General features: G+C 37.3%; 2 protein-coding genes across 2 annotated transcripts; one reads left to right on the top strand and one right to left on the bottom strand.

Moving 5' to 3' along the window:
* Positions 1-23,990: 23,990 nt before the first annotated feature.
* On the top strand, positions 23,991-24,584 carry LOC140172035 (uncharacterized). The gene has a single exon (XM_072195382.1). The coding sequence runs from the start codon at positions 23,991-23,993 to the stop codon at positions 24,582-24,584; it is 594 nt and encodes a 197-aa protein (XP_072051483.1).
* Positions 24,585-35,060: 10,476 nt separating this feature from the next.
* LOC140172034 (TNF receptor-associated factor 3-like) lies at positions 35,061-58,604 on the bottom strand. The gene is made up of 5 exons (XM_072195380.1): positions 58,520-58,604; positions 57,036-57,355; positions 52,898-53,125; positions 47,427-47,654; positions 35,061-35,117 (listed from the first exon to the last, which is right to left on the bottom strand). Exons 1-5 carry the CDS (start codon positions 58,602-58,604, stop codon positions 35,061-35,063), a joined length of 918 nt encoding a protein of 305 aa, XP_072051481.1.
* Between the last annotated feature and the right edge of the window lie 13,485 nt (positions 58,605-72,089).

Below are 72,089 nucleotides of genomic sequence, written 5' to 3'. Positions count from 1 at the left end.
CAAGTTTCATTACAGATGAGGAGTCAGCTGGTGATAAGTAAGATATGTATATTATAGGGGCAAGGACTACAACTACTGCACTGCAAATTCAGCAACTCAAGGCAAGTAGTTATTGATTTATTGATCAAATATTGGGTTTCCCTCATTTTTGACTGTAACTCCACAACTGTTGCCTGTGCTGAAATAAAATTGCCAGTGCAGTAGTTGTAGTCCTTGCCCCAATAATATACATATCTTACTTGTCACCAATGCGCTATAATTTTTGAGAAAAATGCAAAAAATAAATATCCTTTACAGTGTTTGACACTGCACCCCAATACAGATAGGAAACATAAAATGTGGTGGCAATGCAACATATTGTGATGCATGTGGCACTTCACCACCATTATAAATTAATTACACTACATATGGAGTATATAAAATTTATGGTAGTGATGAAACATATTGCTATGTCTTTGACACTGCACCCCAATACAGATAGGAAACATAAAATGTGGTGGCAATGCAACATGTTGCAATGCCTGTGGCACTTCACCACCATTATAAATTAATTACACTACATATGGAGTATATAAAATTTATGGTAGTGATGAAACATATTGCCATGTCTTTGACACTGCACCCCAATACAGATAGGAAACATAAAATGTGGTGGCAATGCAACATATTGTGATGCATGTGGCACTTCACCACCATTATAAATTAATTACACTACATATGGAGTATATAAAATTTATGGTAGTGATGAAACATATTGCCATGTCTTTGACACTGCACCCCAATACAGATAGGAAACATAAAATGTGGTGGCAATGCAACATATTGTGATGCATGTGGCACTTCACCACCATTATAAATTAATTACACTACATATGGAGTCTATAAAATTTATGGTAGTGATGAAACATATGTGACATGATCAAGGGGAATGAGTCTCATGTCGACCCTGGTCAAAAATGACTTATACAAATTTTTCTAAAGAGGCCATCTAGAGCTTTCAGAAACAGAAAACCTTATGTTGATACGACTTTTCTTTGCGAAGTTACATCAATCGCTGAAAACAATATAAAACAAAAGAATTTGAACACTGTTTTTGCCAATATCTCAAAAACAACATTAGCGACATCCGACTCATTTCCCTTGATCGTGTCAAATATTGCCATGTCTTTGACACTGCACCCCAATACAGATAGGAAACATAAAATGTGGTGGCAATGCAACATATTGTGATGCCTGTGGCACTTCACCACCATTATAAATTAATTACACTACATATGGAGTATATAAAATTATGGTAGTGATGAAACATATTGCCATGTCTTTGACACTGCACCCCAATACAGATAGAAAACATAAAATGTGGTGGCAATGCAACATATTGTGATGCCTGTGGCACTTCACCACCATTACAAATTAATTACACTACATATGGAGTATATAAAATTATGGTAGTGATGAAACATATTGCCATGTCTTTGACACTGCACCCCAATACAGATAGGAAACATAAAATGTGGTGGCAATGCAACATATTGTGATGCCTGTGGCACTTCACCACCATTATAAATTAATTACACTACATATGGAGTATATAAAATTATGGTAGTGATGAAACATATTGTCATGTCTTTGACACTGCACCCCAATACAGATAGAAAACATAAAATGTGGTGGCAATGCAACATATTGTGATGCCTGTGGCACTTCACCACCATTATAAATTAATTACACTACATATGGAGTATATAAAATTTATGGTAGTGATGAAACATATTGCCATGTCTTTGACACTGCACCCCAATACAGATAGGAAACATAAAATGTGGTGGCAATGCAACATATTGTGATGCATGTGGCACTTCACCACCATTATAAATTAATTACACTACATATGGAGTATATAAAATTTATGGTAGTGATGAAACATATTGCCATGTCTTTGACACTGCACCCCAATACAGATAGGAAACATAAAATGTGGTGGCAATGCAACATGTTGCAATGCCTGTGGCACTTCACCACCATTATAAATTAATTACACTACATATGGAGTATATAAAATTTATGGTAGTGGTGAAACATATTGTCATATCTTTGACACTGCACCCCAATACAGATAGGAAACATAAAATGTGGTGGCAATGCAACATTGTGATGCATGTGGCACTTCACCACCATTATAAATTAATTACACTACATATGGAGTATATAAAATTTATGGTAGTGATGAAACATATTGCCATGTCTTTGACACTGCACCCCAATACAGATAGAAAACATAAAATGTGGTGGCAATGCAACATATTGTGATGCCTGTGGCACTTCACCACCATTACAAATTAATTACACTACATATGGAGTATATAAAATTATGGTAGTGATGAAACATATTGCCATGTCTTTGACACTGCACCCCAATACAGATAGGAAACATAAAATGTGGTGGCAATGCAACATATTGTGATGTCTGTGGCACTTCACCACCATTATAAATTAATTACACTACATATGGAGTATATAAAATTATGGTAGTGATGAAACATATTGTCATGTCTTTGACACTGCACCCCAATACAGATAGAAAACATAAAATGTGGTGGCAATGCAACATATTGTGATGCCTGTGGCACTTCACCACCATTATAAATTAATTACACTACATATGGAGTATATAAAATTTATGGTAGTGATGAAACATATTGCCATGTCTTTGACACTGCACCCCAATACAGATAGGAAACATAAAATGTGGTGGCAATGCAACATATTGTGATGCCTGTGGCACTTCACCACCATTATAAATTAATTACACTACATATGGAGTATATAAAATTTATGGTAGTGATGAAACATATTGCCATGTCTTTGACACTGCACCCCAATACAGATAGGAAACATAAAATGTGGTGGCAATGCAACATATTGTGATGCATGTGGCACTTCACCACCATTATAAATTAATTACACTACATATGGAGTATATAAAATTTATGGTAGTGATGAAACATATTGCCATGTCTTTGACACTGCACCCCAATACAGATAGGAAACATAAAATGTGGTGGCAATGCAACATGTTGCAATGCCTGTGGCACTTCACCACCATTATAAATTAATTACACTACATATGGAGTATATAAAATTATGGTAGTGATGAAACATATTGCCATGTCTTTGACACTGCACCCCAATACAGATAGGAAACATAAAATGTGGTGGCAATGCAACATATTGTGATGCCTGTGGCACTACACCACCATTATAAATTAATTACACTACATATGGAGTTTATAAAATTTATGGTAGTGATGAAACATATTGCCATGTCTTTGACACTGCACCCCAATACAGATAGGAAACATAAAATGTGGTGGCAATGCAACATATTGTGATGCATGTGGCACTTACATCACCGTAACATATCAACTACAAAGGGAATGTATAACATATGGTGGGTGATGCATCATATTGTAATGTCTGAAGTGTTAAACAAATTTGAATCTTTCCCCAGAGTAGGCCAGTGCACATGAACGTTGTAAAAAAACATATTGCAATGCTTGTAACAATACACCACCAATACAGATAGGAAGCATAAAATGTGGTGACAATGCAAGTATATTGCAATGCTATGGCACTTGCATCACTACAAATTATAACTACATACAAATTATTCAAAATGTGGCGATGTAATGTTTATAACAATGCACCACCAATAGGAAGTATAACATGTGGTGGTGATGCAACATATTGCAATGCCTAAGGCACTTGCATTACCATTTTTTAACTACATAGGGAGTATATAAAATATAGAGGTGATCCACCATTACAAATTTTACTAAGTAAATATATCAGACAACAGCAATGTGATCTTGATGAAGTGGTGCTATACAAAAGTACAATATGTATATATGTATCAGACAGCCAGTGTGTGGCAATGCAACATACTGCATTCCTGTAACAAATTAACTGCAACTGAGTATAAGATGGTACATAGTAAATGCATCATATTGACTACATACATTTACAAAGTAACTGCATGAAACAATTTCTTATCAACATGTGATCAGCATCTTCTGTATGGATTATCTATATAGAGAATATATTATCATGGTATATTACTGGAATATATATAGTTCATCTTAATTTCTAAGCAAAATCTAGCAGAATATAGGGAAAATAGAAATATATAGTGGAGATTCAACATAATTATTGCAACACCTGTGGCATTACACCACTATTACACATTAATAACATAGAGCAATCCAAGTACTGGACATGGGCATCTTACAGTCAAAAGCACATCTACACAGAAAGTACACTTACAGGAAAAAACAGGAATGCGTGACTTCCTTTTTAGTAGCTAGTCGGCTACCGGTATTCCAGTTGAAATCCATACATCCCCTATAGAAGACATGACCTTAATCTTCCACACGGGGAGTGTGATTTTTAAATGGGGTTACCTCAATGGGCAACTCCATTTGAAATCTACACCTGTAGTGGAAGATTAAAGGTGATGTCTTCCATGGGGTGTATGAATTTCAACTGGGATATTAAAGCTCAAGTTTAACCTAAACCATTTTCACCCTGATGTGGCAGTGATGTTAATGTGGTGAGGCAGCTGTTTCGCGATTATGTTTGCAGAAAATCATCAAATTTTTGCCAGATTTTTCAAGTTTGTGGTGACATTTTAGGCTCCAGAAAAAAACTTAAAAAACAAAACTAAAAATATACTTTCTAAAGATGCGATAGTCAGTTAAGAGAAGAACAGGAGAAGAATATATGATCTGTGATCCAGTGGCGTAGCTAAGGGATGACCAATCATAGAGACAAGGGGCAGTTTGACCATGTGGAATACCTTGCCCTCCCAATATTGCTATATGATAACCCAGTGTTATGTATATGAATACAAAATGAGGCTCAATTGCAAATGACACTTTTTAGTCCCTATGATCTTATCCACCCTAACTGGGGTTGCTTTTGACAGCCCTCAAATGGCAGCACCCTTTACTCAACTTTGTCTCCCTGGCGACAGCATCCAACCCTCACTATGATGCTGCTTTAATCTTGGAAGCTCTACTGATTGGCTATCCATTAACATGATACCAATTCAGTGACCCCCAAGATTGACTAGGAACAAGGATTTTCGGAGGGTGAAGACTGGTGCTGGTATTTGTTTGTATCCTCTGGCACTCTTCTCACTAATATCATCATTTACCCGGGTGAGTATGTCCAGAATATGTAGAGATGCACTGTACTTGTTGATCTTATCTGTTAATGTCCTGATATACCATGATCCTCTTCTTGTATCTCGGTATGACACAAACCCAGGCACGGTGGCGTAACCAAGAAGGAAGTCGGCTTCATTTGGTAGCGTCTTCTCTCGTTGAATTTCCTCAGGGCCATCTTCTTCCAAGTAAGGTACTCCAATCTGCTGGTCAGAACCTCGACATGCTTGAATGAAAAACAGCTTTGGTTTCCCCTTGAGGGAAGGGCATCCTAAAATCTTGAAGACGGAAGTAACTTCTAGAATTTCAACCCTTTCACCATCGACTCCGTATAGTTTCCCAAGCCCTCCATGTGTTAAGATGCAGCAAACAAAGCAGTCGACTTTCTTTTTATCATGTGCATCTGCTTGCCTACGGAGATATCTCAACATATCAGCTGCTCGAAGATCTTTGACTACATCTACCACAAAGTCCAGCTTTGAAAATGTCTTGCTGAGTTCCTCTGTTTATTTTCAAAGTAAAATGAAGAAAGTTTGAAACTGACAATGAAAATTTGCATTAAAATATCATTATTAACCTTATTTATTTTATAAGCAAATACAAGTAACCCCTTTCATTGATTGCATTAAAATAGATCGCAATTGTTCTGAAAATACCAGCTATAGGCCTATACATGTACATGAGAGACAGAAAGAGAGAAAGGGAGACAGAAAGATATGAAACAAAGAGAAAGAGCAAAGGAGAGGAGAGGAAGTAATATCATGTATATAGAGAAAAAAGAGGGGGAAATAAGAGAATCAACCTGGAAGTGCTTGAAAAGCATTTGAAAAAGTGTGTGGTCTAAAATTAAAGTGCAGAAAGCTAAACGTAGAAAATAATTATCATGCCTATCCAACCTAGCTACACATCATTTTCACCTACCTGAATCCTTGTCTGAACCTCCCCTATCAGAGAGTTGTATGTTCTGATCCCTTGCCAATTTAAAGTTGCTGTTGTCAATAATACAACACATGCCACGTGGAGAATGACAAAGACTGTAGCAATTGCTATCTCTTCTGGGATCTGTTGAAGAGACAATGAAAAGGTAAATGCAGGGGTGTAGCAAGCAGGTGGACAAATATAAGTGAATCTATTTGTACTATACAAGATATTATGGATTATACTATGTATAAAAATGTTCCTGGATTATTGCTTTTTGGGGGCGCCCGCTACGGCGGGGGCCCTTATTTGGCTTGACTTTGAAAACCGCTTCTAATTTTGGTCTTGCTAGATTAACTCCGCAACTGTTTTGCTTAAAAGTATGCCCAGCTTAGAAATAAAAACACAACTTGCTTGGCTTTGATTTTATTATTGTTTTCTAATATGCACGGGCTGAAATCTTGTGAGTCTAGACCTGTTATCCTTTACTTTGTTTAAATGAATTTAATTAATAGACTCATAAAAATGCTAACGCTTATTAAGAGATGGCACTATTACGATCGCAGAGTATGATCCAGCTGAAGAGCGACATTGATCCAAAAAAGCTGCTTTGTCGATCAAGGAACCAGGAATTCCATTGATAAACATGGAAAAATTTAGCGCGGTAGTTGCTATTGACATTTTTTGTGTTATTTAAAACATTTACCTTTAAAAAAATCCTTAAAAGCCCGTGCATATAGGCTTGTCATCTTTGTTTGAAATACAAAATTATTGGGTTAATAAAAACACCCAATACACCGTAATACAACCTGATATCCATGGCGACTTTCCGTTAAATCAATAACCAGGCATGCAATATTGTCAGGTATTACAACCAACAGTTATATCATATGTCCACATGGAAAACAATCCTTAAGAATTCAATATGCAAACCTATATTCTAAATAAAATAATGTTGTGCTCCAACAACAACATGATTTCCTAACAATAGTAACCGAAATGGTAACCCGATCTTTATTCCTTTTTATTTGAAACCAACCGCTTTCATCCCAATGCAGTACGATTTTACACCTCTCTCGCTGCAATAAATATGCTTTACATTTCCTAATCTTTCTTTGCTTACTATGCTAATGTTACATTGTTTTAAAGAAAAAAGTGTAACCAAACGGTTACATTTCAGCCCCGGGGTGGCACTTCAATATGAAATGGATATAGGTGTAGGGCTGTGCAGTAAGAGGCATCTCATGAGAGCAAAATATGAAAAATATGGAGTCATTGCAATGGTGAGAGCATGATTTTTGGCATTCAGTGAGAGAAAAATTTACAAAATATGGCGTCATTGGGTGAGAGAGGGACCGTTTGGATCTATATTAGTGGGGTATTGGGTGAGAATATGACTTTTTGTTTAAATGGTTATGTCTTTGTGTGAGAGCCTAAAGAGGCCTTGATAAAATTAAATTTTAGTTCTAAATGGCTTTGTTATTTCAAAAGAATTAACAAAATCAGTGATAGACGAGGCTCGTTGCTGTTTAGATGGAAATATATGGGTCTAGGTCTTTGGGTGGCAGATTTAAAGGATCTAAAGGAAAAATATGGAGTCTTTGGGTGACAGAGCATGTGCTGGTAATGGGGTCTTTGGGGGACAGCGATCATACATACATACATACATACATACATACAAATTATTTATGACACGCTGTTTCATAGATATCACAGCGTGTGTGATGATACACTATAGAATAAATAACAAAAACAAAAATAAAAGCAAGCAAATAATATGGAACAAAATAAAATCATTGTGTGAAAAGGTGTGTTTTAAGTCCTTTCTTAAACATTTGAAGTGATGGCACAGAACGCAGAGCAGGTGGTAAAGTGTTCCACAACCGAGGAGCAACATATGCGAATGATCTGTCGGCAGCAGATTGAAGAGTGCGAGGTGTGTAAGTTTGTTCAGTGAGTCTGGTAGTGTCAGTTGAAGATCGTAAGCCAGTTCGTGCAGGTGAGTACAGAGACAAGTTGCAGGCAAGGTATGATGGAGCAAAGCCATTTAGGCACTTGAAAACAATGACAAGGATTTTGAATGTTATTCTGTTCTTGATAGTAAGCCAGTGGAGCTCTTTGATGAGCGGTGTTGCATGATCACGCTTCTTTGCACAGAAAATTAGTTTTGCCGCCAATTTTGCAGTCTCTGAAGTCTCGCGATGTCAGTTGCATTTGCTCCAAGTAGAACTGCATTTGCATAGTCGAGACGAGAAAGAATTGACGACCTAACGGTGTGGTGGCATGTGTCGCTGGCTAAGAAGCGGCGTACACGTGTTAGGTTACGAAGATGGTAAGTGACATTACTACACAAGCTTGTAATGTGGGTTGACATGGAAAGCTGACCATCAAAGAGGACACCCAGATTACGAACAGTGTCAGAGGGAATGATAACATTATTATCAATTTGAAGATGAATATTTGATGGTAACTTGCGCCTATTGTGTGGTGAAGCAGCGATAAAAAACTCCGTTTTGTTATCGTTCAGCATCAACATGTTGTTAGTCATCCACAGTTTTATTTCGCTAATGCAGTTTGAGAGTCTTGACATAGCACATTGAATGGAAATCGGATCAGAAGGATTGAAATTTAAAAAGAGCTGAATGTCGTCGGCGTACATATGGTAATGGATTTGATGCTTCCTGATAATACGACCAACCGGGATGATGTAAATTCTGAAAGATGCTGGACCAACGATGGAACCCTGTGGAAGGCCATAGTACATCTGATGAGGATCAGAAAAAGTACCATTGATACAAGTTTTGGTGGTTCTGTTGGTAAAATATGACTTGTACCAGTCTAATGCAGTTCCGCTTAGGCCGATTTCATTAGCCATACGATGAACCAAAACACTATGCTCTACCATGTCAAATGCAGCTGACAGATCTAGTAAAACCAAAAACACAGCTTGCTGGTTGTAAAGGTACTGCATGATGTTAGTCTTGACGTGGAGAAGCGCTGTCTCTGTACTATGCAGAGAGCGATAGGCCGACTGGTATTCTCCTGCTATTAGGAGGTGCATGAACAGATTGAGATAGTGAGCAATTATCCAAGACAGTTTCATTCATACTTAGCTGCTTGTTGGTACTTGATATTGATAAAATTGATTTCTGAAAAGTACTTGTGAGCTGAAGTGTACTTGATACTGGTTCAGTGATTTGCATCAGAAAACCATAATGTTGAGTATCCAAGTGCTGTGTAGCATGTGTGTACTGGTAGATATTCACAAATATCCAGATGACCATCCAAAAAATCATCATGAAATTTCACTGGTTACAAAGATCCAATTCACACCAAAAATGATCTACAGGATCAGAAAGTTATAAATGACAGCTGGTAAAAGTCTGGGATCGTAAAATCCTTAAAACACATGTAGAGAAGAAAAGATTACAGAGCATCATCACAGTGGCTGCAGGTCAATGAGTATCAGCGCCTAAAAAAAAAAAAAAAAAAAAAAAAAAAAAAAAAAAAAAAAAAAAAAAAGGGTCTTATCAGATGAAAATGAAAAAGGGGTCTTATCAGCCCTACATATGCATCACCTCCAAAGTGTTAGTGCCCTCCTCCCTAGATTTCAGCACATCACATCAAAGATCCCATTGGGCGCCCCATTCCTTTTTTAAAGGAAATTTTATTTAGATTTTGAAAAAGCTTTTGATTCACTCGAGTGGAATTTTTTATTTGAGGCCTTAAAAAGTTGGAAATTTGGTCCAGATTTTGTTAAGTATGTGAAAGCATCAGGGTTGTTTGATTTAAATCATGCCGATTTAAATCATTGATTTAAAAAAAAAAAATTTTTAATCAAACAAAAAAAATCATCAACCCTGGAAAGCATTGTACACGAATATTAGTAGTTGTATTTTAAATAATGGGCTTATGTCACAATACTTCTCTGTAAAAAGAGGTGTTCATCAAGGGAATCCATTGAGTTCTTACTTATTTATTTTGGCTCTGGAATTATTATCATGTTCTATATACAGGAAAATCCGTCTATATCTGGTATTTTGGTCAATGATACAGAATTCAAATTGGTTCAATATGCTGATGACAATACATGTATTTATGGGAAGCAATCTGCAAAAAATGTTTTGAAAGTCTTGGCTTCTTTTTCTGAAGTGTCTGGTTTAAAGCTAAATGTTAATAAATCCCAGGGTTTATGGATTGGTGCAAAAAGACAATGTAATGAAAAGCCTTTTGATATAGATTGGCCAACAGATGAAATGAAATGAAATGAATGAAATGAAATGGCATGCTTATAAAGCGCATTTTGTCACAAGGACCCCAATGCGCTGTACAAAAATCTTACACTACAAGATTACTATCTCTGGCTGTAAGTAACAGTATTGACAGACTTGCGTTGCAAGTTGGTGGTAATGTTTGATCTAAGAGCACGAATTGGCTTTTTAATGGTGTTGAGGTTACATAAGTAGTCAGGTGCCAGGTTGTTCAGGCATTTGAAAGTAAGAAGCATAAGCTTGTATATGATGCGCTTCTCTACAGGCACTCAGAGATTTAAGAATAGGAGTTATGTGTTCGCACTTCTTAGTCAATGTAACAAGCCGGCGGCAGCATTTTGAATGCATTGTAGTTTGCTGATCTGAATGTTTGGAAGCCCACAGAGAATGCTGTTGTTTGAGTCAAGTCTTGAGGTGATGAATGCATGAACCAGTTTTCAGTACTATTTTGATCAAGGTATTTGCGTACACGACCATTATTTCTAATGGCGAGCAAATCAATGTCAGCGTTATTTGAGTAACGGGATGATATGTGGATAGCCTCAGTTTTACTGTCATTCTGGGAGAGCTTGTTTTGCACAATAGGAACAATATTATTTGTTTGATGGGAATTCATGCATACTATCAAATCCAATTTTTGGTGACATACCTTGTTACAGTTTCATGCTGCGAAACTTCATCAGACTGGCAACCTTGCTTCTTCTTTCCTGAAGTTGCTGCCGGGGGCGTAATAAGACCTACATTGTAATAAAACCTACATTGGTGAAACTTCACGCTTGTTTGGTACACGTCTCAAAGAACATCAAGGAGAAGGAGAGAAGGCAGCACTTGGGGTACATACCCGGTCACAGAGAAAACATTCGCTCACAGACCATGTTGCTCAAAACAACCATGTCATAGGTTGGGAGGACGCTAATATTAGATCAAGGGAGACCAGCAGGAACAAAAGACAGATTAGAGAGGCAATTTGGATCAGGCGACGAGGGCGAAACACCATGAACAGAGATGAAGGGAACTATTTCTTACCGAATATTTTCGACCAGCTTCTGGCGCCGCCACCAGCAGCAAATTCAGGAAAGAAGAAGAAGCAAGGTTGCCAGTCTGATGAAGTGCTGCGTAGCAACATGAAACTGTAACAAGGTATGTCACCAAAAATTGGATTTGATAGTATGAATTCCCATCAAACAGTTATAATTGACAATCCAGATGAACCTAATACAACATAAACGATATTATTTGTTTCGATCTTAACATATAACTGAGAGTCATCTGCATAGTACATCCTGCTGACGCTTAACAATGTCTTCAACCGGGGCAGCTTACAAAGTGAAGATTTGTGGGCCTGCAACAGACCCTTGAGGAACACCACTAAGCAAATTCTGTGGTTCTGATTTAGAGTCACCAATTTTGACAACTTGCTTGCGGTCATGCATGTAAGAGTCAAACCACATAAGGGCACTGCCTGTAATGCCGTATCTGGTCTTAAGCCGCTGAGAGAGGATGTTGTGGTCGATAGTGTCAAATGCGGCACTTGGATCCAACTAGTACCGCATCTTTTCGCTCATCAACAGACAAAAGGAGGTCATTTAAGACCTGGTTCAGCGCAGTTTCACAGCTGTGGTGTTTCCGATAAGCACTTTGGTGTGTATTTCTCATGATGAGAGTGCTGCTAAGAATATGAATTTTACCTAAAAGGTTAAGCAGATCAAAACTCTTCTAAATATTTGGAAGACTTACTTTGTCTGGTAAACTATTTTGATAAAAACTTTTTGCTTTGTCTAAGTTCATTCTTTTAGCATCAGTGATTCATATTCCGGACTATGTTATTAATCAGATAGATAAAGTCATTTATAATTTCCTTTTGAATGATGGCAAAGGTTTTATTAAGAAAACTTCTATTATTGGTGACATTGATGCTTCCATATCTGGTTTTTTTTTATCTGGTTCTTTGTTTTTTCCTTTGAGCACAGGAAAATAAAAGCCCCATTTGGGGCATGAAAGATTAAAAAAAAGCGGGTGGACAGGGTGGATGAAGTCCATGGGCCCCGAAGGTTCAGGGGCCCCGAGCAAAAGCGAAAATGAAATAAGGGGGGGGGGGAGAGCAAGAAAGAAAGAAACATATAACTTTAATTAAGTGCAGTGTATTCTCAATTATATTGACTACTTCATTTTTTTAAAGCGGTTGGGCGGTTAGTCCTAGTAGCCTACCAGATCTTGATGGGGGCCCCCCTGTAAGATTCGCCATAAGTCAGTTGAGGTTCAATAAAATTCATCAAAATGATACTCTTCAAATTTAATATTTCCATCTTCACTGAAGCAAGGGGCCCCTAGTATGTCGCAAAATTTATGAAAATTATTCCATGCATGTACAAAATAATAATTAAAGAAAAACAATTCAGTAAATTGCCTTCATCACCTCCTAATTTTTCCATAGGGGACAACCCCCCCCCCCCACTAAAATCACAACCAAAAAGGTAGGAAACTTACTCAGAAGGAGGGACCTCCAAAAGCACTCCCTGAGTATCATATTAGTTATGTGCTTGTGCTTGATAGCAATGAGAACATAACATTCCCCAAGTACACTAATGTCCGCACCAAATAGTCATGCGATATACTCTTTTTATGCCACCTGTGTAGAAATGGCCTTGAGCACATGAAATAGGGAAAAGTTTTAGCATGACAAAGAGCAAGCTCCGAAATCTTAGTGTAAAAGTTACGGAGCGTAAACTATCTTATTTGCTTAACATGGAACAAACTTTAAGAGCCAATGCCTATTCAATTTATTTGGTACCTGGTTTCTCATGATATTCATTGCTCTTTAATATTACACCTCTCAGATTCAGCTTGGCACTGTGGAATAGTATAGACTGAGGTTGCTAATCAGAATAGGCAAGTAAGTGCACAATGCAAGCTACAATCCTGGTCATAATTGTTCGAACACTTTAACATGGGTACTTCAAATATGCCCCCCCCCCCTTCCCCCGATCAATGTTGGTAGTTGTTGTTTTTTCCCCTAGAAACATCCAACATTGATTGGTGGGGCAGAGGGAGAGTTGTAGTAGTAGGAAAGGGTTCAGACTTCACACCAAAGAAAGCGAAATTTTAATATGTCAAGGATAACAGATATACGGTTTCAAACAGTCCTACTTTGACACAAGTGTTCGAACTATTTATGTTCATGATTGTAGGTAGGGAGATTTCAAAATTACAAGTGACATACCTGGAATTGCTGGATTAGTAGTAGAAGCTCCAAGATGCTGACAATACATCTGTTTGACTACCTGTTTGTAAATAAAATAGTTGTTCGTAACTTTTAGAAAAATATCACAATAGCATGGCTCTCTAGATGCTAGGGTCATGAGATGAATTTAATGAAAAAGATTTTTATATTTGCCTGTATATTCATATATAAATATGTACAACAAGAGTAAACTTAGATGAAACCATCACTACAGATAAAGTGCTCAACTAAAAAGGAGCAGAAATATATTTAAATGTAGTGAATCTTGGTATTATTTTAAACCATCATTCGATACAGCACTGTTTCGTATAGGTGTTGGCACACCTACACTCCTCAGTCGAATGAGAGCACAAGCAAAATATACCTGGCTGGGTCAAACACAGCACAAGGCTAATTATAGTGTCTATAAAAAGTATGACATAAAATATGAGCGACTATAAAAGTCAATGGTACATGTAAGTGTCAATAAAAAGGCATAGGCCTTGGTAAAAGTCAAGGTTTCAAATGTTACACAATAAGTACTTCCTCTTATGTCTACAAGCACTCACAAGTTCATTTCTATTATTAAGAGTTGACATAAGTGGTTTGTTTGGCCCATCCAGACAGGTATATTTTGCTTGTGCTCTCATTCGACTGAGGAGTGTAGGTGTGCCAACACCTATACGAAACAGTGCTGTATCGAATGATGGTTTAAAATAATACCAAGATTCACTACATTTAAATATATATAAATATGTATCAAATTTAGGGAGTTTCTGGGACTTAACAATATTTGGAGTTATGAACTTGAGATTATAATCTGATCTACTGGACTTACGTTTTGATGAGTGGCAATATTTCACATCCTATCTCGGATGCATCATCAGGCCCACTGATGTTGTTGATGTGAAATATTGCCACTCATCAAAACGTAAGTCCAGTAGATACTTGAATACTTAATAAGTATTCTGAATATATTCATGTTGTATTCTGAATACTTGTTTAGTCTTATTTTTGTAGTTGAATGTATTCTCCTGGTTTCAGTAATAAATTTCAGTTTGATTTGATACTAAAATCTAAAATCTGAATACTTATAAGTGGTATATGAATACTAGCTAGCATCTAAAATAAGTGGTGTATGAATACTAGCTAGCATTGAATACTTATAAGTGGTATATGCATGAATACTAGCTGGCATTTAAAATAAGTGGTGTATGAATACTAGCTAGCATTGAATACTTATAAGTGGTATGAATACTAGCTTGCATCTAAAATAAGTGGTGTAATAATACTAAGCCAAGAACAAGCGGTATAATATTACTACACCCAGGTCAGGGTCAGGTCAACTGCCAGTTTCAAATTTGCTTTAGACATGGCAGTTACATGTATAATTCTGCTGTTATTTTAGAACAAAAATTGGCATTTTAAACCTTCCTGGATAATGTGTACATGTTTAGTTGGGTTCCATTATGTGCTGTAATCAGCAGGTAATTCATTTTGCTACTTTGGCTCTGCCCAACAACATAAACAAGGAGCAAAAAGGTAAGCTTATGTTCCACATACAATTATACATGGATAAGATTGAATGTAAATGTCATATGTTGCAATTTGCTCTCTGCATGTAATAAATAGTATTAAATAATAATACAAGTAAATTATTCTCAGGGTTACTATGATATATCCTTATATACAAGAAATCAAGGAATATATCAAGGCAAAGTATGTATCGTACTTATTCCAGGTGCAGAGAGTGTATTACAAGTATACACCTTCACCTTCCATCTTTCATTAGAACTTTTTTGAGTTCTGATGTGATCTGCACATCTCATCAACTATACTTATGAAGCTCATAAAGCAATGTGGTGTGAAAACGCATCATTTGATTAAAAGTATTGCGTGTTTCTAAATTGTAATACCTAATTATCACTATGACATCACATTTCAATCTTAAATGGGGTCCAAGTCATCATGATCAATCATCAATCATTAATGTCATGATCAACATGAGGGTCATCATTTTCAACATGATAGTATTTCATCAAAATGCAAACAAAAGAGGTATAGAATGCGGTATTGGCGTTAGCGCCACGAATTAGCACCAGCGCTAATGCTAATAACGACAATGAGCGCTAATTAGCACATACTAGCTCGTTAGCAATATCTGGGCACTATTAAGCATTAATTAGCTAGATGTAGCGAAGCGATATAGTAACACTATATGCTAATTTGATCATTTGAAGATGCCCCAGTGAGTGGGGCGCTAATTAGAGCCAATTGCGCCACTCTCACTGGGTCATCTTCAATTTATCAAATTAGCATCAGGGTGCTAGGTACCGCCACCGTTATGGGCCCCCCGGGGGGGGGGGGGGTAAAATTTCCAAACGGCTCGCCAAAAATCACTTGCCCCCCCTCTCAGCCCGCCAAAAAATCGCTTGCCCCCCTTTAAGCTCACCAAAATTTCTTGCCCCCAATTTTACCCTCCCCAGGGCTCATAATTATTGCACAGCCCCTAAGTACTGCTAATTAGTGTTATTAGCACTAAAAACACTAAACTGTGCTAATTGCACCCCTCTCACTTGGTCATCTTTAATCTACCATATTAGCGTCAGGGTGCTAGGTAATGCTAATTAGCGCTAAAAAAACATTAAACTGTTAAGCAAAATTAGCAAAATTGCGCTAATCCCCGTATCATCATCATTTATCATTAACATGACGATGGTCATCACCCTGGGTCATCATCATTGATCGGTCATCATTATCATGATGGTTGCCATCAAAATGCAATCAAAAGATAATAATGCCACTAAAAACCATATCCATAGTATCTTGACCGATCTTCAACTTCATTACATGATGGTCAATGGTCATCATCATTGAAAACACAAGTATTAAGTTGATTTATAATGTATCCAATCTTTTATTTATTCATTCACAGTGGAATTTACCTCAGTTAAACTTGTACTGAAGGCCTGTCCACAATGTCATGCAACTCCTTGCTGTAAGCTAAAATGTTTGTAATTTAAGTCAAAATGAATTCCTAGGTAGGTCAACTGTATAATTCAAAAGGAATTTCCTTTGTTTTAAACTAATTTGCCAACAGCATCCCAAATTTGATGCAAACAGCATTCAAAGCAAACAGCATTTGGTACTGCATGCATATATAGTAAGTGGAGTCAGACCAACATGAACAGGCTTTCAGCACAGTCTTTTGGTGCCAAATAAATGAGGTGACCACTACTAGTAATATTATCAGAACAAAATATCTGTATGACCTCAATAACCATGGTAACATTTAGGCAAGCAATATTACTAGTCTTCTCATTTGCATATTAGTATTCAGAATGCTATAAATAGCACTAGTATTCTCATTTGCATATTAGTATTTAGAAGTAAATACCACTAGTATTCTCATTTACATATTAGTATTCTCATTTACATATTAGTATTAAAAATACTAGTAAGTATTCTCATTTAAATATTTCGGCCTATAGGAATACTTATAAGTGGTTTGAATACTAGTGAGTTGTTCTCATTTACATATTAGTATTCAGAATACTAGTGCGTGTATTCTTATTTACATATTAGTATTCATAATACTAGTCGGTTGTTAAAATACTAGTGGTAGTGGTTAGAATACCAGTGCTAGTATTACAACACAAGCTAATATAAAATAAGTGGTTCAAATAAGTGGTTCAAATACTGTTATTAATCTTCAAATTTACATATTAGTATTCAGAAAGTCTTGTTATGTCCATTGAATTATGTGGTTCTAGCTAGTATTCAAACCACTAAAAAAGAATACATCATGAATACATTCTATGAATATATTCAGAATACTTAAAAAGAATACAACAGGAAGACATTCAAGTTTGGTAAGTATAATCTAAAGTCACAGTTGTTATTACCTGGATGAATGATAATCTTCACAATAATATTTGGAGTTATTGATGAATCAAAAGTGATCATGTTCAAATGCGAGCTCCCAATTTCAGTTCAGCACTTAACACAAATGATGTACGGGTAGGCTTCCAAGAAAAAACCCTGTTTTTGTACCGTGCAGCTTCTAAAGACCACTGAATTTTACCAAAATAGCATGCTGAAACTGAAAGACACCAGTTTTTGATAATTTCAGCTATCGAAGACCCATAAATTGCTCATTCCTCACATTCCAGATGATTTTCAACCGATTTTACCAGTGTGCTGTCAGCTGCCAAAGACCCACCATCTCCAAATTCTGGGGCAGCATACCCTCCCCCCCCCCCAAATAAATTGTGAAGTGTGTAGATGAGTACAATATACTGTGAGTAAATTGCCAAATGTTCAAAGGGCAGCTATATTGCACTTATCAACTTCTCGCACTGAGCAATCGATTTTACAACTGACTAGGTCTGATGATTGGGTAAATTCTATACTGACATTATGTGGTATATCAAGTTGGGTATAGTGGAAAGTTAACATTTGTTAAAATCAAATCATGCAATTCTTCTCTTGTAGTATATTTCAAACAAGACAAAAGTCACTGGGCAACTGAATCTGATCCCCAGTGATTTGATCAGAAATTATGCACAATTATTATAAGTCAAAAGTTCTGCATATATGGTATTTGTCCACCTGCATAGTTTGCCATGGACTTGTCCAAACAGTTATCCATGGGTCCATTTTAGTTTAAATATGAAATACATCCTTACAACTCACGTCCCATAAAATATTCCACCATTTTGACCTTATCCTTTATTATGTGATGTTACACTTCCACAAACCAAGGCAAAATATGGTGTCTTATTTAGGAGCTGTTTTAAACAAATCTTGCCGCTATACTGAAGGAAAACAGTTATATCGGATAATATGGCCGGGATGCCACTTCCTGGATTGATGAATTCAATTACATAACCTCTCTTCTCAGATTTTGAATAGTGATAACTGGTCTTCATGATGTTGTTACTATTTCTGGAGGGAATATAGCTGGACAGTTGGCCACACCCCAAACCACTTGTCAATCTTAACAGTTTTTGGATTCTATATACTGAATGATGATTCCTAGCCAAGCTCCTGAAGTATCTTTTGCCTTCATCCGTCTTAAATACGATGCCAGTATAGCTTTGCTCATCTTTGTTGGGTCCAGGTGGGCACCTTGTTAAAAGGATAGCTGATGGCACTACTTGGTGTACAATCTCACAATTGTATTGACCTGTTCTGACGGAATACTGGCAGCAATTGTAGCCGCAGAAAAATATAATTTATAGTAAATAATAATAATAAAAGAAAGGTGCCATAGCACACAGCATTTTGGCAAAATGTTTCCTCCCTAAAATTTGCACTATCATAGTAGTTCATTACCTAACAGAATCATGTTTAATACATATTACTTCAACAAGCAGACTGACCACCTTAAACCTTCATTATGATATAACGCTAGTCAATCGATGGCTATTGTTAAACCAGACCCACTCAGTCAGTTAATTAGCTGCTTGAAACGATCAAATTAGGTGTTGAAATCATTCAAACCCTGGTGTTAAACTTATGTGTGAAATTTAGGCTTCTAGTGTGAGATTTTCAATTTTCACAGGCTTCAACTTGCCCTTGTGAGCTTTTTTTTTGGTCAACATTTTTGCTTTTCAAAGTAACATATATAATTCGCTAACGAAAGATATTTCCCAACTTTCAATAGCACATCATAAATAGATAAATCCAAGATATACATCCAAGATGGTTGAAATCATCCAAAGGTAAAGTGCTCAACCATAATATTTTGAATGGTCATAATTGACATAATATTTTGAATGGCCATACTTGACATTGTAAACAACATCTCCAAGTCATTGCAAATAAAAGTCCTATAAAGAAAACTCACCCCCACGGTCCGTGCGAGAGCGGGGAAGATCGGACCACTAGACAGATATTATGGCAACGACCTTTGGACCTCTCTAATCGATGGAGAAGTTGTTCAGATACGGAGAAACCTGGTGCAACCTGTCCAACTTGTGGAAAGTCAGGTTTAAAGAATGTCAAGCTCCATCAGACAAAATCAAGGTGCATGATTACAGAATGAAATAATAATTTAAATGTTGTGATTAAATAATAGTTTGTGTCTTGTGTCCATTTTCTTGCTGTGTGCATAGTACTTTGCTGTTTCACTGTTCTCACATGTCATTTGGGTGGTATATTCAGGTGTCCTGTGACAAGCTCATCGCAGTCAAGCTCTTCAAACGAAGGCCAGCATAAGTCGAGCCAGTTGTCACACCCTACTCAAGAGGTGGGAAGACAGGGTAAAACCCACAGCACTTCTAGGACGACAGGCAAGAGCTTTCATCACCAAAGAAAGATTCTTCACAATAGACTTGCTAGAATTCTGCTCAATGCCGACATTAGAACTCCTATAGTTGATTTAATGCATTCTCTGAATTGGTTTAAACTTGATAAAAGATGGGAAAACCATCTCCTCATTGTAGTTTTTAAATGTCTGAAAGGTCTTGCTCCAAATTATCTGAGTTCCCAATTTTCATTTACAGAGTCTATGCATGGTAAATGTACGCATAGTCAAAGTTCTAAAACCTTTATTGTCCCATTTTGGAGCAATAATCAGGGTAAGCGTACTTTTCATTATAGAGGTGCCAAGGCATGGAACAAACTTGCATCTGATGTACGAAGTAATTACGAGTCAATGAACCTTCATATGTTTAAAAATGTATTTGCTCAATGTTCTATTTAACATGTTTTCTTAAGAAGTCTTGATATTTCTATCCTTGTAAAAAGTTTCCTTCTAGAGTATATTGATCATAACAAAGTAATGAGTGAGTGATTAGTGTACAGGGGTGGGGGTGTGTGTAGGGGTGAGGGTGTGTAAGTTTGATAGATGGGATGAAAAGTCAGGGAGTGAGGGGGTGAGGGAGAGAGAGAGCGGGAGAGAGGAATAGCGAGAGAGAAAGAGAGAGGAGAGAGCGAGAGAGACAGTTTTATCTTTAGTCTGGTATGTGTATTTTCAGATCCATTTTATACCACTGTTTTTGGGTTTTGTTGTTATATGTTTTCCTTGTTTCCATTATTTATGTATTAGAAAGTATAAGCTTTGTTTTGATTATCATATGTTATTTATTAAGTATTGTATATTTTGTAATTAAGTGCAGGGCCTTCTTGGAGATCAGTACAAGATACTGAAGAGGTTACCCTGGATAAAGAAAGAACAAATAAATAAAGAAAGGAAGACCAAAGAAGCCCACTTGAACTGCATGAATAACACTGTCAAGGAGACAAGGAGTACATTAACATACCAAATCCATCAGATGACAAAGTTTGGAAAGCCTTGGATGATCAACTCTATGAGGAACTACCAACTGAAATAGGTGGCTCACCAAAGGAACAACTTACCAACCTTGAGAACCTTGTGTACAAAAGGTTAGTAGACAGGTTTGGTGTGAAGCCAGTATCATCAAGGAAGGCGAGTAATAAACCCAAATCTTCCAGGCAACAGAGAAAACTGAGAAACCTGAAGAAGGAAACCATATGTCAGTTCAAACAAGCTCTGAAGAAGGGAGACAATAAAACTGCTAAGGAGATGAGAAAGATTTTTATAAGCTTATTAGATTACATAACAAAGTAAGGAAGTTGGAACTGAGAAAACTGGTTGATGCCTCAAGCGGCAAAGCTCACAATAATTTTAGAAGGAATCTACACCAGTTTCAGGGCTGTCAACTCTCACGCATTGGCCGTGAGTCTCACGCATCGTCAAAATAATTTGTTATCCCTACACCCCGCTTTTCAGATTCTCGAGGTCCATGGCTCAGATAATCACGGGTCAAAATGAACATTGTAGTCGGCAAATCCCGGTACGCCTCTGTCTCATGCCAAGCAATTCCAAAAAGTTGACAGCCCTGCAGTTTGCTAAGAAACTTCTAAACCAACAAGATACAAATAGAAACCCAACATTTCAGAAACCTGCTGCAGAAAAGTACTTTAATTCTGTCATCAATGATAAGAAACGTGGCTACAAGTATCACCCACTGAAAGAGATGAAAAGACTGCCATGTCCTAAACAACCCTTCAATACCAAACCACCAAGTCTCACAGAAATGACCAATTATCTTTTTTTTTATGAAACGAAGAAACTCCAGCGCTCCAGGAATCAATCGCATCCCTTACTTAGTGTGGAAGAAGTGCCCTAAAACAACAGAACTCCGCCACGAAGTAATCTGCAACATCTGGAGAACGGGTGACATTCCGATGAGTTGGCGGGTGGGAGAAACCATTCTTATTTCCAAAGATGAAAATACATCTGAACCTGCCAACTTCAGACCAAACACAATCAAGAATACAAGTGGTAATCTTGGAATGGGACTCCTAGCTCAGAGGACGATAAGCTACCTGACTGAGAATGAATATATTGACAAATCCATCCAGAAAGGGTTCATGGAGAAAATATCGGGATGTGTAGAACATACTGAGCACTTTCCGAGATACTCCAAGATGCCAAAAAGAATGGAAAACCGATTGTGACAACGTGGCTTGACCTACAAAATGCATATGGTACCGTGCCACGCAACCTCATCCAGTTTGCATTAGATTGGTACCATGTTCCCGACCACGTCAGGAAGATGATCTTTAACTACTATGATGAAAGCTACATCTATTCAAAGACTAAGGAATGGACAACAGATTGGATACACTGCAGCATAGGAGTATTCCAGGGATGCCCACTATCTTGCATCCTATTCCTGGCAGTATTCAATCTTTGCCTTGATCTTCTTGACTGTCAGAAACTGGTCAACGTTGTTAATGACTTCCTGAGGTGGACTCGATCAATGAAGGTAAAGCCAAGCAAATGTCGATCCCATGCCATGAAGAGATTTGCCCCAAATAAGAAACAAAAGCAAGAGGGACATAAAACCCAATATGTGGCATACGATCCATACCATGCATATATCCACGACCAACCCATGTGATTCCTCGGCAAGCTATTCTTCAAAGATCTGAAAGATAAGGAAATCAGAGAGTCTGTAAAGTAGAAACTAACAGACATGGCTGAAAAAGACAGACAAAAGCCTACTCATGAAGATGTGGATAAATAATAATGCAATCCTACCCAAAATGACATGGGAGTTTACCATCTACAACTTCCCAATTATATACATCGAGGGCTTGGAAGCTACCTGCACCAAATACTTGAAATGGGCAGGAATAAGCTGATGTACCACCAACAGTGCTCTATACAGAAGCAGGAAGAAGTATGGGCTTCACCTTAAGGCCAGAGTAATGGGAGAGAACATGGACCTTTTCGAGCATTATTATTTCTGAATTGTATGCCCAAAGTATATAAAACTATACATTTTTGGAAAGGAAATGAGTCAAGGAATCCCATGGTGATGTCAGATTTGTTCAAAAATCTCGAGTTTTTGACAAAATCACAAAAATTCACTTTTTTACCCTAATTTTTTTGTGACAACTTAGAAAAAATCTGTTCGGAGTAAAAAAAATTCAGTTAGCTTTTCGTGAAGAAGGGACATGAACTTAGGGAAGGTTTTTTTATTTTTTTGAAATTCGTCTCTTTTTTTCGAAATATTGAAAAAAGCATGTGAAAAAAGCAATTTTGTGACTCTATCAAGGTCAAAATTGCACAAAATGGTGTATATTTTTGTTTAAAACAAATATTTTGAAAAAATGAGAAAAACTTCCCTTGACTTTGATGTACTCTAAACGATAGTGCAAACAGTTTACCTTTTGCTTGCATATTTTTCGAGTTATCTTGTCACAAAAATCGTGCAATATTGTCAAAAGTGAACTCTGAGAAATCGACGTTTTAGTAAAACAATGTCAAAGTTATACACAGAATGTCCTTATATTTTAAAACGGTAAGACTTTCACGCTTGTAAAAGCTGTATCTGGTGCATGGTCTAAATATGCATCTTTTTGCACCAATGAATCTATAATATGTTTGCTTTTAGTGCGCCAAAATTCAAAATAATTAAAAAATCTATGTGGCATTTTGACTGCAATTTTTTGTTTTGTTTACACCACAGTTTGCTGGCTTTAACAACATACCGAATGCGCCTTGACTGCGTTGGACATACGCACAGCGTGACGCGAATCGCGCGCGTAATCATAATATTTCGCGTTCGCGCATTTCTGACTCATTATTTCCCGTCAACTTACTACATGTAAGCTGTCTTGAGCCATGTGACTTTTTAGAGTTGAAAAGAGTGAAATAAATCAAGCAAAAATATTAGTAAATATTAGCAAGTTGTATTTTATCAGTTTCAAGTGAAAGTAAGTGTTGATAAATATCAAGAAATCTCAAATTTGGGCGTGGACGAATGTGTCTTCCATTACTCTGGCCTTAAAAGACTCACCCACCACTTCTGTAAAATGCATGCAAGTCACCAAGCACCATCTCTACAAAGACTGCCTACAAAGCAATTAAGGTGGAATGGAGTCAGAGAACTTGAACAAAGAGAGCGACATCTGATACTGAATGAGATGTGCAGATTTCGATGTCAAACAGACAGAGCAGGCCTTGGTTTCAAAAAGAACCAGAAACTGTTAAGAGACATGAAACCCCAAGAACACAGGAAATGCCTCACTAGTCTGGTAAAAGATGTAGATGAAGATGACATGCTTATGTACCTCTATGGCTGCGCCAAACAAGGACAATGGCTCAGACGAGACTCTGCCATGCAAGTAGATACATCTTGGAAGAAGCTCCTTTATGTATGGACACCAGAGCTCCGATCTTTCCATGTCAATACCATCCACAACCAACTTCCATCACCAGCTAATTTGAGACTCTGGGGAAAGACCACTCTTGGATCCTGCCATTTATGTCATCATAATAACTGCACTCTATTCCATATCTTAAATGGATGCACCTATTCTCTGCAGAGTGGAAGATACAACTGGAGACATGATCAGACACTGAAAGCTGTAGCAACTGGCATAATGCCGGTAAATGCCCTTCAATGAAAAGGCAAATCAGAAGTTGTACACCCCTCCAGAAGATACCAACTATATGACTACTATCACATTCTGCACTGCAGATGGTGTAACCTACCGGAATCCAGCACTGCCTCTTGCAAAAAGAGATCCAACAAACCTCTTAGAGAAGGCCAATGACTTGGAATTTCTGATGGATGAGGAACATAAGCAAGTAGTGTTTCCTCCCATAATCACAGAGACTGCAAAATGTCCTGATATTATTACAATCTCTTCTGAAAGGACCAAAACAGTTATCATCATTGAGCTTACAGTCCCAATGGAAGAAAACCTGTCAAATGCCATGCAAGCAAGAAAAGCAAATACCAAGATCTTGTAGCCGACTGCGAAAATAGGGGATGGTGTACACACTACTTCCCAATTGAAATTGGAAGCAGAGGTATTTACAACACATCGCTGACAAAATGTATCACTGCTCTCGGAGTACCAAGTGGAAAGAGACGTATTAAACATTATGGATGTGGCTTTTTTTTTTTCAATTGATGCCAGCACCCTCAGGTCGCTCCTGCATCGTCGGTCTGATTTTAACAGATTTTCGCCGTTTTTACTGCATTTTAGTGTACATTATTTTTACTCTGGACAGTTTTATGTGCATGGAACATCAAAATGTTTGTGTTGCCGAGATATCGTTCTTCGTTTTTCCATATTTTGTGGATGATTTCTGTACTAAATTTACTGGATGTTAGCGTTGAATGGGTACGTACACGCAGAACACATAGTAACTTTACTGTTTTGTTGATCAATACCACTGAATCGATCAACAATCATCATGAGATTAACACAAAGAGCAATATTGAGCGTATTAGTTACAGCCGTGATTATTTGCTTTCATTTAGAACATCTCCACCCGGTACTGAATTATACATTGATTGTGGTACGACAGAGAACCTATGCACACATCTTGCTGATTTGAATATACAATAAAATACAATAAACGGAATTTATATAGCGCCTTAGCATAAGTATGAACAAAGCACTTTACAATGATCTTAAAAGTACAACTTACACTACATCTTAGGCTACAGTAAAATGTACAACTTAATTAAAAATAAAAAACTTAGTTTGGAAACAAATAGGTTTTCAGATTAGATTTAAAAGTGCCCAGACTATGTGAAGTACGAAGTTTTACAGGTAATTTGTTCCAGAGAGCTGGCACAGAATTGCAGAAGGCATTATTCCCATATGTTGTGTGAGTTCTTTTACATACAAGCAGACTGCCATCAGCATGTGATCGAGGAACATACCATCAGAAAATGTGTGAGATTTTAGGAGATTTTGTATGTACAGTGGTGTTGTTTCATGTCTACTTTTATAAGCGAATGTGAGTAGTTTGTAGGTAATACGCTCATTTACTGGAAGCCAGTGAAGCTCTTTCAGCAGAGGAGTGGTGTGTTCCATACGCTTTGCCTTGAAATCAAGTCTTTAGCTCTGTTTTGTATCTTTTGTAGTTTTTGTGTGTTTTTTACAGTTGTTCCATATAATAAAGAGTTACAATAATCCATTCGAGAAATAACAAGTGAGCGGACAGCATGGTTGCAAGTATCTTTATCAATATAACAGCGAATGCGTCCTATATTACGAAGATGATAATTTAAAGAGCGAGAGACAGCAGATATTTGAGATGACATAGACATGGTTGAATCAAAAAGAACTCCAAGGTTGCGTACAGAATCAGATGGTTTGATAATTGTTCCACATACGTTAAGAGTTGGTTCATATATATTTCAAATTATATGCAGAGCTAGCAACAAAGAATTCGGTTTTATCTTCATTCAGTTTAAGCTTATTTACATTCATCCAATTCTTGATTTCAGCAATACATGATTCCAATTTGAAAAGAGCAGTTACACTATCTCCAGGTATGCGGGGTTAAATTCTGTATATATTTGCGTATCATCTGCGTATATGTGATAGTTCAATCTGTGTTTCTGGATAATTTTTCCAAGTGGGTATGTGTAGTAGCTAAACATCCCAGGACCTACCACTGATCCCTGGGGTAGGCCAAATTCCATTGTTTGAGTTTTAGAAAATCACCACCTATACCAACTTGGCTATTGCGTCCTTTGAGGTAGGAGAGTATCCAGGATCGCACAGCTCCATTAATGCCAATAGATTTTTCAAGTCTATCATTCAAAATATCAAAATCAATAGTGTCAAAAGCTGCACTTAGATCTAATAATACAAGATAAACAGCTTTTTTGTTGTCCAGTGCACATAGAATATCATTTTTCACTTTCAGAAGAGCAGTTTCTGTACTCAAGCGATCATGCCCTTTTCATGAACGACCCAAACCACCCAGCCGTAAAGTTAAGACTAAACACTGGAAGAAGAGAGGAAAGGGACGAAAAAGTCAGAAACAACAGATTTATTCAATCCCTGTTATTCAGAACGTGCAAGTCAAACCTAACATCACTGGCCAGACTGGTTTAACTTGAACAACTTACGCGGTTTGCCCAAACACAATGAAAAACTTCTTAATCTTCGCTTATGGAATGCAAGATCTGCATGCAACAAAACAGTTCAAATTTTCGACAACATAGTAGACAATGATGCTGATGTATTTGTAATTACAGAAACATGGCTAGCTGAGAATGACCGTGTTGTGATTGGGGAATTACTCCCACAAGGGTATTCATTCATGAATTTCCCTAGGAAACTCGATCCGCATGGTTGCATTGGGATCATATACAAGTCTAATCTTTAATATTCAAAAAAGCTCCAACTGACATTGATACGCCATCTTTTGAACATGCATCTGTCATAATTAAGAAACTTGGCATTAGACTTATCCTAGTGTATCGCCCCGCTCCGTCGAAAGAAAATGGTCTTAAAGTGCCGCAGTTTCTTGAGGAGTTCGATGCATTCATCAACAAAATTAGCATGGCCCCTGTAAAGACTTTACTATTAGGCGATTTTAACATCCATGTCGACCTCCCATCCAAACCTGATTCTGCTCGATTCCTAGAACCGCTCGCTGAAAATGGTTTCCAACAGCATGTTCATCAGTCTACTCATAAGGACGGACACACTTTGGACCTGATCATATCTCAGAATGAAGAAAATCTTGTAACTACGAGGGGAGGTCAACAGGTTCGTAGAACAAGGTACTTGAAAGAGTACTAGCCAAATTCTTTCTATCTCACTCTTGAGTATGGTCACTACAAACCCTAATTTTTCTTCAAACCTTCTATGTCAACAAAATGGAAGTCTTCCGATAGCTCCTTGAGCCACTCTTCAGTGAAGGCTCACCAGCATTGATCACCAGCAAACCTGATATTATGAAGGTAGGACTTAAAATTCTAAAATAGGTTTCACTAACTGGAGGCCATGCCTGAACCACAATGTGGTTACTTTAGTTAACTGACCCCTCTGTCGTGAATGGCAGCTTCACAAACTAAGAATAGCGTATAGGACAAAATCTGAGAACAGTCACATTCCTACCATCAACCTTCTTCACATGATGGCTTGCCTCAATTTTGCTATCAAAATTGTATGGTATATGCCTATGATTATACTTTCATTTGGCAAATGATCTGTCATCAAAACTCTCCCTGGATCTCAGAAACAGCGATGAAGACCTTGCACTATGGTGACAGAGTGATGATCTTCTTAGGAGTGGGATATGTAGGTGCTTCCACCAAATGCACTCGTAATTCCAGTGATTAATATATGTCTTATCACCTTTAGCCATATATAGATTAAACTTGCCTCGGTCCTCATTCTAAGTGTATAGAAGGTGTAGACCTGAATATGTCAATTGGTATCAATTTTGTACATGAAGATTCTGGGACCCCATCTATAAGACACCCTGGAATAATGGATGTTAATGGATTAATGTTGAAAACACATTCATCAGAGTTGTCATATTTTGTGGCTATCTCATCTTTCTTATTTGGCTCTTTATTCATTATCAATGCCACTGTACCAGCACGTATATCATTAGTGGTGACGTCAGCAAGTCTTTTGGACCTTGGATGATCTTCAAGGACGCTCAATCCATTTTTGAACTCTGAGAACCATTTCGTTGCTGTTGAATACCAATGACTTCATTACCATTTACAGCAACTGTACATTGTTAAATTTTATTTGAGTTTTCACCGCCATCCGGAGAAATTTCCATAATGACCCTAATTCACTTTTTTGTGAATTCATGGAGGTAGGCTTCCTCTGAAGAGTGTCCTGCCCACATACAGTGATGTAAAAATCTAATATCTTTGCAGTAATGGTTTGTTGAACAAACTAAGGTTACTAGTAAACTCATACAACATGCCAAGGAAAACTATTATCAAGAACAACTTGAGAATTCAAGCAATAAGAACATGCTTGTGACTCTGAACAAACTCTTGAACAATGTTACTAAACAACTTCCTGACTTTGATAAATTGAATGAAATGTGCAATTCATTTGCCAGATTCTTTGTTGAAAAGGTTTCTAAAATCAGGCAGGATCTTGATAGTGTACCTAGTGCTCTTCCAGATTGCAAACCTTTAGAGTACTGCCAGAATCTTTTAAGCAAAAATGTTTCCTTGTCTTCATTTAACCAGGTCACCGTTGAAGAGGTGTGTAAAATCATATCATCTATACCACCCAAATCATGTGCATTAGATACCATTCCTCTGTGGTTGTTTAAAGAGAATGTTGAATTGTTGTGTAAACCGTTAACATCTATAATTAATGTGTCTTTAAGTACAGGTGTCTTTCCATTTAAGCTCTGTGAGGCGATTGTATCCCTCGTCTTGAAGAAGCCTTCCCTCGACAAAGAGGTTTAAAGAATTTCCGCCCAGTGTCAAATATAAGCTATGTGTCTAAAGTTAATGGAGAAGGTCGTGTGTAGCCAGATTAAAGACCATCTCAATTCACATGGCCTCCTAGAACCATTCCAATCCGCGTACAGAGAACTGCATTGCACAGAAACTACTCTCCTTCGTGTTAGAACTGATATACTAAGATCTATGGACAAAAATAATGCTGTTGCGGTTGTGTTACTCGATTTATCCACCGCATTTGATACAGTAGACCATGCCATCCTATTGAATCGGCTTAAGCACACCTATGGAATATGGCACAGCCTTGGCATGGATGTCATCTTATCTTCAAAATCGTTCTTTTCGCGTATCCGTCGGAGATGCTTCATCTAGCAATCACGCTCTCCATTATGGGATTCCACAGGGCTCTGTGGTTGGCCCGCTCTTCTTCGTTATGTACACATGTTGTCTTGGTGCTATTATCCGTAAGTACAAGATCAAGTACCATATGTATGCCGATGATGTGCAGCTTTATTTACCGTTTAAAGCTAAATCCGAAAGTGATATCAAACTTGCCATTAATTGACAAACGCTCTTCTTGTATTAATGAAATCAGTGAGTGGATGACTAGAAATAAGCTCAAACTTAACAGTGAAAAAAACGAGTTCTTTATAGCATTGTCTAACTATAATATCAAATATATCAAGGACATCTGCATTAATATTGGTGGCAGCACTATATTGCAATCTCTTGTCATGAAAAACCTTGGTGTTGTCTTTGATCAGACGATGTCAATGAGAGGACATGTGAAACACACGGCGAAGTCCGTCAATTTCCACCTCCGTAACATCTATAGGATCTGTCGGTACATCACTGTTGATAGCTGCCACAAACTTGTATGGCATCACATCCAAAGATCTGAAGAAACTTCAATCTCTGCAAAATAGGGCGGCGCGGATTGTGTTTAGATAAGATAGGAGACATTCATCAGCTCCATTGCTCAGAGAACTCCATTGGCTGCCTCTTGAATCCCGGATAGCTTTCAAACTCATGCTGCTCGCTTATAAATTTAGGTATCCATGGACTACTGCTGTCTTATCTCACCGAGTATCTCATTCCTTATGCTCGATCAAGAGAGAATATGAGATCTGGTGATGACAAAGTTACGTCTTGCCATACCATGCACAAAACGAACACTTGGGGACAAAGCCTTCACGGCAGCTGCTCCGCGCCTTTGGAACTCTCTGCCCATTCACATCCGCCAACTCCCTTCCATCCATAGATTCAAGGAATCGCTCAAAACCAACCTTTTCCCAATATGTTAATTTTCTACTTGCCACTAGATAGTGAGCTTGTCACCTAGCTGTTTATATGTTTTTAGCATGTGTATATTTAATTTGTAGCTTAACAGTGTATGCAATGCTTTTTAGTATGTGTAATGTAAGTTGTAATTTAAGCTGTAATTTTTTAAAGTCCGTTTGTACAGCGCCTTGATCTCTTTGATAAATGCTGTCTAATAATAATATAATAACTAGAATTTTGCGGTTCTCGACCGGCGCGGTTCTCGACGCAAAGCGTCGGCCGCAATGCCTCCACCTTGATGCCCATCATTTTAATCGGTGCAATTTCACTTGACCCCAAAATGACCTTCACATTATTTGCCTCACTAAGGTGGCAGTTCCCATCCAATTTCATGAACCTGCATCAGTCTATGGTGATTTGACCGCAGATGACCCCGAATGACCCCAAAATGACCTTGACATTTTTGCCTCGTTTCAGTGGTCGTCCCCACAAAATTTCATGAACCTGCGACAATCTATGGTGATTTGACCTCGGATGACCTTGGCTGACCCCAAAATGACCTTGACATTTTTGTCTTCCTACAGTAGTCGTTCCCACCAAATTTCATGAACCTGCAACAATATATGGTGATTTTACCCCGGATGACCCCAAATGACCTCACAATGACCTTGCGATTACGCAAATTTTGCGCTGAAAAGCAAATCAGGTCAAGAACCTCTGGCTGTGCTACATGTACTCTCCACCAAGTTTCATCACTTTAACTCATACAGATCTCCAGATAATATGTGCACTTAAGGTTAGTTTGCTTGATATGCATAAATTATGCAAATTAGGTACTTAATTAACATATTTTGCGACAAACACCTGCTAAAATTTGGAGACCACCAATTGCCACCCCTCCACCAAATTGCATCACTATACGCCTTACCAGTTCCGAGAAATTGCACTCACAAGCTCGGACGGACATACAGACGGACAACCAGGAAGCATAATACCTCCGGTGGAGGCATAATAAAACCGCACTCAGAACCAGCTATGTGATATGGTTATGCCGTTAAAGCAAAGCATTCGGACAGATAGACCTAAAAAAGCTGGAAACCGTCTCCATGTGAAGATAAAGAAGACAAACCAGCACAAGGCACTCAGACCTAAATATGCCAAGTGACACTTATAAATATTCCTCAACGACACTTTTCATAGCTATACACTAGTCCTGCCTGCTGCCTTACATCACCCGGGTGGACCGTTGCAACGGTGTGGCACTTGCTAGTGTAAGCTGATTTTGTTCATTTGTTATAGACTGCAACAAGGTGATTTTTCCAATTTTGTCATCTTCCAAGAGAGAACTACATGTATATACTAGGAGTGCTCATCTTAAGAAAGGGTAAATTAGACTCCGAAGATGACCGCGTTGGTGATCTACCAATGAACTACCCCTCCAACTGATAGTAAGACTAGGTTCCTGTGACCAGTCATTGTCCGTAACCACATTGCACATCCCAGTTCCAGCAGTGCAAGCTCTGCTCAGCTGACTCTAGCTCAAGGGTCTGCTGGGTAATATAGGGGCATTGACCTAGCACGATGGTTTACGTACGCCATGCACTCATACCAGCTGTTCCTAGCCTGAAAGTAGGATGGAGTGCCCAATCTCTGATGATGGTTTAATTAAATCTATCTCTGAGGGAAGTGGGACGGTTGGGGCCCCCTAAAACCGGTTTAACCCACCAGAGTCTGGTCCTAACACTATGAAATAAAATCACTGAAAAAAGCACTGAACATGCTGAAAAAAGGGACTCTGTAATAACCACTAAAATAATCACTGAAACACTCACTGAAATTTGATCATTTCAGTGGGATTAGTGTGTTTCAGTGTGATTATTGAAATGACCGTGGACACTAATCACACTGAAACTCCCTAATCCCACTGAAATGATCAAATTTCAGTGAGGGTTTCAGTGATTATTTTAGTGGTTATTACAGAGTCCCTTTTTTTCAGCATGTTCAGTGTTCATTTCAGATGTCAGTGCTTTTTCAGTGATTTTATTTCATAGTTTAAGTCCAGAGACCTCAGAGATTCCTGCCTCGTGGACACAACGTTGGAGGATGGCCTTTTGAGCTCGCCGCACTTGAGCTGGAAGCGGGATGGTTGGGGTCCCTTAAAACCGGTTTAACCCACCAGAGTTTGGTCCTAAGTCCAGAGACCTCAGAGAATTGATTGATGCCTACCCAAGACAAGGAGATCTACAGTTCAAGAAATACTTCCCAAGACACCTTCAAAGAGGCATTATAATGGAGTGCTCATCTGTATAAGGGTGAAATAAAGCTCCCCAGGTGACTGCGCTGGTGCTCTACCATTGAATTACTTCTCTGACGAGTCAATATTCAATATAATAGATGACCATAAAAATGCTTGGTTGGCTACTTGACACTTCAGATAATATGATACCCATTCATGAGGATTATTGTAACATAAACAATCACTTGATCAATAGCATCAATTAACATTATAACAAGATATGTTAAAGAATATTATTCATAATTGCATAATAAATGTTCCTGTGTCGGCATGCACTCATGAGTTCATTTCTTTTGTTTAATGAAGATAAGTCAGGTCTGTGTATGATAAAATATTTCTCCTCGATACACAGGTTGCAAAGTTTACGAGATGTTGAGTAATTAAGCCTTATATATATATATATTAGCTCTGCTTATTACTTTCCATTTAATTGAATACGGTACATTTTTATCTTTTAGCGTCCAGACATACTCGCTTAGAGTTGTGGTGTGTCTGTTCTTGCTGTTCCGGAAGCTAGACATGGCCGACTGGCCGTTAACAAAAAAGCTTGAAAGATCGAACTCATTATTAAAGAAAACGATATGTAAAATCATTGCAAATAATGATCTACGCATCACAATTGATGCAAGACATCTATTAATTTCCTCGACATCACAATGAACCCGTCTAATGGATCATACTCGCCATTCTTGAAACCGAACAATAGCCCACTTTATGTCAACAAAGAGAGCAACCATCCCCCAACCATCATCAGGAATATACCGGAAAGTATAAACAAGAGCACCAATGGTGCTGTAGCTCATTTGTTATGGGTTATGGTCAGGAATTGAAATTCATTTTGTTGGTGGTTGTGTGCAGGTTTTATTTGTTATGTTGTTTGTAAGTGCAGTTGTTTTATTAGTTTGTTGGCAGGGCTGTGATGAAGAGTGTAGTTTAGTTTATTACCTTCATTGCACATAAAAATATCAAAATGCGGTGTGTGCTGCAAAAGGGCAACCCTGAACAGGCACGCAGGCCCACTAGATGGGGTCCGTTATACACACACCAAATAAAAGAACTAAAATTACACAGTACATGATTATAGACACATTTAAAAACACTTTAAAATACATTAGAAATACAATATTATACTAAAATTAAGTTGCCAAATTACTTCAAGACATCGCAGAATTCAAATAAGCACTAGTGAAATTGCACAAAGTAGGTATCCTGACAAGTTAATTTGAGATGTTGTGGTTAGTGCCGGGGGTTAGTGGTATACCTGTCTTATTGATTGTAGATTTTGTTAGTGTATTTAAGTGGTTGCTGTTGACAGCTTTTTGGCTGGTTGCATTGGGCAGGCAATGTAGATTTGGTATAATAGAATTGTTTCATGTTTGCTGGTTTGTAGTTTATAGTTGAAGGTATTTTATAGGGATGCGTTGTGTGGAGTTGGTTGCTGGGAATGTTAGGACTTTTGTTGTGTGAGTGCGTATTTTTGAAGTTGTGGAGTTAAATGCGATAACCCATAACCAATATATAGTAACCAATATACAGTAACCTGTATACAACTGTGCCATACAAATGATTATATTGCACAATAATCTGGGAAAATGTAGTTTTGCCAGAGGTAAGGTTCAATAATAAATTGAAGCATATTCGTTCATTTTTATGTCACATTATATGTTCAAAATGTGCCTATTATACACTAGGTATGTGGGAAGGGAGCCTGTGTACTTTGTTTGCTGCTAAATATGGGTGGTTTTATTCAAACAAGTATAACTTGGGTTTGCTGTGAGCAGTTACATCAATTCTTTTTTTTATTATTGAAACATGTAGAATTTGCTCTTTTCAATGATATTTTCATTTACAGCCTATTATAGATCTGTAGTTACAGCCCTTTAAACATGAGTTTACTTTTTTAATCAGATTGTATGATCAGCTACTGTTTGGAATTAAGGGTATTTGCTCCACAGATAATTCTATTATGTAGTTTCCATTATTCCATTATCTGTGTTTGCTCAGTCATTTTATTGAAACTGAGAAATTTACAACAACTTGGCCTAACAAGTAGGTGTTAATATGTTAAAAAGACACAACGTCTGGACATTAATTTCTTCCATGCTAATAGTCAATTGATTTTCCTCGCATTTCTGGGTTTATATTTACAGTGTACAGGATCTGTGCAAGATCAATAAAACATTAAATGATCATCAATCAATCAATTTATTGGAATCACTTTTGTAACAGTGGCACATGCACTCATGTGCAGTGCATCCAACATAAAAATACAATTACATAGAACATCAATAAAAAAACAAAAAGAAACATACTTATGCTTATATACAAATGTCTTACGTAAAAAGGATAATACACTTAAACACAATTTACAAGCTAAATTTAACACTAGTACATCTAGTACACTTAACACGCCCACCCCACAAATATTCTACGTTTGTATACGCAAACCCCCCCCCCGCATGCATCCCTCAATTCTCACTTTACAACATAATTATTCTACATGTGCACAAAATATGGAGTGCATAATAAGTTAATATACAAATTTTACACAAATATAATATATACAAATGAATAGCAAGATGGTTACATTTGAAGATTCTTAAGTGTGCTGTTTCTTTTGGCCCATGCTTTTTTGAGATAACTCTTGCTATACGTATCAAAAATTTGACCTACTGCATTATCATATTGATAGATATCACTTAAAGCAAAATATAATTTAGTAAGATTTCCATTTGAAATGAAGCATTCCCATGCAGATTGGCAATTAATATCAATTAAAGATCTCTCTAGTTTATAAAATTCATCAATACGAATATCATTATATGCATTACATGTAAACAGAAAGTGAATAATATCCTCTTCAAAACCAGAGTTACATAAGCGGCAGACACCATCATTTGTCTTGGCCCATGAGCGGGTGTTATTATCGATTTGAAGGGTGTTGGTTCGAGCTTTAAACTTGAGCTTGGCACCCTGGAAGTCGGTTTTTCCAGTAAGATATGGCTCAAGATATTTTTCTTGCTTAAGCAATGAATAGTTTTGAAGAGATGATTTATTTTTCACAGAATTAACCCAGTCATTATATTCAATATCCTTATTTATTGATTTGAAAGTCTGAAGCCAATTATGATTACTTTCGGAACTAAAGTTGTTAAATAAGTGATCCAGGCCGCATTTTGTAAGTCTGTCTTCAATACACGACAACCATTTCCACCGTAAATTATGATTATTCCGATATACATTAAACATAACATTAAAGAAAAGTTTTGGCCAACGATTTGGGTTCATGTTAATGAGTCTGTGAAAATACCCAACACGTTGAACATTTTGAATGGATGAAAGTGCATCCCAGCCTAAATCACCATATATGGATCCTTTTGCTGTATTGATGGGGATTTTGAGAATGTATCTCGCCATTTGGTATTGAAGATTTTCTAATTTATTAACATCAGTTTGACCTCCACAAACCCAAGTAGAACATGCATAATTAATTGTAGGGAGACCAATTGTGCGACAAAGAAGGTCTCCGTAGTATACCCGATTAAAGTCATCTTGACTATCAATAATAGATTTAATATAGGCTATAATTCTATGACCTTTACGAATAACTTCTTTTATATGAAGGTGATCAGATAGGTTGTAATTAATATGGGTGCCAAGATATTTGTAACTGTTTGTTTCTTTAATACAACCGTTACCAAGATTCCAAACATTTTAGGATTAGCACGTTTACCTATTTTGAGTACATTTGATTTATCGAGATTAAAGATAAACGCATACATGCTAGCAAATGATGAGGCAGTGTCAAGCATCTTCTGTAGGTCGTGAGCATTTTCCATAATCAATACCACATCATCTGCCCACAGGAGGCAGTTAATTTTAATGTTACATATATCAACACCAAAGTTGGACTTTTTTAGCATCTTTGATAGATTATTTATGAAAATATTAAATAAAACTGGGGAGAGAACACATCTCTGTTTTAGGCCGTCATCTACAGCAAAAAAGTTAGTTTCAATATCACCAAATTTTACTAAACACTTAACATTATTATACAAATTCTTTAAGATACGCCATATTTTACCTCTTATACCAGAGTTCCATGCAGCTACAAGAAGCCCATCTCTCCAAACAGTGTCAAATGCCTTCTTGAAGTCAAGAAAGGCAAAGAAAGTCTTTTTACCTTCAGACAATCTTGTGGCTGCAATACTTTTTAAAGAAAATATATGATCTTGACACTGATGATCTTTTCTAAATCCACCTTGAGTTTCAGTAAGAAGATTATTTTTTTCTGCAAATTCTGATATGACATTGGCGAAAATTCGGTTATATATCTTAGCAACGCAAGAGTTTAAAGTAATTCCTCTATAATTATTTAAATCATCTTTACGGCCTTTTTTATGAATGGGAATAATAATTCCCATGTTCCATTCGTCTGGAGCATGTTCATAATACAATAACTTATTAAATAAAGCATGCATATAATTAATCAATATATCACCGCCATTTTTTAATGTTGTAGCATTAAATATGTTAATTGAAAAACTAGAAACATTGTGGTGGATATATTATGCTATATTATGCTAGCCAGAGAAGTTATCTTACACTTCCCATAATGCATTTCTTCCATTTCAATATTCTGAACTGATTTGATATGTTGTGCCACGGGTCAACAAAATATAGTTCAGTAAACAGAGCACATCCAGATCTTGCAAAATATATTCAATTCTTGACTAGCGACCCTTGTTCAGCCAGTCTATTCTCAAAATGAAAACATGAAAAATGAAAAAAATGAAACCTGTACAAAGTAATGGGAGCATTAATTGGTTGGAATGAGGGGATGTATTATGTTGCAAAGGATTCTGGGAAGGGTAAAATATTTTCTCTGCATGCTTGCTATCCCTATCAACAGTATAGATGGGTTTTCTTGCCCTAAACCTTAAAAACTTTATCTCTTATCCAAAATTGTAAAAACACATATCTAGGGTTTATGCAATAGCTGTCAGGTGCTTTTATATTAAGATTATGTACAATATAGAATGCAGAAATGGTCAAATGTTTATAGGGTAGCTATTGCAGGTAATGTCCTTCTCGATATCATTACAACTTTTGGTTTTGCAACATGTTTGCCTGGCCTAATTAAGTGTATTAGCTCTCATTTTATCTACTCAGTAGTTCTGAATATGCACTAATTGGGGAAATTTGAGACACTGCTTGCTCATGGCCATGTATGTACGTAATCCACCAGTGGAGCTCCTGCGCCCCTCCGCAGAACTTCCGATAGTGGACATTGTGCGCTCGGGGGCGCACAGAATCCACTATCGGAGTTGCTGCGCTCGGAAGCAAAAATTTATAAAAGGCCTTATTATAATAGCGGTGGATCATTCTGCGCTCGGGCGCAGAGAATCCACTACCGGAGTTACTGCGCCCGGTCACAGTTCCTAATTATGTAGCGGTGGATCATTGCTGCGCTCGGGCGTAGAAAATCCACTACCGGAGTTACTGCGTCCGGGCGCAGGTCTTTATATGTAGCGATGGATCATTGCTGCGCTCGGGCGCAGATAATCCACTATCGGAGTTCTGCGCCAGCGCCGTTCCTTATGTAGCGGTGGATCATCACAGAAAATCCACTGTCGGAGTTACTGCGCTCGGAAGCAAAATAAACATATTTTCTTATTATAATAGCTGTGGATCATTTTTGTTATTTTGCTTTCGAACTCCGACCATGGATTATCTGCGCCCTAGCGCAGAGATGATCCACCGCCACCTATAAGGAACTGCGTCCGGGCGCAGCAACTCCGATAGTGGATTCTCTGCGCCCGAGCGCAGCAATGATACACCGCTATTATAATAAGAAAATATTTTATTTAGCTTCCGAGCGCAGAAGCTCCAACAGTGGATTCTCTGCGTCCGAGTGCAGAAATGATCCACCGCTATTATAATAAGAAAATATTTTATTTTGCTTCCGAGCGCAGAAGCTCCAAAAGTGTATTCTCTGCGCCGGAGCACAGAAATGATCCACCGCTATATATAATAAGAAAATATGTTATTTTGCTTCCCAGTGCAGAAGCTCCAACAGTGGATTTTCTGCGCCCGAGCGCAGCAATGATCCACCCCAACATATAAGGGCGCAGAAATGATCCACCACTATTATAATAAGAATATATGTTATTTTGTTTCAGAACGCAGTAACTCCAACAGTGGATTCTCTGCGCCCGAGCGCAGCAATGATCCACCGCTACATATAAGGAACTGCGCCGGGTGCAGTAATTCCAATAATGGATTCTCTGCGCTCGGGCGCAGAAATGATCCACCGCTATTATAATAAGAAAATGTGTTATTTTTGCTTCCGAGCGCAGTAACTCCGACCGTGGATTCTCTGCGCCCCCGAGCGCAGAAATGATCCACCGCTATTATTATAAGAAAACATGTTATTTTGCTTCCGAACGCAGTAAATCCAACAGTGGATTCTCTGCGCCCGAGCGCAGCAATGATCCACCGCTACATATAAGGAACTGCGCCCGGGCGCAGCAACTCTGTGCTCGGGCGCAGAACTTCCACTACCGGAAGTTCTGCGGAGGGGCGCAGGAGCTCCACTGGTGGATCACGTACATAACTCTCATGGCTCGTGCACAGAAGTAGGGGCCTATAGACAGCACAAGCCCAATTGGTGCTTTATCTATTGACTTGCCTTATGTACTATCGGTCCGGCAAAGCAACACTGAAAAGCAAACATTCTGTTACATCTTTTACAAAACGCCACAGCATCGCAAGAACAAGGAGTTTGAACAGTGCTTGTAATATGATCAGCACTACAAACAGTCTGCAAAGGAGACTATTCTCTGAAATTTGGTAACAATTTTTCGTAACAAAATGCCCCCCAAATCACACTTTCCGTCCAAATTTTCCTAGCTAAATAAGTAACAATCATGAACGATCATGCAAAGCCGGGATGCAAAGATCGCTCCCTCAAATTACCAGCTCCATTACTCAAACGATGTAGCAAGAGAAAGTAAAAAACATAGAAAAAACTAGACTATGACTATGGCTAATGAGCTAACAAGCGACTTTCAAAAATATCTTCCTCTGAAACCACCTTCAAGTATGCCAAACCTGTGTACCAAGAACCCGGGGGCACTCAGAAAAAAAAACAAAACGGGGACGTGCCGCAAATATGGGTAGCATTTTCAGCCTCTTGGTATATCAATGACCCCTTTTTCAAAGCCTATTTTGGTATATGAATGGGTCCTTTTTTTTCTAATTTTTTTCAATTTTTTCGGAAAATAGCCCAATTTTTCCTTAATCTAGCCAAAAATGCCAAAATTTTCCCAAAATTTTGGGAAAATTTGTAAAAACGAAGACAATTTGGGTTAAATTCGGCCGAAAATTTTGACTTTTGGTATATAAATGGGTCCAAATTTCTTGAAAAATTGGTATATTTATGGGTCCACTTTCAAATTCTCAGCGGCACGTCCCTACCAAAACCAAACTTGAGTACCCCCCCGGGACCAAGAAGCACTCAACAAAAGTGGATATGACCACAAACTCAAATTCAATTCAAACAAAAAGAATAATGAAAACAACTCTCGCAAACGTGCCAAACCTGGTTTAAACCCACCATATAGTGAATATGTGTACACAAACATCGGGAAAAGATTTGTCCAAAAGTTGGACAAATGCTTTCCCCCTGGTCACCAACTACACAAATTGATAAATAGAAGCCCTGTTAAAGACACACCACAACTCTAAGCGAGTATGTCTGGACGTTAAAAGATAAAAATGTACCGTATTCAATTAAATGGAAAGTAATAAGCAGAGCTAAGGCTTACTCAACATCTCGTAAAACTTTGCAACCTGTGTATCGAGGAGGAATATTTCATCTTCTCTCCATACACAGACCTGACATGTCACCCTCCACCAAGCATAATTTGGAGTTTTGAGCAACTAAATTACTGATACAGGTGACTGTGCAAACATGTATTTATATTATTATAAGACCAATCTAGCGTAATACTTTTATGGAGGGTGTCGGTTTTTGCCTCTTTTGTCAAAACATATATATATACCGGTATATGGCTTACCTTCTATAGTTCTTCTTTAACTGACATTTATCACGATTAAGTTTTTCATGCACAGTGTGGAATACTATTCAGATGGTTTTCAATGAAAAGTATAGTGAAATGCATGCTAGATGCATAAGCTACAGCACCGGGAACTGTTCCTGGTTTTCATATAGCATGACACCTTGCCCCAGAACCATTTGAATAGTGCTCCGCACAGCACTGCTCACTGGAAACTTAACTTCAATACTATTCATCATTAATGTGCACAGTGTACCGATGTATATTAATTTGGTACCGATGAAAAATAGATCAAACATAGGGAAACATACCATATTCAACCTAATTAGCACCCTTTCCCTAAATTAGTGTTGCTATTAAACTTGCATCTGTGTAAGCACCAAGGTTGTAGCTACAGTGGACGGTGGAGCCCACCACTCAGCTGCAATTTTGGCACTAGAGCCCACCACTCAGAGTTCAAAATTGCAAAATTTTATTGAATTAGTCAAGAATTTGGGTAAATTTTGACAACAAATTGCCAAATGTGCTCAATTTTCATCAAATGCCACCCAGCACTAAAAATATCATAGCTACAACCCTGGTAAGCACCCTCTTCATTGTGCTTTGATTTGCATGAAATATATTGGTCAAAATTAAAGCTGCAACAGCAAATCTTCTGTCCCTGATTCATATTTTACCCTTGTTTGACTTTCAAAACCTAAGTATCTCTTTAAATGACTTATGCCCAGTTCATAGTCCACTTCGTGAACACAAATTTTTCGCGGCGAAGAATTAGCCAAGGTCTTATCGTGTGATAAAATCGATTCATACTCAACGTACTTCTCGCGATAAAACATTTATCGCAAGGTAAGTGTTGCTATTTCATTTTTAATGTTGCTGAACCTGTGATGATTTAAGTGATTGCCAGGTACATCTTGAAAATACTGTAGGCCTAATAATATTGTGTAGTATAGAGGTGTGGTTGTATTTGAGGCATTTGAATATACTGAGGGGGTATCCAAAAGTTTTTGACATCCCCCAGAAGCGAAGGAGCTATATCGATGAAATTTTGTCAGTGCAATTACTGGTCCTTCTGTACATTATGGTCCAAAAATGGTCTCATAAGTATGTTTACTTTTTTTTTTTTTTACAGGTGGCGCCAGATGGGCAGTAGGCGCATAGCCTGTAAAATGGTGAAAATTGAGGCACGCAGCGTGATTAAGTTCCTGCATTTGAAGGGTTAGGCCTACAATGCTCAGAAAATCTATGATGAAATGAAAGCTATCTACGGTGATGATTGCCCATCATATGGCACTGTTGCTTTTTGAAAAAGAAATTTCCAAACTGGCCACATGTCCCTCACAGATGAGCCAAGAAGTGGACGTCCATCACTTTCGGATGATGCGGCCACAGTGAAGAAATTCAAGAAAGTGGAGGATCTTATCATGAAAGAAAGAAAACATACTTATGAGACCATTTTTGGACTATAATGTACATAAGGACTAGTATTTACACTGACAAAAAAAGTCTCATAAGTATGTTTACTTTCTTTACAGGTGGCGCTATGGGCAGTAGGCGCATAACCTTTTCATGATAAGATCCTCCACTTTTTTTAATTTCTTCACGGTGGCGCGATCATCCGAAAGTGATGGACGCCCACTTCTTGGCTCATCTGTGAGGGACATGTGGCCAGTTTGGAAATTCCTTTTTCAAAAAGCAACAGTGCCATATGATGGGCAATCATCACCGAGATAGCTTTCATTTCATCATAGATTTTCTGAGCATTGTAGGCCTAACCCTACAAATGAAGGAACTTAATAACGCTGCGTGCCTCAATTTTCACCATTTTACAGGTTATGCGTCTACTGCCCATCTGGCGCCACCTGTAAAAAAAGTAAACATACTTATGAGACCATTTTTGGACCATAATGTACAGAAGGACCAGTAATTACACTGACAAAATTTCATCGATACAGCTCCTTCGCTTCTGGGTGATGTCAAAAACTTTTGGATACCCCCTCGTATTTCAAAAGCATTGTCGATATTGAAAATTCAGGGGCAGGAAATGTCATCTTTCAAGAATGTTGAAAGAAGCATTAATATCATCAACGTAGCTAAAATAAATAAAAAGTTGTGTTGGATTATTGTTTTATATTATGCACAAGCGAAAATGAAGGTTACATTAAAACACTAAGCGCAGGCGCTATAACAAAATGGGTTGAACTTGCACCGGGAACTTACAATCAGTGTTTAATGTCTGCATATCCTCATAGGCCTATATAATTGTAATCTATCATTGTGCAAGTTAGGAAGTTTTGTACGGCAACTATGAATTTTCTTTATACTCGTCATTCGCCATGGTGCCCAATCAATGATTACAGCACATAGATGATGGTTTAAAATGTAGCGATTTTCTGCAGTAGGTTACAGCTTTCTGTGAAAAAGGTCATTGCCTCGACCTTGCCTGCCAAGCAGCCAATCAGAAACTTTTATCGCGCGCAAATATTCGCTTGAGTTGAACAAAATTCAACTCAAGCAAATTTATCCTTGGAGACGAAGGCTTAAGTAATACATGCAAACAAGCTTTGGATATTTTTGTAAAGACAGAATGAGTTACAATCGATACAATTGAAATTTGGTAGCAATCTTTCAGGACCACTTTGATTATCCTTGAAATAGCTGCAATGAAAGAAATCAGTCCTGTAAATGTATTAATTGATCCATGTAATAAGTTGCCTATTATAGATTGGCTTGAATATAAGAGATATAATGCCTCTATGTTCTAATATGATTGGATTTATTTTTCAGATAATCATCACTATAAATGCTACTATGCTCTAATTTGATTGGATTCATTTTCAAGATAATCATGACTATCATGCTGCTATGCTCTAATTTGATTGGATTCATTTTCAAGATAATCATGACTATAATGCTGCTATGCTCTAATTTGACTGGATTCATTTTCAAGATAATCATGACTATAATGCTGCTATGCTCTAATTTGATTGGATTCATTTTCAAGATAATCATGACTATAATGCTGCTATGCTCTAATTTGATTGGATTCATTTTCAAGATAATCATGACTATAATGCTGCTATGCTCTAATTTGATTGGATTCATTTTCAAGATAATCATGACTATAATGCTGCTATGCTCTAATTTGATTGGATTCATTTTCAAGATAATCATGACTATAATGCTGCTATGCTCTAATTTGACTGGATTCATTTTCAAGATAATCATGACTATAATGCTGCTATGCTCTAATTTGATTGGATTCATTTTCAAGATAATCATGACTATAATGCTGCTATGCTCTAATTTGATTGGATTCATTTTCAAGATAATCATGACTACAATGCTGCTATGCTCTAATTTGATTGGATTCATTTTCAAGATAATCATGACTATAATGCTGCTATGCTCTAATTTGATTGGATTCATTTTCAAGATAATCATGACTATAATGCTGCTATGCTCTAATTTGATTGGATTCATTTTCAAGATAATCATGACTATAATGCTGCTATGCTCTAATTTGATTGGATTCATTTTCAAGATAATCATGACTATAATGCTGCTATGCTCTAATTTGATTGGATTCATTTTCAAGATAATCATGACTATAATGCTGCTATGCTCTAATTTGATTGGATTCATTTTCAAGATAATCATGACTATAATGCTGCTATGCTCTAATTTGATTGGATTCATTTTCAAGATAATCATGACTATAATGCTGCTATGCTCTAATTTGATTGGATTCATTTTCAAGATAATCATGACTATAATGCTGCTATGCTCTAATTTGATTGGATTCATTTTCAAGATAATCATGACTATAATGCTGCTATGCTCTAATTTGATTGGATTCATTTTCAAGATAATCATGACTATAATGCTGCTATGCTCTAATTTGATTGGATTCATTTTCAAGATAATCATGACTATAATGCTGCTATGCTCTAATTTGATTGGATTCATTTTCAAGATAATCATGACTATAATGCTGCTATGCTCTAATTTGATTGGATTAATTTTCAAGATAATCATGACTATAATGCTGCTATGCTCTAATTTGATTGGATTCATTTTCAAGATAATCATGACTATAATGCTGCTATGCTCTAATTTGATTGGATTCATTTTCAAGATAATCATGACTATAATGCTGCTATGCTCTAATTTGATTGGATTCATTTTCAAGATAATCATGACTATAATGCTGCTATGCTCTAATTTGATTGGATTCATTTTCAAGATAATCATGACTATAATGCTGCTATATTCTAATTTGACTAGATTCATTTTGAAAATAATCATGACTATAATGCTGCTATGCTCTAATTTGATTGGATTCATTTTCAAGATAATCATGACTATAAATGCTGCTATGCTCTAATTTGACTAGATTCATTTTGAAAATAATCATGACTATAATGCTGCTATGCTCTAATTTGATTGGATTCATTTTCAAGATAATCATGACTATAATGCTGCTATGCTCTAATTTGACTGGATTCATTTTCAAGATAATCATGACTATAATGCTGCTATGCTCTAATTTGATTGGATTCATTTTCAAGATAATCATGACTATAATGCTGCTATGCTCTAATTTGACTGGATTCATTTTCAAGATAATCATGACTATAATGCTGCTATATTCTAATTTGACTAGATTCATTTTGAAAATAATCATGACTATAATGCTGCTATGCTCTAATTTGATTGGATTCATTTTCAAGATAATCATGACTATAATGCTGCTATGCTATAATTTGACTGGATTCATTTTCAAGATAATCATGACTATAATGCTGCTATGCTCTAATTTGATTGGATTCATTTTCAAGATAATCATGACTATAATGCTGCTATGCTCTAATTTGACTGGATTCATTTTCAAGATAATCATGACTATAATGCTGCTATGCTCTAATTTGATTGGATTCATTTTCAAGATAATCATGACTATAATGCTGCTATGCTCTAATTTGACTGGATTCATTTTCAAGATAATCATGACTATAATGCTGCTATATTCTAATTTGACTAGATTCATTTTGAAAATAATCATGACTATAATGCTGCTATGCTCTAATTTGATTGGATTCATTTTCAAGATAATCATGACTATAATGCTGCTATGCTATAATTTGACTGGATTCATTTTCAAGATAATCATGACTATAATGCTGCTATGCTCTAATTTGATTGGATTCATTTTCAAGATAATCATGACTATAATGCTGCTATGCTCTAATTTGATTGGATTCATTTTCAAGATAATCATGACTATAATGCTGCTATGCTCTAATTTGATTGGATTCATTTTCAAGATAATCATGACTATAATGCTGCTATGCTCTAATTTGATTGGATTCATTTTCAAGATAATCATGACTATAATGCTGCTATGCTATAATTTGACTGGATTCATGTTCAAGATAATCATGACTATAATGCTGCTATGCTCTAATTTGATTGGATTCATTTTCAAGATAATCATGACTATAATGCTGCTATGCTCTAATTTGACTGGATTCATTTTCAAGATAATCATGACTATAATGCTGCTATGCTCTAATTTGATTGGATTCATTTTCAAGATAATCATCACTATAAATGCTACTATGCTATAATTTGACTGGATTCATTTTCAAGACCATCATCACATTAACACAGACACCTGTTCCAAGTCTAATGCCTCCACTGGTGAACAATCGTCAACCCTTTCTCAAACACTTGACCAGTGGAGCAACAGCTGTTGAAATCACATTGCCAGGATTCTCACTTGCCGTCTGCTTAAACATGGTACTAAATGTATCAGATACCAGTAAAACTATTGCAATGGATGATGTTTGTGCCTCAAATTCAACTATTTGACATTTTCCCCCAAGCACATCAGTACTTGACACAATATCCCCTGATAGTTTTGACAATCAGGAGAATTACCACAACTTGAAATGCTATAAGTCATGAATAGCTCAACGATGCTACATAATTGAAGATTTTTCTCAATATCAAGTAAACACACAAAATTAAAATATGATATCAGTATTTCTGGCTGAAAAGCCATATGTACTTTAACATTTGTACCCAACATATTTTGACAGATATTTGATTTCATGCATTTTGCGATACAGAATTTGTCTGAAAACACTTTGTTACCATGAATGGAAAGACTTTTATACTGAGCCACTGCCCAGTGTTGTTCATGAATCATTGTATTAATCCCCGCGCATGACTGGTATCCAAATCTGTAACTGGATTTCAATCTGAATCTGTATTTCAATATGAATCTGGATTTCAATCTGGATCTGATCTATTTGTAGGGTAATCACTGTAACAGTGGATCTTTTCCCAAGTCTTTCCCTCTTCACAACTAAGCTCATCTTACCCAAGGGCCGTACAAATCCGATGTATCTACTATCACCTTGATAAAAACCACGTCGTCCTTCACGTACATCTGATCTTTCAGAACTGTCTGATTCGCAAATAAAGGGCAGCCTGATGCAATGTTCATCTCCGTTGTTGGGCGCTGGAAACTGCTCAACTTTGGGTCCGGTCGAAAGCTGTCCGACAAATGACACCGTCCCGTCTCTTGATCCAAAAGCCTCAAAGTAACCTGGAAGTAGTGGTTCAAGTTTATAAGTTATTGTAATTTGTATATATTGATTCTAATTATATGAAACCTTTTATGCCGATGCCAATTACAGTAACTTTGCAAAGAACATATGGACCAAGAGTGATGAAGTGCAGATGAACAAAGATGAACCTCTACTGTTTCTGATAGGATCTGTTATATTTTTATTCTGTTTCTTGATCTTGAATTAATTTATATGGAGTATGTTTGTGCAATGGCGTCGGCAGGTTTTCAAAATATTTTCCACTTCCTTCTCTTGTCGTAACTGGTAATGTCATGATTTTTCCCCAACTGGGCATTTCCCCCCAACTTACCAGCAATAAATAGTGGGGGGGCTGCAGCCCCCCCCCCCACCCTTGCACATGCCAGTGTGTTTGTGAGCCCACCATGATGGCGTTTAAATCATGGGTACTGTACACTGGAGTCTGAAACTATCAAATTGTCAAATTTCTTAGGCCATGTAAGTAGGTTACTTGTACCATAAATCGTCAAACTGATGAACGTAACTGACTTCAGGAAGGAAAACGAGCAAGGTACACCAACTTGATGTGGGGAAACAAGTAAAATACAGACTAGACAATATGCAGGGGGGGGGGCAAAACCAGCAAATGTAGGCATAGGAAGTAAGCAAAGTTCGATAGCAAAAATTACCAGTTCCAAGGCTCACAAAAGTGCTAAACCTGCAAAAACAACAAGGATCAATGGTAATACAAAACTGCACTAGAACATGTGATGAAAATCACTGTGCATATAAACAGACACGCTAAACCAAACATCCAGAGTAGGCACAAAATAAGCAAAGTTCGATGGCCAAAAATTGCCAATTACAGAGCCCACAAAAGTGTCAGGAAAACAGTACACTGGAAGTGATGAAAATCACTGTGTACATAGCAGTCGAACACTAAACGGACAAAAAACAACCGACGTTTCGAGCAGATAAACTGCTCCTCTTCAGGGACAGACAACAAAATATAAAAGCAAACAACAAAAACTACATGCTGTAATTTAAAAACAAATTCAAGTCAAAAACTAAAGGCAAGTTCAAATAGAACTCAGTAGCAAACAAGATAAGCTCAGAGCAAAATAAGCATGTCTTACTTCAATGAAGCACAGTTTACTACGGAAACTTCAGGAAACTGCTGTGCCAATTGGGGAACAACCCATTTGTTCACATTGACCAAGTAGTTCCTACAGTTATAGACTCCATTCGATTGCCACATCTCTCAACCATGTTTCAAATGTTGACAATATAAATGTTGCTCACAGAAAACTGTCCTTTGGCACTCCCCTTCATTTGGTAGCTAGCTTTAATACTTGATCCTTCATCATTTGTAGTGTCTTAAATGCACAAACTCATTAAAACACTCGGGTCTTACCATCAAACTTATATAATTTCAAAAGACCTTAAATTTCAGCAGCTGATTGGAAATCTTTGCAAATGAATTTAAAATGATATCATGCGAGGTAAAAAAAAACACTATAACCAATCACACAATGGCGACAGCGCGTTTGAACACAGTCCACTGCTTGGTTGAATACGCCTTCAAATCACTATGATTGGTTGAATGTTTTGATCATCGCACATGAGCTAGTGTTACCAACTCATAGAGTGAGTGATTCATTGATCTTTTCAAGACCTCAGACTTCTTTGTGTGTCTACAACTTTACAACCTTTGACAATGTGGTGTTTAATCTACCACTGGTTAACCTCTGACTTAGTGGTAGTTCATCTACCACTTGATAACCTTTGACTAGAGTGATGACCTCTGACTTAGCAGTTGTTCATCTAACATTTGATGACCTCTGACTTAGTAGTGGTTCATCTAACATTCTTAGTCAGTGGGAGTGGTCTAGTTCGTAGACATATATCTGATTGGACAATCGCATGATTTTGGGTGCCGTCTATCAGGCCAAAGAGACCCCACGTCATCATGAGTGTTGATAACGCATAACGCCCTTGTTGAGGTGCGCGTATGCATCGCATTGTATGCGTAGAGTAGTGCGGGATACGCGCACATGATAGCAGTACGTGCAACAGAATGCATGAATTTGTAATCAAGTTTCGTTCATTTTATAATAAGGGGAGCTTTTATGTACAGTTATTAAAATAATATTTAACTGACTAAGAATCAGAATAAACGATAGGATGCGCTGGCATCCACTACTCAAAATATTGGACCTGCCTGTCGTCTATCACACGGTTGGGGATAGTAAAAACAAAAATTCCTATCGTTTATTCTCTAATTTGATGATCTCTATCTTAGCAGTGGTTCATTTAACATTTGATGACTTAGCAGTCGTTCATCTACCATAATTTTTGAAAACATCTGATTTATTGTTATTTCACCTAACATTTGATAATCTTTGACTTGGTGGTAGTTCTCCTAACATTTAATTATCTCTTGATTGGCAGTGGCTTTCTACCATTAGACTCATGGGAGTATAATCAGATTTACTAGCACAGTACAGTTTAAAAATCATTTGACATGGCAGGAGTTCATCTTCCTCTTGAAAATGGTTTAGCATTGGTTCTTAACCTTTGGCTTAGCAGTGGTTCATCTACCATTTGATAACCTTTGACAGACTGATGGTTCATCTACCATCTGATGACATATGACCTGGGGTCCATTTCACTAAACTTTATGAAGCTTCGTAAGTCTCAAAATCATTTGTAACTTACGTCGAGTCGTAAGTTCCATTTCACTAAACATACTTACGAATGGTACCCTTCGTAAGTAATAGGGATTTACTACAGGAACCCTTCGTAAAGTTACGTCTAGTATTGGGTATTCATAACTTAACAAACGGTTAACTGAGTTACAATGGGTTAAAAGCTTAGTGAAATGGACCCCTGGTAGTAGTTCATCTACCACTACCTTTGACACAGTGGTAGTCATTTACCATTTGATAACCTTGACTTAAAAGTGGTTCATCTACCATTTGATTACCTTTGGCAGTCAACTGTAACTAATCTACTATTCCTCAATTGATTTAGTAGTGGTTCATATTGATGACCTCTGACTTAGTGGTGGTTCATTTACCATTTGACAACTTTTGACCTTGCAGTCATTTACCCACAGACACAGACTATTTAACAATAGCCAAAGTCTTAGCATCACCTTAGCATTTTCAAGATAATCATGACTATAATGCTGCTATGCTCTAATTTGATTCGATTCATTTTCAAGATAATCATGACTATAATGCTGCTATGCTCTAATTTGATTGGATTCATTTTCAAGATAATCATGACTATAATGCTGCTATGCTCTAATTTGATTGGATTCATTTTCAAGATAATCATGACTATAATGCTGCTATGCTATAATTTGACTGGATTCATTTTCAAGATAATCATGACTATAATGCTGCTATGCTCTAATTTGATTGGATTCATTTTCAAGATAATCATGACTATAATGCTGCTATGCTCTAATTTGACTGGATTCATTTTCAAGATAATCATGACTATAATGCTGCTATGCTCTAATTTGACTGGATTCATTTTCAAGATAATCATGACTATAATGCTGCTATGCTCTAATTTGATTGGATTCATTTTCAAGATAATCATGACTATAATGCTGCTATGCTCTAATTTGATTGGATTCATTTTCAAGATAATCATGACTATAATGCTGCTATGCTCTAATTTGACTGGATTCATTTTCAAGATAATCATGACTATAATGCTGCTATGCTCTAATTTGATTGGATTCATTTTCAAGATAATCATGACTATAATGCTGCTATGCTCTAATTTGACTGGATTCATTTTCAAGATAATCATGACTATAATGCTGCTATGCTCTAATTTGATTGGATTCATTTTCAAGATAATCATGACTATAATGCTGCTATGCTCTAATTTGATTGGATTCATTTTCAAGATAATCATGACTATAATGCTGCTATGCTCTAATTTGATTGGATTCATTTTCAAGATAATCATGACTATAATGCTGCTATGCTCTAATTTGATTGGATTCATTTTCAAGATAATCATGACTATAATGCTGCTATGCTCTAATTTGATTGGATTCATTTTCAAGATAATCATGACTATAATGCTGCTATGCTCTAATTTGATTGGATTCATTTTCACGATAATCATGACTATAATGCTGCTATGCTCTAATTTGATTGGATTCATTTTCAAGATAATCATGACTATAATGCTGCTATGCTCTAATTTGATTGGATTCATTTTCAAGATAATCATGACTATAATGCTGCTATGCTCTAATTTGATTGGATTCATTTTCAAGATAATCATGACTATAATGCTGCTATGCTCTAATTTGATTGGATTCATTTTCAAGATAATCATGACTATAATGCTGCTATGCTCTAATTTGATTGGATTCATTTTCAAGATAATCATGACTATAATGCTGCTATGCTCTAATTTGATTGGATTCATTTTCAAGATAATCATCACTATAAATGCTACTATGCTATAATTTGACTGGATTCATTTTCAAGACCATCATCACATTAACACAGACACCTGTTCCAAGTCTAATGCCTCCACTGGTGAACAATCGTCAACCCTTTCTCACAGACTTGACCAGTGGAGCAACAGCTGTTGAAATCACATTGCCAGGATTCTCACTTGCTGTCTGCTTAAACATGGTACTAAATGTATCAGATACCAGTAAAACTATTGCAATGGATGATGTATGTGCCTCAAATTTAACTATTTGACATTCCCCCCCCCCCAAGTACATCAATACTTGACACAGTATCCCCTGATAGTTTTGACAATCAGGAGAATTACCACAACTTGAAATGCTATAAGTCATGAATAGCTCAACGATGCTACATAATTGAAGATTTTTCTCAATATCAAGTAAACACACACAATTAAAATATGATATCAGTATTTCTGGCTGAAAAGCCATATGTACTTTAACATTTGTACCTAACATATTTTGACAGATATTTGATTTCATGCATTTTGCGATACAGAATTTGTCTGAAAACACTTTGTTACCATGAATGGAAAGACTTTTATACTGAGCCACTGCCCAGTGTTGTTCATGAATCATTGTATTAATCCCTGCGCATGACTGGTATCCAAATCTGTAACTGGATTTCAATCTGAATCTGTATTTCAATATGAATCTGGATTTCAATCTGGATCTGATCTATTTGTAGGGTAATCACTGTAACAGTGGATCTTTTCCCAAGTCTTTCCCTCTTCACAACTAAGCTCATCTTACCCAAGGGCCGTACAAATCCGATGTATCTACTATCACCTTGATAAAAACCACGTCGTCCTTCACGTACATCTGATCTTTCAGAACTGTCTGATTCGCAAATAAAGGGCAGCCCGATGCAATGTTCATCTCCGTTGTTGGGCGCTGGAAACTGCTCGACATGGGGTCCGGTCGAAAGCTGTCCGACAAATGATGCCGTCCCGTCTCTTGATCCAAAAGCATCAAAGTAACCTGGAAGTATAGTGGTTCAAATTTATACGTTATTGTAATTTGTACATATTGATTCTAATTATATGAAACCTTTTATGCTGATGCCAATTACAGTAACTTGCAAAGAACATATGGACCAAGAGTGATGAAGTGCAGATGATCCAAGATGAACCTCTACTGTTTCTGATAGGATGTTATATTTTTATTCTGTTTCTTGATCTTGCATTAATTTATATGGAGTATGTTTGTGCAATGGCGTCGGCAGGTTTTCAAAATATTTTCCACTTCCTTCTCTTGTCGTAACTGGTAATCTCATGATTTTTCCCCAACTGGGCATTTCCCCCGACTTACCAGCAATAAATAGTGGCGGGCTGCAGCTCCCCCCCCCCCCCACTTTGCACATGCCACTGTGTTTGTGAGCCAACCATGATGGGGTTTAAATCATGGGTACTGTACACTGGAGTCTGAAACTATAAAACGGTCAAATTTCTTAGGCCATGTAAGTAAGTTACTGGTACCATAAATCGTCAAACTGATGAACGTAACTGACTTCAGGAAACTGCTGTGCCAATTGGGGAACAACCCATTTGTTCACATTGACCAAGTAGTTCCTACAGTTATAGACTCCATTCGATTGCCACATCTCTCAACCATGTTTCAAATGTTGACAATATAAATGTTGCTCACAGAAAACTGTCCTTTGGCACTCCCCTTCATTTGGTAGCTAGATTACTTGATCCTTCATCATTTGTAGTGTCTTAAATGCACAAACTCATTAAAACACTCGGGTCTTACCATCAAACTTATATAATTTCAAAAGACCTTAAATTTCAGCAGCTGATTGGAAATCTTTGCAAATGAATTTAGAATGATATCATGCGAGGTAAAAAAAAACACTATAGCCAATCACACAGTGGCGACAGCGCGTTTGAACACAGTCCACTGCTTGGTTGAATACGCCTTCAAATCACTATGATTGGTTGAATGTTTTGATCATCGCACATGAGCTAGTGTTACCAACTCATAGAGTGAGTGATTCATTGATCTTTTCAAGACCTCAGACTTCTTTGTGTGTCTACAACTTTACAACCTTTGACAATGTGGTGTTTAATCTACCACTGGTTAACCTCTGACTTAGTGGTAGTTCATCTACCACTTGATAACCTTTGACTAGAGTGATGACCTCTGACTTAGCAGTTGTTCATCTAACATTTGATGACCTCTGACTTAGTAGTGGTTCATCTAACATTCTTAGTCAGTGGGAGTGGTCTAGTTCAGTGAGACATATATCTGATTGGACAATCGCATGATTTTGGGTGCCGCCTATCAGGCCAAAGAGACCCCACGTCATCATGAGTGTTGATGACGCATAACGCCCTTGTTGAGGTGCGCGTATGCATCGCATTGTATGCGTAGAGTAGTGCGGGATACGCGCACATGATAGCAGTACGTGCAACAGAATGCATGAATTTGTAATCAAGTTTCGTTCATTTTATAATAAGGGGAGCTTTTATGTACAGTTATTAAAATAATATTTAACTGACTAAGAATGAGAATAAACGATAGGATGCGCTGGCATCCACTACTCAAAATATTGGACCTGCCTGTCGTCTATATCACATAGTAAAAACAAAAATTCCTATATATCGTTTATTCTCAAATTTGATGACCTCTGACTTAATAGCAGTGGTTCATTTAACAATTGATGACTTCTGACTTAGCAGTAGTTCATCTACCATAATGTTTTATAACTAACATTTGATAATCTTTGACTTGGTGGTAGTTCTTCTAACATTTGATTATCTCTCGATCGACTGGCAGTGGTTTTCTACCATTAGACTCAGTGGGAGTATAATCTGATTTACTAGCACAGCACAGTTTAAAAATCATTTGATAACCTCTGACATGGCAGGGGTTCATCTTCCTCTAGAAAAAAGGTTTAGCATTGGTTCTTAACCTTTGACTTAGCATTGGTTCATCTACCATTTGATAACCTTTGACAGACTGATAGTTCATCTACCATCTGATGACATATGACCTGGATCCATGATAGTTCATCTACCATCTGATGACATATGACCTGGATCCATTTCACTAAACTTTATGAAGCTTCGTAAGTCTCAAAATCATTTGTAACTTACATCGAGTCGCAAGTTCCATTTCACTAACCATACTTACGAGTGGTACCCTTCGTAAGTAATAGGGATTTTACTACAGGAACCCTTCGTAAAGTTACGTCTAGTATTGGGTATTCATAACTTAACAAACGGTTAACTGAGTTACAATGGGTTAAAAGCTTAGTGAAATGGACCCTGGTAGTAGTTCATCTACCACTACCTTTGACACAGTGGTAGTCATTTACCATTTGATAACCTTGACTTAAAAGTGGTTCATCTACCATTTGATTACCCTTTGGCAGTCAACTGTAACTAATCTACTATTCCTCAGTTGATTTAGTAGTGGTTCATATTGATGACCTCTGACTTAGTGCATGGTGGTTCATTTACCATTTGACAACTTTTGACCTTGCAGTCATTTACCCACAGATACAGACTATTTACCAATTAAAGTCTAAGCATCATCCTTTAATGAGGGCCAATTGTTCCATGAAGTACGAGAGACAAAACTGTTTTGCACATGCATACTGCATAATTTAAGGCTATTTGTGAAAACGCAAAGACATGTAACTCATACTCTATCACATACGAAGGCATGCAATGCTGGCGTGATTTGGTAGACATGCTCAATCAAACTATCAACATGAATATGCAAGCATTCACAGCATACAAAGCAAAGGAACTTTGGCTGTTAGTGAATAATCTGTATTAGTCTGTTATGATCACCTTATGATTTCACCTACCTGTGACTTGGCAGTGGTTTGTCTACAATTGACCTTTTTGGTAAATCCCATAAGCCTTTGCGAGTACACATGAGAACTTGTCATTTGACATCACGCCGACTTCGATAAACGATTTGCACATTGGGGCAGATCGGCGTGACGTCAAATGACAAGTTCCCAGGTGTACTCGCAAAGGCTTATGGAATTTACCGAAAAGGTCAATTTGACCTCTGACTTGGCTGTGATTCATCTACCATTTGTGACCCGCAGCACAAACGAGCCGTAAATTCCCTAAATTGTATTCTGAGTTATGGTGTAAAATGTGTACGAAGGTCGTATTCATCGGTCACTTAAACTGGCGTGACATCTGTCTTATTTTGATAGTCACAACACCAATCAATAATCCTATTATTGAAGTGGATAATAAGCTTCTACCTTAGATGGCTATAGAACTTTTAATAGCTCTGGTCTTTGTTTGCTTTTGCTAAATCCTTTTCAAGTGGTGGGTTATTTGTATAGGTATGCATAACCAACAATTAACAATGAGAGAACCTTCTTAAACCTCGTTGACTTGGGGATGATTTGAAATGACCGCCAATTATGACTGTTTGATATTTATTGCCAGCAATGTGGAAAAAGAGACACACATAGAAACGAATTAAAAAAGCTATAATTTTGTTGAAGGAGCAAAGTTTAACTAACCATAACTCCACTTCTGGATATCGTTTGAAGTCAAATGATATACCATTTTAAGTTTATGATGTTTATTTTTAAACACGAAATAAAACAAAATTGACCCGGGGAGGAATTTACGGCTCATTCGCCGTGGACGGTCACAATTTTGACCTCTTACTTGGCAGAAGTTAATTAAATCTACCAATTAACTTGTAACTTGGCAGTGTTGTTTTACCTCAAACTCACCAGTCGTTCGTCTACCATTTGACCTCTAACTTGGCAGCGTTTCACAGTCTACTATTTGACCTCTGACTGACCTGACTTGGCAGTGGTTCATTTGACCTCTGATTTGGCAGTGGTTCGTCTACCATTTGTTGAATTCTCAACATGTTCAAGCTGTCACACTCTCAAACTAACCTTTTGACGAAAAGGCCATGGTAGAAATGCGTCGTAATCGCCTCTCATCACCACAAAAAAAAGAGACACATGCGTTCCTTTTCCCATGCCATCACCATTCAGGCAGATTCTCGCACACATCTTGTAACCATTGCGACTGGTGTAGAAAGGCTGGCTGTAAAGAGACCGGGTTTTGCCGCTATCTGCATCTCGCTTGCGGCGAGCAAAATCCTTGATTTTCCACAGCAGGACACCCTCGTAGTTTGCGAAGTCCTGTTCAGCCAGGCGGATAGCGTGCATCCCCATCTGATTCTCCATCGATATCATCCTGGCATTACACACTGTAGTTTCAGTAAAATTCTGGGATTATTCACAGTAGTGTCATTAAAATATCTCAAAAGTTGAAACATGATCATCTGATGATCTCACCAATTCAAATCATATTTTCAACATTTTATAATCAGTTACCAAAACTAATCCAATATCCATCAACAATGTGACCTTTACCACAAATGATTGTTGACAAATATTGGATATATAGAAGTGCAGTAATTGACTTGCATTTTATAACATTCACATTCTCAAAACTCCTGAGAGTAATCAAGTTCAATTAATTAAAATGTGTTTAATTAAAGGGATATACAGTCCTTTTACAAGCAAAATATGTTTCAATTTTGATATTCTTAAATAAAAACCGCACATTAGAGCTTTTGAAAACCAAAAGTTTCTCCAATTCAAGGAGAAAGAAAAAATAAGTAAAACAGAATTGCCTGTGTATAAAGGTTGCCCATGGCCTGTACTAAATCACAATAGAAGAAATTGCACACATGCCACGTATTTGATTATTTGATAATTATTTATTTGACTTTAAAAAAAATGTATCTTGTACGAAAACAGTTTTGAGTTAAAGTCAGCAGCATAGCAGGGTCAAGTTTTTTTTTTCTTCATCAGAACTTGCATATATTACAAAATATTGATAAGCTGGTCCTGAATTTTGTGTGTCGAAATTAAATGACTGTATATCCTTTTAGATGAATTGCAGGGCTGTCAACTTTTTGGAATTGCTTGGCGTGAGACAGAGGCGTACCAGGATTTGCCGACTCCAGTGTTCATTTTGTTCCATGATTATTTGAGCCACGGGCTCGAGAATGTGAAAAGCGGGGGTAGGAGCAACAAATTATTCATGACGATGCGTGAGATTTTACTCATTTTGCGTGAGATTTACTACCTAGGCGTGAGATTATACTACCTTGGCGTGAGACCGTGAGAAAGTGTCCCAATGCGTGAGACTCACGGCCAATGCGTGAGAGTTGACAGCCCTGTGAATTGGCAAAAACTATGAGCTGATAAAATAGATCATCTATCCTTAATAGGAATAAACTAACAGCTGGCAAAATACTAGTCCTTAATCAGTCATTCTATTATAATTTATTTCATATTTTATAATTCTGGAAATGGCTAAAATTTGAGTCTTGTATAACAGAGGTCCTGCATGTGACATTTACCCTCAAGCATGGCAATGCTCAATCTGTTTAACAGAGGCATACCAATTTCCTGCAGAAGTAGTGATGTAACAGGATTAATTACCATAGCAACATGTGAAGTGAATACAATTTTTGAAGGTATTGCCCTGCACTAGATCATCTAGATGTAGGCTGTAACTGTGCATCAGATTTATAAAAGAATAGGCATGAAGACCTGGATCGTAATTCTATAGAAATTTCAAATTATGCTGACATCACACCTGTACGATTATTGTCTTTGAAAAGAGCAGTACCGTATTGTATTTAATCTAGACACAGACATGACAAGTGATGAGGGCAGCCTACTTGTAGCCGAGATGAAAATACCTAAAGAGTTGTAGTGCAGGGCAAAACATTTAAAAATTGTAAATATCTATTGCTATCGTAATTAATCCTATTACATCACCACTTCTAGAGCGAATATCTCTAATACAAACATCATGTTTATTCCAAAGAAAAATATAACAAGTACACCATAGATTGGCCCAACCGTCCATTGATTCGACTGCATGGGACACTAATCAGGCCTCGAAATAAGAAGAAAAATCCAAGGGTCGTCCGGACCCTTACCCTTGAAATTTCAAGGGTCCTCACCAATTTTCAAGGGTCTGAGTCCGACCCCGGACCCTTAATTGCCTTTGAAATTTCAAGAGAGAGAATTAGCTACGGCGATTACGGTATGTGGATTGTAGAAAATTGAAAACCCGGGTTGAAAACTTGATGGGGAACTAAAACGAAAGTGTACTCAGGGAGCTGGATGTAATATGTGAACCAGATTTTCCAATGGAACAACAAAACTAGGATTTTTTGCTCTTTGCTTGGTTCAATTTTTATTTGCGGATCCGCACCTACTTTCACGGGTATTTGATGCAAGGACGCTCCTTATTTCGAACGCTGACACTAATCCTTTGTTTGAAGTTAAATGATAAAGGCATGCAGGGCCTCTATATCTGAAGTGGGTTCTTAATTGGACTAATGATTCATATTTACCTGCCTCACCATACAGATACTGTTTGACATTGAAATATTTCAGCTGTACCACTCTTTTATCTTTAAAGTGCCATATATATCCAGAAGATTATTACTTAGTCCAAAGATAAAGGCGCACATAAAAATAACAGATGTAGAAATTGGAGTATAAACTGTATAGATACCAGTTGTAGTCCTACTAATTCATGGCATATTGGATGGCCTACGGGAAAGTTAGCCCATATTTGCAAGACTATCCTTGCCTTCAAGGTGAAAGAAACCTACTCATGTTACCCTCTGGCCATGATCTGGCCTGCTGTCAGATCTAATTACCCAGGGAAAGATGACATTCCAATAGTCCCCTTTAAGCCCCTTTCATGTTGATCGATTATGGTCCAGGGAGACCTGGGATTTTGCTGTTATTCGATTTTAATTGCATGTACGTAGTTCAGTTATTTAATGGTTACTGTTTTTAAACCCACAGACTTCAATTATATACAGCCAGAATTATCCTCCAAGTCCAAGGGAATGTTGACTTCAGTGCAGGGTTATCATATTTCGATGCTAAGTTTACCCATGGAATGGTTTACCTTACTGTTACTTCTACTATTATCGATTCCAAGCCCGGTGACACCTCATTATAGAAATTGGACCTGTCGATAGGTTGATAAAATCAACAAGGCCATATATAAAGAAAGTTTTGCTACTTCGCAACGAATATATGGGTAACAAAATGGTCATTCACCAAGCAATGAATAAAAGACAAATACCGTAAAACCCCGTTTACAAGCATATACCATAGTTAAGTTTATATTTGGAGTTTGAGCAACTATATACTGGCACCAGGTGGCTATACATTCCATCTAAGTATATTGTAACACCAATCAATTGATTTGACATATAATAACGACTGGTTCATATATCAGGATCATATAGCTCATTTGATAGAGCGTCAGACTTTGGCACTAAAGAGAGCACGGTCCGGGGACCGGATCCATTTTTGGTCTAAACTTTTTGACATGTTTCTTTTTTTCTATCTTCAAATTTACCTTTCTACTTTTAGGATTTCATTTTAGATTTTATTTTATTTTTTTTTTTTTTTCAAATATTTTTATTTCGGGATGTGCGGCCCGAGCTTCTGAACCCATCAGTCATTTATCTTTTGGTTGTTATATGAATAGCATTTGAGGACTAAGTTATTCCGAGGAGCAGTTTCAGACAATAGCTTGGGATTATTGGGGCAGAGGTTATCTTTTGAATTCTTTTATGACCACTGAAGCATAGTCAAACCTGTCAAGGACACTCGGCGTGAATTGAAAGACCATGTCATGATGTCACTTGCCACAGAAACATGTCAAATGTTATAAAACACCAATTTGGTGTCTTCTGCTCCCAAGAATTTGTACCTAAAGGTATAGCTAGCTAAGGCCCATGGCTGGCCTGCAACCCTGTTCTTTGACAGCGTAACCAAGTGATGGTCAGAATTCATTCAGCCATACTGATGGCATGGGCGTCAATCCCGGGGGGACAGATGGCGTGTCCGGGCCCCAACCTTTCAGAAAAAGTACCCATTTTTTGTTCTTTACAGTCACTTTTTGACAATTTTGGCCGATTGTCCCACCCCCACATTTCAAGCTGGATATTGGTGCTTATGACTAGGGGCATCAGCACAAAACTGGTGCTGTAATTGCCCAATTGGATGGAAAAGCTTTGCTTCAAAATCAATCTTATCATTCGCTATCGAAGTTTATTTATTTAATCTTTCTTTATTCTGGATAGCTCTTTCAATGCATACGTACTGGTCTCCCAAGAGGTCCAGATAACTGTTACATACAAAATGTTAACAAAATAAGTATACAAAATTACAAATAATACATATAACATAATGAAGAACAATCATGCGATTATGAATCTTACTTAAACAATTGCATTTTTAAACATGTGCAGACTCAAAGTGTCATAATCTAAAGCGCACACCAACTGGAAGGTTATTCCACAACTTAGTTCCTCTAAGTGAAAGGTATCGTTTACTCCAGAGTGTTCTTCCAAAGTGGAACAACTAAAGTTTTTGAAGATTGACTACAGGTACCTTTTGTATGCATACATTCGGTAAAAATAAATTGAGAACTCAAATAAGACGGTGCTGAACCTTGAAGGCACTTAAACACTACAACAAGAAGCTGATTTTTTCCACCTTTCATCCAGTTTTGTCCAATTTAAAGATTTCATTAAGTCATTTATTGGAATTCTTATGTCAGCAGCCAGCAAAATCCTAGCTAATCTATTATGCAGTATCTGAAGAGAATTGGATAACAGAGAACTACAATTTGACCAAACAGTACTGCAATAATCAAAGTGTGGCATTACAAGTGCATTGGCGAGTATGTTAAGTGTTCTTGGAGGAAGATAATATTTAACTCTGCGAATAATACCAATGCGTTTGGAAATATTGGATGATATACGATTAACATGACTGTCCCAACTTAGTTGTGGATCAAACACTACACCTAAATACTTAAATGAATCTACTCTATCCACAACATTATTTGCATATGAAAGTGAAATATTATCAAAGTTACCAAGTAAATGCCTAGTACCAAATACCATAAGCTTAGTTTTTTTGATATTAAGTGTGAGCTTATTTTCATGAAACCATCTAGCAATACTGTCCATATTTCTGTCAATTTCAGTCTGTAGTATACTAGGGTCAGATGAGCTACATAGCAGGGTAGTGTCATCTGCATACATAATACATTTAGAAGAAGTGCTATCAGGCAAAGAGTTTACATAAATGATAAATAATAATGGTCCCAGTATGGATCCTTGTGGAATGCCAATATTAATTTGTTTAAAGTCAGACAGAGATGAATTTATGTTAACGGTTTGAGATCTGTTCTTTAAGTATGAGACAAACCAATTTCAGGCATAATCTTTGATACCATAGTTATACAATTTACTAATAAGAATTTCATGATTTACAGTATCAAATGCCTTTTTTAGGTCCAGAAAAATAGCGGCAGTTGCTTTCCCGTTATTCATATTTTGAAGAATATGATCAGATACATCAAGAAGTGTGGAATTAGTGGAATGGACACATGGAAATCCTGATAGAGCTGGATTCAAAATATTACACATAGTTAAATATTGGTACAATTGATCATAAACAGCACGCTCAATTATTTTTGAAATAATAGGTAACACAGATATGGGCCTATAGTTGCTTACATCAGATTTACACAGGGCTGTTCCGACCATTAGGCCAGGTAAGGCGGTCGCCTAGGGCGGCAAACGCAGAGAGGCGCAAAAAAAGACGAAAAAATAAAAAATGAGGGCGGATAAAAAGAAAAATGGGGGAAAAAATAAAAAGGGTCCACCAAATGGCTTCAATTAGGTCTTCATTTAAGTTTCTAACAGACACCCCTGCATTGCGCAACTTTATGGGTACATAATAAAGCAATAATTAATACAATAAAAGTCAAAACTTGTCCACGAATGGCTTCAATTGGGCCGGCTTTTCGCAAATGTTAGGCTTTTTCAAACTAAAATTTTACACAATAATAGTGACAAAATGGTCCACCAAATGGCTTCAATGGGTCTTCATTTTCCAAAAGTTTCTCACTTCTGAGAAGAGCGCCGGACCATTTTTTACATTTTATATTTTTTTCTCAAATTGGACCCCCCTGACTGCTCTAGATCCGCCACTAAAAAATTTAAAAAAAGAAGGAAAACGGTCGTGGGCAGTATTTAAATAGGTAAAAACTGATGAGTTTTCAAGGGGGTAACCCCCTTAACACTTTTTGGTTATGCTTTGCTGGGGCGGCAGGGAGAGGCTTTGCCTAGGGCGGCAAAATCCCTCGGAACGGTCCTGGATTTACAACCTTCTTTATAAATAGGAGTTACTTTGGCTTGTTTCCAGTCTGAAGGGAATGTAGCAGTGAGTAAAGACAAGTTGCATATATAAGCGAGAGAGTGACATATAACTGGAGCAGCAAGTTTAAGTAATTTTGCATCAAAATTATCAAGCCCAGAAGACTTATTGTTAGAGAAACTGCAAATCTGATCAAACACATAATCACCTGTGATTATATCGAATTGAAAACTATGCTGAATTACATTACTATCAGAACTATAATTATTACTAGATAGTTCTGCATTACATGGACTTATAAAATCAATATTACTACAAACATGAGTGCAAGTATTAACCAGATCATTTTCATCATCACTGCAAGTACATAAATAACATCATCAAATTTCTGTGCTAGATCATTGCCAACCGAAGTAAAATAATTATTAAATTCATTGGCAATTTCTTTGTCACTCTTAGTTAATCCAGTATCAGATTGAACAGTTTTTATAGAAGAATGGTTCTTAGGAATTAGTTTCTTAATAGTACTCCACAATTTCTTAGAATTATTTACATTTTGGTTTATAGCATCATTGCAATATTTCTTTTTAAGATATTTATTTAGATTATTGACCTTATTTCTAAGATGTTTAGCTGTTTTCCAGTCTTCTGGATCATTGGTTTTGTGCGCCTTTGAAAAATAGTAGTCTCTGTCTTTACTTAATTTGATATAGTAACTGTTAATCCAATCAGGAAGTGAACCTTTAATTCTCTTTTCTTTAATAGGTGCGTGCTTGTTACAAAAATCAATAAACATATCTTTCCAGACCTTCCATGCATTATCAACTTCAGATAAATTTGTTACATTTTCCCAATTCATACATTTAACTGAATCAACAAAATCTTTATCATTGAAATTCTTGAATGAGCGAGTTTTAACAATTTTAGGCGCTGGTTTAATTTTCTTATTTTACGAACAACATAGATAAGTGAGTGATCACTGAGCCCTAAGCTGTGAACACCAGAAGAAGAAACAATATGTAATAATCAGACTAACTTCCATAGCAATAGGGTAAAACAATTTTTGAATATATCGCACTTCACTAGTACGTTCACGCTGTACCTCTGCATTGAACCATATCATGCTGATCACTCGCACCTGTAAGATTAGTATCTTTGAAAAGAACGGTATTGTATTCAATCTATGATTCCAGACATACACAGGTGATGAGTACAACCTGCATGTAGTGCAGTGCGATAATTTCCAATATTATTTTACCCTATTGCTATGGTAGTTAATCCGATTATTACATCACTTCGACAGCGAATTATATTGCATTGTTAACTTTCAGCATCCTTTTGTCTGGTGATGAAACACGGTTTAAAATTCCCGCAAAGCCTGCATCATTTCACATTTCAGGTTGGACCTCCCCCATCAATAGCTGCCATTGAGATGTACGAATGCATGGAATCGGATTTGTCTATAGACGAATCCAATTTCACGCATTCCTACACCCAATGGCAGCCATAGCTGGGTCCCGTCTGGGTATATCCCACCTAAAATGTGAAATGATAAGGCCTCAGCAGGAATTTAAACTGCCGTCACCCGTGTTACATGTAGACAAAAGAATGATGAAAGTTTACAACACAATACAATATAACATCAATTTTTAAGCGGCTTTAATTCACCCAATTGAGCAGACATAATACATGTTTGGTGCAGGGGGGCCCAGTAATGGCCGAATGAATTTGCCAACGAAGTGGTTACATAACACCCTAGTAACTGGATCACGCACCTTTTGAAATTGGTAGTACATGCCATAGGCTTCGTGTTGTGATCATTTCGATCGTGGTGCAGAACTCAAAAGCGTGATCCAGTTGACATAGTGATAATCGGATTACACTTAAGACTGGGGGTATGTATCAATTCAGCAATGTGCGGACAAAGCCTAAAATAAAGGTTCATGGAATTTGCCTAAATCTTGTGATAGGAAAGGTATGGGTCTAATGGTTTTGTAACTTATCAAAAATTCGAAAATCCCTTGTTGCCATGATAACGGTTCTTTGAAGATTGCCACAGAGAAAGTACATTTTTTCAATTTTTCAGTATGAAAAAGACACATTTTTCTAGCTAGCACTAGTTAACAAAATTGCTAGAAGTATGGAACAATTTAAATTGCTGCTGATAAATGCCTATGTATTAGACTTTACAAAAATAGTATTGCCAGTTTTCCCACTCACCTGGAATATTATGTAATATGCAATGCAAAATCCCTCTTTTTTGCAATTTTTTTCATTAGTAAAATTTGTATTACTTTAAAATTCAATAACTCTATAAAGAAAAAGTTTGCTGATTAAAGTCAGGGGTTGGATGAGAATAACCATGAATGGGGATGATCGATCAACCAACCAATAAAAAGATTGGGCTCTTTACCCCATAACAAAGTTTTACTTTAAAGAAAGTTCGCTATTTTTGATAAAAATTAGGTAATTACATAGCACGTTCACAGTATAAAAATCCTTTATTGGCTTGTGATTTCCAAACAACATGCCCAGAATAGTTCATTGACCCATCATAACCATGGGTTATCATTTATTTAAGTAAACATTTTCACTAAGTAAACTGCCAGTGACCCCTCCCCCAGCCATATGGTTAATATGCATGATCATGAAAAATGCACTGAGTTAGGCTGCAAAATGGTTACTGTGGGCATTAATTTTTTTGGTGGTGGTCATCTGTCTTTTACAATCTCTAACTCTTCCTAAACAATGCATCAGCTGGACGGGTCCTTAAAGAACTTGAGGAAAATTACCCTCGATTAGAGAAAAGCGAGGGCAATAAATCTTCTTTCCCTGGTCTTATTTTCACATACCACTGTCGGCATGAGGGCTCCCAGCTCCAACCAAACCATGAGAAATAACCCTTTCCCTTCTTCCCTGGACCACTGTGCAACTCAGTGGTATACACTCGGTAGGCCTATGTGGTAAGGTTCAACATTGTTATTCAATATGCAGAGGTCAATTTCTTATTTAGATAGTTATTCTTTCTTTTAATATTTTCTTTTTAAGATAGTTCTTTCTCTTAATAATATTTTATAAACCTTTATTCTTTGTGCAGTAGTAACAATTTTACCTTGGTTAATGTTGAATCTTGATGAATTCTTGAGCATGCAAGGAGTTAATAGACTGCCCAGGGCATTTTTAGTCTGCCTGACCATAGACACTGATATTTTATCCTATTTTATTTTTACTTATTTTCACTTCATAAATTTTCCTCATGTGATTATATGAAAATAATTTAAGCTGTTGTTTTAGTGCAAAGAATCAATTTGAAATACCAACAGAAACATATAACAATGATAACCAGAGTCTAGAACAAAGTAAAACTTGTAGTGAACATAGCTTGGTGCAAACCTCATTATAAAAATAGCCTGGAATAGTGGTTGAAAGTAACCCAAGCACTGAATTGCCGGAGGGCATATAGTATGGGGACCCAAGTCCAGTTGGTTATGATGACAGGTGGACCACTATGCCCATGGCAATTGCCATGGCAACTAGCTGTCACAACTGAAAATAGCTGGAAAAAGTATGCATTGAAAACTTTTAAGGATATGTAGACCTAATGGGATAGTACAAATGACCATACGGGACGTGCGCAAACATGGGTAGCATTTTCAGCCTTCTGGTATATCAATGACCCCTTTTTCAAAGCCTATTTTGGTATATGAATGGGTCCTTTTTTCTTTTTTTTTTCTATTCTTTAGGAAAACAGCCCAATTTTTCCTTAATCTAGCAAAAATTTTCCCAAAACTTTGGGAAAATTTGTAAAAACTAAGACAATTTTGGGTAAATTCGGCCGAAAATTTTGACTTTTGGTATATCAATGGGTCCAAATTTCTTGAAAAATTGGTATATTTGTGGGTCTACTTCCAAAACCTCAGCGGCACATCCCTACCAAAATCAAACTTGAGTTCCCCCCGGGGATGCTCCTAAGTCTTTATACTTTGTGTAGAATGTTAGAATTATAAACAGTCGCTCATGTCCCGGGGGGCCACTGGTCATTGACAAGGGGGTATCATGCGTGTGTGGCCAAAAATTCACATAAAAAGGGTCTTTTTTCACGACCAGGCACTGTACGTATGTATCGTGAATAGGGTGTCAAAACACGGAAATCAGAGAAAAAGGGTATATCTTATACATAACAGATTTACGTATTTAGGGTCCCTCCAGACTCCAGTCTGTCATAAGTTTCATGGCCTTCATGTTTATCCTCAGAGTCGAATGTAGTTATTTGTTTAGTCTCTTCTTTAAATTCATAAAGATTGCCGACTTTGCCCAGCTTTCTAGTAATATTTTTCCGTTAATCCATTCAATGCTACAACATTCAATTCAATGTGATGTACACATGCAGTACATGTACATGCATGTGGACACTCTGATTTTAATGGAAGAGTTTTAATTCTCCTTTATAAATTTCTTGCAGCTTCTGCAAGTTCATCATTGATAAATGATCCCTCGGAAAAAACTACTTATTTGTTGTGGGGTCAGATACTCGTCTCAGATGTAGGCCTACTAAATGCCCACTTGTTGCTATTTTACATCCGCCAAAAAATGCATTTGCTTAGCAACAGTAGAAGGGCTTCTCTATTCCCAGCCCGGATTCCCAGTGACCTCCCAAACCCATCAATAATAAATTCTTTCTGCTTCTTGGATTTTTTTTTTTTTTTTGCTGACTTTAGGGCCAAATCATGACTTAATCACCCGGGGGACCATACAGGGACGTGCCGCAAATATGGGTAGCATTTTCAGCCTTTTGGTATATCAATGACCCCTTTTTCAAAGCCTATTTTGGTATATGAATGGGTCCTTTTTTCAAAATTTTGGGAAAATTTGTAAAAACTAAGGCAATTTGGGTTAAATTCGGCCAGAAATTTTGACTTTTGATATATCAATGGGTCCAAATTTCTTGAAAAATTGGTATATTTATGGGTCCACTTTCAAATTCTCAGCTGCACGTCCCTACCAAAACCAAACTTGAGTACCCCCTGGGCCTAATCATATCTTTGATTCAGAAAGAATGCATTGCTGTCCGCTTGTATTTCCTCTTATCTTGGCTAGAAGGTTTTTTAATTTTGGTGTTTGTAATTTTGTCATATTTTCCTGACTGAATGTGAGCTACTAGCGTCAACACTTCAACGCTTTATATATGTCGTTGTGCATATTTCCTTGGGCAACTGAATAGCGTTTTCAATAGACCTCTTGAATCCACCATAGTAGATTCATCTGATAAAGCTTCACATACTTCCTAATGCTGATTGGTGTCCTCGTAGAAATTGGTGAACGCTGTTGCTTGTACCGGGTAGCTAGCTGCCTGATGTTAAAAGCAGCACATAGTTCATGATGTTGATGATTTTCAAGTGTTTCTTGGTTAACATTTTCTGATGTTGAATTCCCAGAAGATCCGATCTGCTGGAGATGAAACTTCCTGATGTTGAGGGGTTAGGCTTAAAACGGCGTGCCAAAAAGAATTGCTTGCCCCTCATATGGAAAACTTTTGCCCTGATTTGTGCATTAGCTATTTGTTTGCAACACTCAGTGTGTGTGTGACCTTTTTGTACACGACGACCTAATTGCACGGCTCATGAGCACTGCTCAGATAAGTGGACCATTCCACTTTACCAAATGGGCCCTAAACATTAGCATAACAGAGTGAGTTAGGCCTATAGCAGGAAGTATAGCGTCGACAAACACATCCCCGTATCGTAAAGTGTTGTGGCCCGAATCATGGGTCAAATAATCGAAAAAAAGTCGCCCAATTTTTCTCTTTACCATTGGTTTCTATGTGACAGGAAACTATCGGAAGTCGCGGGAGACAATGTTGAAAAGTCGTCCAAATTTTTTCTTAACCATTGGTTTCTATGGGACAGGAAATTGTCAAAAGTCGTGGGGAAAATCTTCAAAAGTCGCCCAATTGGGCTACCAAATCGCGGGTTTGGCAACCCTGGAGACACGGTCCTCGTGATTGGACAAGTTTTGCCCACCTCTTCCCATGAACCAATCACGAAGTGTGTTATATCACTGGAAAGAGAATATTATGTAGATTTTGATTCCGTCCGACGACCTCACATTTGACAGATAGTTTAATTTTGCTGATGAATTTAGCGCTGGCAACCCGTAGAAAATCGTCAAAAACAGGCACTGTCCTCATTGAAGCTTGAAAACAATGACCAAACGAAATCAAAATTGCCCACCGGTTCCCGTCATTGGATATAATCGAATTTAGGCTTATTTGAAAGAAGAAGTTTTATATTTTATGAAACCGTCCGGACGATTATAAGAAAGTTTATTTTAAAAGCCATCAACAGCAAAAGTTTTGTCAAAAACGAAAAATGCGCCGACGGAATCCCGTGCTTAATGAACCAATTAGGCCTGTGTTGAGCAGATGCGCACAAGTTTTGCATATGTCGGTCTGCCAACAAATCTTTGCGCCCCCCACATACCAAATGTTTGAGTTCTCAATTTGCAAACCTTATAATAATGGTCTAGATGTACATGTATAATGCAAGCGTAGTGAGCAAGGAATTTTGCATATTTGAACATTTCTGCACTGTTTTTCTAAGCCCTAGAGCGTGTCTATAGTATAGTCTGCGCAGTAAATGTGCTCCAATGTCCATTGCCACCACGTAGCTTGCAGTAGCAAACTTACAAAAACTCGGGCAAATCAGATGTGTCGTTTACTGGTATATTGACACTACCCTTTAAACTCCTCTCCGACGGCTAGGAACCATGGTATATATGACCTGCCAAAAATTGCTCCCCCCTTTTTTTTGCTTGCCAAAAATTCTTGGACACCCCTCCCCCATATTTACCCTTCGTACCAGACCCGTACCCAGTATTTTTTTGGGGGGTGCTGATTTTGAAAAAGTGGACTCTTTTCCCAAGGGGGGGGGGCAATTTTGTGAAAAGTGGACATTTTGGACCTTTTTGACGAAAAAAACGTAAAAACCCTGATTTTTTTTGCTCCCTACGCTCGCAAATTATGAAATTTTGGGACTTCTTGTACACTTTGGCAAATTTTTTTTGGGGTGTGGCCAGCACCGCAATAACCCCCCCCTGCGCACGGGCCTGCTTCCTACAGGGCTTATCATTATTGCACAGCCCCTGAATGGTGTTCTCATAGAGTTGGTTCACTTAATCTTTTCATCAATAGAAATATATTCAATAATCATTTCATTACGATTATTTAAATACAATACTTTTAACCGAAATATGACCTTTTTTGCCATAAATTCCCCTTAAAAATACATATTTTTTCAAAAACTTGGTACTTTTAAAAGCCATAACTTCTTTAGAAGTTGAGACCCCAATTTTATGAAACTATATATCTGTCAACAATGGTTCACTCTAGCTATGACACCATACACTTACAAAATATCAACCTCTACTTTACATTTACACCCCTTCAATGTTGGGGTAAAATGCCACTTATGATTTTTCCCCAAAAATGTGTTTTTTCTACTTAAAATTAAAGGATCTTTTAAAAGTGACAAGCTCTTTCTTCATTTGCAAGGACTACCAAAGCATGCCCGTATCTGAAGAAAAAAATATAAAAATAATATCACATCTTATTTATTTGTGGCATTCGACCAAACTTGGCCTTTTTTCAAAAATGAAAATTGTATTTTTTGGTAATTTTCGACTAAAATTTGATTTGTCCATTACCATGCCAACAGGTCAAATGCAACTTTTAAATGTCTTTTTAAAATGTCCCCCCCCCCCCCAACCCTTTCCATGCTAAAAGAATCAAGGATTTCTTTTTTTTTTTGAGTTTGTCCACATATTTAAAATTTTGCTTGACGGTAACAGACCCCAAGTCTTAACACTTCGCTGGCGAATTCTGACAATCACTTGGCTCGTTGGATTCGTCTATACATTCAAGAATGTAAACCCATAGAGGTTGTGCATATGACGTATCATACCGTAGATATGGCGGACTACTCAAATGCATTCAACAAAAGCATAATGCAATCTACCGCGACAGTTCGTCTCACACACATAACAAATGCACTACAATCAAACTGGTTGATGACAACATTGAATGGACTGCACTGCGCCATGATTATGGTGAAGGACACCAGTTCAAATCCTTTGTTGGGAGCCAATCGATAAAATCACGCAGGGCCTCTATACGCCGTAGAAGTGACGTAGTTAATCGGATTAACTACCATAGCAATAGATGAATACAATTTTGGCTATATCGCCCCGCACTACAACGTTCATGCGGTACCGATGCATTAACCATAGATGTCAAAGAAATGCTAATCACTTGCACCTGTAAGATTAGTCTCTTTGAAAAGAGTGGTATTGTATTCAATCTATTATATGATTGAAAACAGGTGATAAGTGCAACCTGCTGCAGTGCAGCGCGGTATATTCAAAAATTGTATTCATCTATTGCTATGGTAGCTAATCCGATTATGACGTCACTTCTACGGCGTATTGCTATGATAATTAATCCTGTTACTACTTTTATGGCGAATAGTACTCTTTTCATTTAGGCCTAAATATCCACTAGTCTGTAACATGCAGTTACTAAGGGATAATAAAATCATGACATTCCAAACAAGAAATTTTATAACAAATGCAACGACTAAGTTCTAATTTTGGGTGATGTTTGCAATGAATTAATTGATTTCAAAAAATGATTTCACCGTAGCGTTTTTTTTTTCTAATGAG

The sequence above is a fragment of the Amphiura filiformis genome, chromosome 15 (genome assembly GCF_039555335.1).
Source record: "Amphiura filiformis chromosome 15, Afil_fr2py, whole genome shotgun sequence".
Taxonomy (NCBI): domain Eukaryota; kingdom Metazoa; phylum Echinodermata; class Ophiuroidea; order Amphilepidida; family Amphiuridae; genus Amphiura; species Amphiura filiformis.
This window is presented reverse-complemented; position numbering and strand designations above follow the sequence as displayed.

What these genes read in the sequence shown, in the direction of transcription:
- LOC140172035 (XM_072195382.1), top strand. Translation starts at nt 23,991, where the DNA reads ATGCATGCAAGTCACCAAGCACCATCTCTACAAAGACTGCCTACAAAG.
- LOC140172034 (XM_072195380.1), bottom strand. Translation starts at nt 58,604, where the DNA reads ATGGTAATTAATCCTGTTACATCACTACTTCTGCAGGAAATTGGTATG. An exon ending in GAGCATTGCCATGCTTGAGG is followed by an intron (nt 57,356 to 58,519) that starts GTAAATGTCACA and finishes CTGAAACTACAG; the next exon opens with TGTGTAATGCCAGGATGATA. An exon ending in CGGATTTGTACGGCCCTTGG is followed by an intron (nt 35,118 to 47,426) that starts GTAAGATGAGCT and finishes GATCTTGCACAG; the next exon opens with ATCCTGTACACTGTAAATAT.